The 72,089-nt window shown below is 37.3% G+C and overlaps 4 protein-coding genes and 1 long non-coding RNA gene across 6 annotated transcripts in view; 3 read left to right on the forward strand and 2 right to left on the reverse strand.

The window, feature by feature from the left end:
* Positions 1 to 14,935: 14,935 nt before the first annotated feature.
* On the reverse strand, positions 14,936 to 16,411 carry LOC111986467 (uncharacterized). The gene is made up of 2 exons (XM_024018101.1): positions 15,776 to 16,411; positions 14,936 to 15,439 (listed from the first exon to the last, which is right to left on the reverse strand). The coding sequence occupies exons 1-2, from the start codon at positions 16,409 to 16,411 to the stop codon at positions 14,936 to 14,938; spliced, it is 1,140 nt and encodes a 379-aa protein (XP_023873869.1).
* Positions 16,412 to 17,677: 1,266 nt separating this feature from the next.
* On the reverse strand, positions 17,678 to 18,400 carry LOC111986468 (uncharacterized). The gene has a single exon (XM_024018102.2). The coding sequence runs from the start codon at positions 18,398 to 18,400 to the stop codon at positions 17,678 to 17,680; it is 723 nt and encodes a 240-aa protein (XP_023873870.2).
* Positions 18,401 to 22,288: 3,888 nt separating this feature from the next.
* On the forward strand, positions 22,289 to 26,251 carry LOC136061874 (uncharacterized). Its single transcript, XR_010623725.1, has 3 exons — positions 22,289 to 22,561; positions 23,397 to 23,747; positions 25,948 to 26,251. It is a non-coding gene; the product is annotated as an uncharacterized LOC136061874 (long non-coding RNA).
* Positions 26,252 to 50,038: 23,787 nt separating this feature from the next.
* LOC136061869 (uncharacterized) lies at positions 50,039 to 50,452 on the forward strand. The gene has a single exon (XM_065760246.1). It carries the CDS (start codon positions 50,039 to 50,041, stop codon positions 50,450 to 50,452), a length of 414 nt encoding a protein of 137 aa, XP_065616318.1.
* An 8,771-nt stretch (positions 50,453 to 59,223) lies between these two features.
* Positions 59,224 to 72,089, forward strand: part of LOC111986464 (katanin p80 WD40 repeat-containing subunit B1 homolog KTN80.2) — a 17,945-nt gene continuing 5,079 nt past the window's right edge. The window contains exons 1-12 of one of the 2 annotated variants that reach the window (XM_065760257.1): positions 59,224 to 59,556; positions 59,755 to 59,891; positions 59,962 to 60,073; positions 60,199 to 60,428; positions 60,516 to 60,618; positions 60,991 to 61,061; positions 61,286 to 61,360; positions 61,444 to 61,587; positions 61,687 to 61,873; positions 63,400 to 63,921; positions 71,612 to 71,668; positions 71,754 to 71,887. In XM_065760257.1, the coding sequence (XP_065616329.1) occupies positions 59,532 to 59,556; positions 59,755 to 59,891; positions 59,962 to 60,073; positions 60,199 to 60,428; positions 60,516 to 60,618; positions 60,991 to 61,061; positions 61,286 to 61,360; positions 61,444 to 61,587; positions 61,687 to 61,873; positions 63,400 to 63,921; positions 71,612 to 71,668; positions 71,754 to 71,887 (1,797 nt within the window). In that variant the 5' untranslated portion in view covers positions 59,224 to 59,531. Of the gene's footprint in view, positions 59,557 to 59,754; positions 59,892 to 59,961; positions 60,074 to 60,193; positions 60,429 to 60,515; positions 60,619 to 60,990; positions 61,062 to 61,285; positions 61,361 to 61,443; positions 61,588 to 61,686; positions 61,874 to 63,399; positions 63,922 to 71,611; positions 71,669 to 71,753; positions 71,888 to 72,089 lie in introns of those variants that run through there. The other variant, XM_065760258.1, reaches the window with a different exon arrangement.

Genomic DNA, 72,089 nt, shown 5'->3' on the forward strand with positions numbered 1-72,089 from the left:
CATTGTTTCGGTGCCAAAGAAAGATAGGAAAGTACGCGTGTGCATTGATTATAGAGATTTGAATCAGGCTGCCCGATGGATAATTTTCCCTTGCCACATATTGATACCTTGATTGATAACACTGCAACCAACATATTCTTCTTCTTTATGGATGGATTCTTGAGTTATAATCAGATCAAGATGGCGAAAGAAGACAAAGACAAAACAGTGTTCACCACTCATTCAGGAAATTACGCCTACGATGTCATGCTATTTGGCTTGAAGAATGCTAGGGTAACTTACCAGCGAGCCATGGTAACCTTGCTCCATGATATGATGCACAAGGAGATTGAAGTCTACATAGATGATATGATCGCTAAGTCGCATACTCCTAGAGATCATTTGATAGATTTAAGAAAGCTATTCAAGCACCTCGTCAAGTATAGGTTAAGGCTTAACCCTAACAAGTGCGTCTTTGAAGCCAGTTCAAGAAAATTGCTCGGCTTTATAGTCAGCCAGAGAAGAATTGAAGTGGATCCAGCAAAATTCTAGGCCATCAAGGACATGCTTGCACCGAAAACTGAGAAACAAGTTCAAAGCTTCTTAGGAAGGATAAATTTCATAACCTACTTCATAGTGCAGTTGACCACCACGTGCGATCCCTTGTTCAAGCTTTTGAAGAAAGATATGAAGATAGAATGGACAGATAAATGTCAAGCAGCCTTTGATAAGATTAAGTAGTATTTGTTGAACCCCTATTCTAGTTCCCCCGACATCGAGACATCCATTGATTCTCTACCTTGCGGTCCAAAAAGCATCCATGGGTTGCATGTTAAGCTAGCTAAATGAACCAGATTAAAAAGAGAAGGTGATTTACTATCTGAGTAAGAAGTTCACCAGTTGTGAGATCTATTACATCAACATCGAGAAGATGCATTGCACCCTAGTATAGGCCTCGCGCTGATCTTTATTTCATGCTCGATTCTTCACCAACTTGATACTAAACCCAATACAATAAAATCCCACAAAATACAAGAAACAAAATTGATACAATTACAACACTTTTATCGTGGAATAAAGCTAACATAAAATATAGTTGTAAATCACAACTTTACAGAGGTTTTCTCCATATCTTCCGGAGCTATCTTTATCTGATTGTATCCTAAAAAACCATCCATAAATGATAACAAGGCATGTCTTGTTGTGTTATCAACTAGGATGTCAATGTGAGGCAAGGGAAAATCATCTTTCGGTCTAGCCTTATTGAGATCTCGGAAGTCTACACACATTCTCACTTTCCCATCTTTCTTCGGCACCAGAACCACATTAGCTAACCATTTTGAGTAGTTGACCACTCTCAGAAATCCTGCATTGTACTGTTTCTCGACTTCTTCTTTGATTTTAAAGGTCCATTCTAGCTTCATTCTTCTTAATCGAGTTCATGGTTGGATCTATTGGAATGTAGTGTTGCACTATATCTGTGTCAATGCCAAGCATGTCTTCGTATAACCATGTAAATACCTCTTTGAATTCTATCAATAAGGCAACTAATACATCTTTTTCAGAGGAGGTTAGGGTATTACTCACTTGTATTATCTTAGGTTCATCTTCAGTTCCTAGGTTAATAGGTTGGGTTTCTTCTTTTATAGGTTCTACATGCCCTTGTTATAATTTCTTATTATTAAGAGTTTCTTTACTGATTTTCGAAATAAAAACATTAAAAGCCAACAAATAAGCAAAATCAAAAATCATATTATAAGGAAAAGAGTTCTCAACAGATTCAACAGAAACAGACTCTATAGGAATACAATAATAAACAGACTCAACATGAACAATAATTCTAGCAAAAATAGACTTAATAGGGATATAAACAATGTTTTTGGTAGGGGTGATTGGCTCAACAGTCTTGATCTTGTTCACAAAGTCTTCCATGGGGTGGGTGGCTCCCCCCCACCCCATGGCCAATTATTCAACTTGATTGTGGCTTCAACAATGGTGGGTGGCTCCCAATGAGTTCCTTCTTTCCTCAGCATCAGTACCATGGGATCTTCATCCATATAATCTATGCCTTCAACATCAATCTCCATATCTGTGGGCTTGTTAGACACATAAGCATCTAGACACTCTATACTATTCATCCACTCACCATACAGATCTTACTTCCCTTTATTACTTGGGAGGATGTATTAAGGGAGGTATTTTGACTCATTCCCTTCCATCCTCTCATTTTCATCTTCAAGATTCTCTAGTGTCAAGTTTCTGAAACTGTGGATCATCAGCTTTCTTTCTGGGGTGGCCAAAATAAATAATGTCTAGTTTACTTGTTATATTCATATTTATTATTTTCAAATTTGAACATGGCATCATTTAGCCCACTTGTTACTATTCTTAATCAAAACAAACTGATTGGATCCAATTATGTTGATTGGAAAAGAAATTTGGACATTGTTCTTACAACTGAAGAGCACAAATATGTGCTTACTCAACCATGTCCTAGCTTTCCTTCATTAGATGCTCCTTCTAAGGAAAAACAATGATATGATCGTTGGCAGAAATCTAATGAAATGGCCAAATGCTACATCCTGCATCTATCTCAAATGTTCTACAGCATCAAATGTAGGATGTAGAACTAGCTTTGGACATTATGCTAAGTATGAAGGAGATGTTTGGTGAGCAAGGCCGTTCTGCAAGACAAGAAACCATGACGCAAATTTATAATACTAAAATGTTTGAAGGCAGTTCAGTGAGAGAGCATTGTCTTACAATGATCTTTAATCTGAATACACTAAAGGTTTTAGGTGCGATATTGATGGAGAATCCTAAGTGGATATGATACTCCAGTCACTACCGGAATCATTCAAGGAATTCAGACTTAATTATAATATAAATAAAAAGATTTATTCATTGTCTATATTAATGAATGAGTTGGTAGCCACGGAAGGCATTCTTGGTACTTCTAGTGTTGATGCTAATATGGTTAAAGCTTCTACTTTTCAACCTAATTCGAAAGGCAAGGGTAAGAAGAAGAAGAAGAAGAAGGACTTCACCAAACAAAATGGTAAACAAATTTCCTTAAAGGTTGTCAATAAAGGAAAAAAGATCAAATGAAAGTGTTAGAACATATGTGTTTTTACTTGTTAAGAACATATGTCATTTTTTTATGTAAATTGGCTAATCCTTTGATAAAATGCACTCTACTTGTAATTTGGTAGTTCTAGGTGTTTTTAATACTTCAAGAAATAAGGTTTCAAGATCAAGTGTTGAAGTCATTAAGTCTGTCTAAGAAAAACAAGCTGAAATGCAAATTCATTAAAGCTCGACACCTGCTCGATAGCTTCTCGACACCTGCTATCTGTCGAGATTTATAAAATTAGATTTTCTGATATGATTTCTTAGGATCCGGGAATGTGTCTTTGGGCTTTCTTTTCTCCTAACCCTAGACATATAAAAGGATTATTTTAAGAGCTGTCAAATTGTACACAAGTTGCACAAGTATTGAGCAAACTCTGTTCAAGCAATTTGTGATCAAAGACGAAGTTCTTGACTTAGTTCATCTTCTCTGAAGAAGTTACTGTGTATTTGCACCAAAGGGTTTTGTGACCAAGCATCTTCCTGATCTTCATCGTGTAGGATGAACTGAAGAACTTTACAGCCAACTTCTCCTTCAAGTTGGGGTTGAAATCGCGTATTGGGATCCGCGCATTGGTTAGTCACATACTTGGGAGCCATGCATTAAAGGTGGGAGCTGTCACTACAGATCAAGTCCAATTAGGTATTGGGATAAGGGTTCAACTATAGGTTGATAAGGTACTTGGGATTCCTTTACTTGTAACCGCTTGATTTGATAATAGTGGAGTTTCAAGAATGGTGACCTAAAAATCACCCGTGGGGTTTTTGCCGCGAGATTTTTCCCCATTCGTAAATAAATCACCGTGTCATTTAATTTTCACTGCATATTTAGTTATTTGGTGATTTGTTTATACTACTACTTGTTTGCATGATAAATTGATTAATTAATAACTTGGCTAATTAATTAATTAATTTCTTTCACAAGGGGTCAATTCAGTTTGTGGCCTATCAAGTGGTATCAGAGCAAGCACACTCTGATTAGGTTTTAATCTTTGCTGTATTTGATCCATTGACCCCTGTTTGTCATGGATAGAGGACAATCGTTAATTATACCTCCTTTATTTGATGGGACTAATTATGCATACTAGAAAGTATGTATGAGAGCTTTTTTGTAGTCTTTAGATGAAAAGGTGTAGCAAGCTGTAGAGATTGGCTGGACTAAGCCAAAGGAAGCGCCGGCCAATTAGGATGAAGCCAAAATCAAGGCGGCAAACTTCAACAGCAGGGCATTGAATGCGTTGTTCAATGCGGTCACCAATGAGGAGTTCAAAAAGATATACTCAACTGAAACTACTAAGGAAGCATGGACTATCCTCCAGACAACTTATGAGGGCACAAAGGCTATCAAGGATTCAAAGCTTCAGAGGCTCATAACAAGTTTTGAAGAAATAAAAATGGAGGAGGATGAGTCGTTCGATGAGTTCTATGCCAAGCTCAAGGACATAGTGAACTCAGCCTTTAATCTGGGGGAAACCATCCCTGAACCCAAGATTGTAAGGAAGGTGCTCAGATCTCTACCCGAGAGATTCCATGCGAAGATTACTGCTATAGAGGAATTAAAGGACATTAACAAGATTCCTTTAACTGAGCTAGTTGGAAACTTGCAAACCTACGAGATAGGATTATCTAGGATTGGCAAGTTGGGTAAAGGCAAGAGCATGGCCTTAAAGGCAAAGACTAGTGACACAGATGAGTCTTCAGATAATGAAGATTCTAAGATAAAGTCCTACATTACAAGGCAGTTCAAGAAGTTTATGAAGAATGCCAATGGGAGGAGCTTCGACAAGGACTACAGACAATCAAGTTCTTCTCAATTTAAGAGCTAAGACAAAGGGAAGAAAGATGCTAAGGATGACGGTCAGTACACTGTTCCTACAAGACCAAAATGTTTTGGATGTCATGGATTTGGTCACATGAAGCATGAATGCCCCACATATCTCAAAAGCATTGGGAAGAGAAAGGCACTTGCTACAACCTTGAGTGACATTGAGTCTGAAGATGATTCCAACAATAAGGATGACGGAATCTTAAATGCCTTCACTGCCGCAGTCAATCCTACTGAAGGGATCGTTGAAGAAGTGGATGAAGAAGAAGAACTGGTGGAGTCCAAATTCGAAAAGATGGATGATCAAGATGATATCCATTCAGCCTATAAGAAACTATACAAGCTCTCTGAGAAACATGAGAAATTGTATAGGCTGGCCACCAAGAAGCTCAGTGATGTGGAACTTGATCGTGAAGAGTTGTCCACAAAGTTTGATGAAGCTAATCAAACTATTGGAGCGCTGAGGTTTGAGAACAATTTCTTAGCTGAGAAGACCAAGAAGCTTGAAGCGGAGTTATTTCAAGTCAGAGCTCAACTAGAGAGGACTTCAAGTGTAAAGCTTGATGAGATGCTCAGCATTCAAAAATCTGCCTCAGATCGAACAGGTTTAGGGTATGGTCTTTCTTCCTCTAACATTGCTTCTACTAGTGCTATTGTTTTTGTTTCTCCTGTTAATAACACTGAAATTGACAACACTGATGATAAAACTAAATTAGCTAGTGAGAACTTAGACAAGGGTAAATCTATCTTAGGAGTACCCCCTAAGCAAGATAAGAAAGATGTTAAAAATCCTAGGGCAAAGAAGGCTAACTCTCAAAAGCCTAAACAAAAGTAGCATCTCTGTCATCATTGCAGAGCTGCTGATCATACTCGACCAAATTGCTATAAGTGGCTAGCCATTTAACAGAGCAACGGCATGATCGCATCTGGAAGCTAGAATTAGCTTCAATCCTTTCTTGCTCCTCTTCGTGATCTTCTTAAAGTCCTCATGTTCCTTTCAAACTTGAACGGTTTCAATTCTTCCCCCTCACCCCCGGTTCAAGTGTTTAATTAAAGAAAAGGTTCTTCCAAGGTGTGGAAGAAAAAAGACTCTAAGTGATTTCATCACTTTCTTCTCTCTTCTTGTTTTTGTTTGTTGCATTGCTTTTGAGTCAGTCTAGTTTTATGCTTTACTTTGTTCAGCTTGTTTTTGTGTGTTTATTTTCAATTTTGTTTATTTAGTTTTTGATATAAAAATAAATAAATTTTTTTTGAAAAATCAAAAAAATACAAAAACAGTGTGTTTTGTGTACTTTGGTACTTGTGTACCTTGGATGACCATTGAAAAAAAGTTTCTAAACTTTATATCTTGTGTAGCTTAGATGAGCATCTCTATACACAACTAAGCAAGTGAGCTTTGTAGCTCTTGTTTATGATGAGTAAGATTAAGTTATCTCTTAAACTTAATACTCGTATCACTCTTTTTGATGGGTAGGACTAAAAAATCCTAAGAGAAAGGCATAAATAATCATCTCACCACTGTTGCTCGCCAATCATAATATGACACCTGTATGCTTCGGCATAGCAAAAGTGCAGTGTCAAAGATATTCGTATGCTTCGGCATAACAAAAGTGCGATGTCAAATGCTTAACATCTTGGGTATTTCTTTTCTCTCTTTTTATGCCAATGCATGATATGCTAAAAATAAAAGAAAATATGCAAAGAAAAATAAAAAGAAAAAAGGTAAAAAAATGCTTTAAATATTATTGCAAGCGTGTTTTCTAGGAGATGTAGGAGTTATAGGATGTATCTTAAAGGTGATAGTCCCCATCAAACAGTTATGATTGTGTGTGAGTTAAAGTTATTTTCTCATATCTCAGATTATGATAACATATATACACATATGCAATCTTGCGATGTTTTTCACACACAACACACGATATTCTTTGCTACTTTTGATACATGTGTAGGTACAAATGTGATTTGGCCATCACAAGTATTTACATGTACTAATGTATGCTCACTAAACTGTCTTGACTCGTTTTTGAAATATAAAATTGGTTAGACTTGTTTAGTGTATGTGTATGTGTTTTTGAGGATCCATGTGCTTAAAATTTTTGTTGAGAGATGATTTTGAGAGCTTACTATGTTGTTTGGATCTTTGGTTGAGATGCTTGATGGATTGCATTCATGTCTGTGTTTTTCTCTTCTCGAAAAATTGGTTTTAAAAGCTGGCTCGACACCTCCTCAACAGCTCCTCAATACCTCGTCATCTGTCAAGCTTTTCAAGCCTTTTTTCTTATCGCAATCTCAACACATCCTCAACACCTTGTGGATTGATCAAGAAAGTTTCTGTCTTCTCGATATCTTCTCGATACCTTGTCGATTGATCGAGCTGTTCTTTGAAAGTGACTCTTGAATCTCAATACCTCTCGACACCTTCATCTATCTATGTTCATTTTCTCGACACCTACCTCAACAGCTATCTCGACACCTCTCGATACCTCATCTGTTGAGAACTACTGAAGGTTCTATATAAGCTCCTGTCGTGATCCGATTCTCATTTCCTCGATCTATCCGCAGCTATTCATCTCCCTAAACCCTTTTTCTCATTCAAAATCCTCAACCCACGTGATTTTTGGCCCTTCCTTGCTTCAAATCACTTGGTAAGACCTCTTTTTCCTTTATCATTCATGCATTTCATGTTTTGAATCTTAGGTTTTGGGGTTTTTCAAAATTGATGAGTTTTTCTTGAAATTTTGGGATGGGTTTTCATTTAAATGTATTCAAAATTTCATGCATTGCATCACATTTGCATTAGAATGGTATTTCCATGCATTTAGATGTGTGAACTATGCTTGTGTGCTGGTAGGTTTAGATTGGGCTGAGCCCGTGATGCTTTTTACTTTGCATGTCACATGTTCATGCATTCCCCATGCATCATACTCTCAATTCAATATATTTGATATAGTTGAACTGTGTTGGGACTTTTCTGATTGTCTCCTTCTCTCTCTTTCTCTTTTTGTTTACGTTAGTAGTGTCTATGGCACCTAAGTGAAAATCCACTCCTGCTCGGAATCCTCTTCGTTCTGGAGCTTCCTCCTCTTCTGATTCTATTCCTCTTAATCTTCGGTTCCGTGATGATAATGCCAATAAGGCATTCTTAAAGAACTTCTCTAGACGAGGTGTTCATTCGGAATGTCAAGTCATTTTGCCGGACTTCGCCGACACTGACCTTCCCTCTATCATTCACAGTAGGGGATAGGAGTCACTATGTGACGTCTCGGTCACATGTCCTCTCGTGCTTATTCAGGAGTTTTACTCCAACATGCAGGGGATCGATCGTTCAGTACCTTTCTTTTTCACTTGCGTTTGAGATACGCGCATCCCTATCACACCACAACTAGTTGCGGATGTGCTTCGGGTTCCTAGGATAGGGTTTCTTGACTATCCTTCTTGTAAACATCTGAGGACTGTGCCCAAAGATGAGCTCATTTTTGCTTTTTGTGAGCGCCCCGCTGATTAGGGTGAGCATCAGTATACATCATGTCGACCTTTTGCTAAAGTTCCTAGATTGATTAACATGGTGATGACCTTTGTACTCCATCCTTTATCTCACTACAACTCCATCACAGAACCTCGTGCTCGATTTTTGTTATCTCTTCTTGAGCATCTGACCATAGATTTTCCTTCTCATATCATTCTTTCTATCATAGATGTTCATTTAGATTCGGCGTCCCGTGATGAGCTCATCTTTCCTTCCGCGAGGATCTTACGCCATTTTTTTATCCCTTTTCCTGTGTCCGACCACTTCACACACATTTGTGCCGCTATCGTAAAACGTAGTGCAGCGCAGTTTAAGTTGAGACAATCGAATTCCACTCCTTCCTCCTGTTCCGCTCCATCAAGATCTGCTCCATCTACATCTGCTCCTTCTTCTTCTATGGACAATGTATCTCTTGGAGACACCATGGTGCAGCTACAGCGCATGGATGCTCGCCTTGATACGCTCTCTACCGAGTTGTATTAGGTGAATGTTCGTGTTGGTCGTATTGCACGACGGCAGGTGACCATGGGTAGTTTTGCTCCTAAGGCTACTCCTTCACCACCTCTTCTAGTGGCTTCTGATTCTGAGGATGATAATGATGATGGTGATGACGATGACACTTCAGATGATGATGGATATGCTAGCTCTACTGATGAGATGTCTGCTTAACACTCTTACCCTTTGTCACTCATGACAAAAAGGAGAAGTAGTTTTGGATATAAGAGTAGTCATCTTAAGGGGAGAGTTAGTATATGACATTTTTGTTAGGGGGAGTGTTGATTCTTGAGGGATGTAGTGAGGTTTTGATGTATCTTGTCTTTTCTTTCTTTTTAGATACATTGTTCTTGTATATGAGGTCTTGTGACCAGTTTTTACATACATTGTACTTATTTTCTCTATATGTGAATGTATGTTTCTTTCACCTGTTTCTACATGTGTTGTTTCTTTTCTATCTTTATACACATGTTTCTCATACTTGCATGCAATCCATTATTTCTGTTTTACACAAAGATGCTTTGATGAGTTTTGTTTAAAGTGTTTCAAAAATACAGGTTGTCAAAGTCTACTTGCCATAAAGTCTTTTCTTGCAAAGTTTTTCAAGGGTTTGTGATAGGATAGATTTTATTGTATTCAACAAGTGAGTATGAGTTGAATGATTTATGACTTCTCTCATATGTTCATTTGTTTGTTGTGGTTTTGTCACAGATTGTCAAAGGGGGAGATTGTTAGGACATATGTGTATTCACTTGTTAAGAACATATGTCATTTGTTTATGTAAATTGGCTAATCCTTTGACAAAACGCACTCTACTTATAATTGGGTAGTTCTAGGTGATTTTAATACTTCAAGAAATAAGGTTTCAAGATCAAGTGTTGAAGTCATAAAGTCTGTCCAAGAAAAACAAACTGAAATGCAAATTCATTAAAGCTCGACACCTGCTCGATAGCTCCTCGACATCTGCTATCTGTCGAGATTTATAAAATCAAATTTTCTGATCTGATTTCTTGGGATCTGTAAATGTGTCTTTGGGCTTTCTTTTCTCCTAACCCTAGACATATAAAAGGATTATTTTAAGAGCCGTCAAATTGTACACAAGTTGCACAAGCATTGAGCAAACTCTGTTCAAGCAATTTGTGATCAAAGACAAAGTTCTTGGCCTAGTTCATCTTCTCTGAAGAAGTTGCTGTGTATTTACGCCAAAGGGTTTTGTGACCAAGTATCTTCCTGATCTTTATCGTGTAGGATGAACTGAAGAACTTTGCAGCCAACCTCTCCTTCAAGTTGGTGTTGAAATCGCGTACTGGGATCCACGCATTGGTTAGTCACGTACTTAGGAGCCGTGTATCAAAGGTGGGAACTGTCACTATAGATCAAGTCTAATTGAGTATTAGGATAAGGGTTCAACTATAGGTTGGTAAGGTATTTGAGATTCCTTTACTTGTAACCACTTGATTTGATAATAGTGGAGTTTCGAGAGTGGTGACCTGAAAATCACCCGGTGGAGTTTTTGCTGCGAGGATTTTCCCCATTCTTAAAAAAATCACCGTGTCATTTAATTTCCGCTGCATATTTAGTTATTTGGTGATTTATTTGTGCTACCACGTGTTTGCATGATAAATTGATTAATTAATAACTTGGCTAATTAATTAATTAATTTCTATCACAATGGGTTAATTCAGTTTGTGGCCTATCAAAAAGTGTTTCCATTGTGGTGAGAAAGGACATTGGAAGAAGAATTGTCCAAAATTCAAGGCTGCCAATAATAAGAGTATGAAAAGTTCATTCCTCCTTAAAATATGTTTAGTACAAAATCTCACGAATTCTTGGTGTGTGGATTTAGGTTGTACTAATCATATCTACTTCCAGGAGACCAGAAAGCTTAATGAAAGGGAATTGTTTTTTACTTTGGCTGATGGGAGCAGGATTCCGGTTGTAACTGTTGAAGTGTTTAATTTATGCTTTGAGTCTAGGGTTTTAATATCGGAAGACTATCTATATGTACTTAATGTTCGTAGGAATTTAATTTCTGCAACTTATTTAGGTAAACATTGATATTATGTTATCCTTAAAGACAATGTTGTAATAAAGAAGGGTAAAGTGTTTATCTGTTCTGGCAATATTGTGGATGGTCTTTATATTTTAACTTCTGATAAGCATAAATTATATAATTTTGAATTAGATAATAACTCTCATGTGAAATCATTAAAGAGAAAGTTTCCTTCTACTAATGATGCATATCTTTGGCAGTTACATTTGGATCATATTAATTTGAATAGGATTCAAAGACTGATCAAAGATGGTCTCTTGGAGCCATTGGACTTTGATTAATTTTCAGTTTGTGAATCTTGTTTGGAAGAAAAAATGAATAAACGACCTTTTAATGCAAAAGGTAGAAGAGCCCAAGAGTTGCTAGAACTAGTGCATTCAGGTGTATATGGTCTTATGTCATCTAAGAAATAGGTGGCTATGAGTATTTCATTACTTTCACTATGATTACTCTAGATTTGGTTATGTGTACCTACTGAAACGGAAGTCTGAAACCTTTGAAAAGTTCAAAGAGTTTAGGGCTGAAGTTGAGAATCAATTGGGTAAATGCATAAAGGTCGTTCGATCTGATCGTGCTAGTGAATACTTTCTTGGGGATTTTAAAGATTACTTAACTAAAAATGGGATTGTATCCCAATTGACTGCACTTGGAACTCCACAACAAAATAGTGTAGTAGAAAAAAGGAATATGACTCTTTTAAATATGGCTAGGTCCATGTTGACTTATTCGACTCTACTAATTTCCTTTAAGGGATATGCCTTAAATATTGCAATGTATCTTCTGAATTTAGTACCTTCGAAGTCTGTTCGTAAAACACCTGTAGAGTTATGAAATGGGCATAAGCCTAATATGAGACATCTCCATATTTGGGGTTATCTAGCACATTTGTTGAAAGGAAAGTCTGACAAGTTACAATCTAAAACAAAAGTGGTTTTCTTTGTAGGGTATCCAAAAGGAACTGTTGGAGGTTTATTCTATAGTCCTAAAGATAATAAAGTGTTTGTTAGTACAAATGCTAAATTCTTGAAAAATGACTATATGAATGATTATACTCCTAGAAGTAGAGTTGTTTTGGCTGAAATGAATGAACCTATAAATAAATAACCAATGAATGAAACTAGGGATGATGTGGTTGTATTAGATACACCACAAGATACTACTAATGAGATGTCTAATACACAAATGCCTCATCATAGTGGGAGGATTCTTAAGCCACCTATAGGATTTATAGGTCTAGGAGAAACTTATGAAGCTGTTTCATAAGAGGCCAAAACTGATCCTTACACTTATGAAGAAGCAATGAATGATATAGATGCACATCATTAGGTCAAAGTTATGAAATTTGAATTAGATTCTATGTATTCCAATCAAGTTTGGAATCTTGTAAAGGCACCTAATGGCATTAAACCTATTGGTTGCAAATGGGTTTACAAGAGAAAGAGAGGGATAGATGGAAAGATTGAAACCTTTAAAGTAACGCTAGTGGCGAAAGGGTATACACAAAAAAAAAAAAAAATGTATTAATTATGAAGAAACCTTTTCACCAATAGCAATGCTTAAATCTATCAGAATTTTCTTATCCATTGCTGCTCATTATGATTATGAGATTTGGAAAATGGATGTCAAGACTACATTTCTTAATGGCAATTTTGAAGAAGAAATCTATATGATGCAACCGGAAGGTTTCATAGAAAATAAACAAAAGCATATGGTATACAAGTTGAAAAGGACCATTTATGGACTTAAGAAAGCATCTAAGCCATGGAACATCAGATTTGTTCAAGCAATCAAGTCATTTGGTTTTGAATAAAATAATGATGAACCATGTATGTACAAAAGACATCGAGATAAAGTAGTAATGCTTCTAATGCTTTATGTTGATGATATTTTACTCATTGGGAATAATGTAAGGGTAATGTCATCGGTAAATATTTGGTTGTCAAGCCAATTTGATATGAAGGACTTGGGTGAAGCTAACTTTATTCTAGGGATTAAGCTTTGGTGAGATCATAAGAATAAGATGTTAGGCTTATCACAAGCTGGATATATAGATAAGGTTCTAGAACGGTTTAGCATGCAAAACTCCAAGAAAGGATTGCTTCCTTTCAGACATGGAATTCCTCTGTCTAATAACCAAAGGCCTAAGACTCAAGAGGAAGAAAATATAGTGAGACAAGTTCCTTATGCTTTTACAGTAGGAAGTCTCATATATGCCATGCTTTTTACTAGACCAAATATCTGTTATTCAGTTAGCTTGGTCAGCTGATATCAATTAAATCTAGGACTAAAACATTGGCAAGCTGTAAAGTATATTCTCAAGTATCTAAGAAGAACGAGAGATTATATACTTGTTTACCAGTGTGAGGATTTGATTCCCATTGGCTATACAGATTCAGATTTTTAATTAGATCTTGATTTCAGAAAACCCACTTCAGGTTGTGTGTTCACCTTGGTAGGTGGAGCCATAAGTTGGAGGAGTGTTAAGCAATTTTGTATTGCTAACTCCACTATGGAAGCTGAGTATGTTGCTGCTTGTGAAGCAGCAAAAGAAGCTGTCTAGCTTAAGAAATTCTTTTCTGATCTTGGTGTAATGAGAATGGAGCAAGTTCCTATCACATTGTTTTATGACATTAGTGGAGCGGTTGCACAATCCAAAGATTGAAAGAATCATAAGAAAGGAAAGCACATTGAGAGAAAGTACCACATCATTCGAGACATTGTTAATCGTGGAGATATAGTAGCAGCAAAGATTGAAAGTGCAAATAATCTAGCAAATTCCTTTACCAAAGTCTTGCCTCAAAGGACTTTCGAGTTACATTTGGAGGGAATGAGAGTTAGATTAGTGCACAATAGTCTTTAGGGCAAGTGGGAGATTGTTAGGATTAGTGCCCTTAAATCCTATTGTATAATGTTATGTATGATATTATATATGATATTATGTATGACTTAATATTATAATTGATAAAGTTGTTTTTATTATCTAAAATAATGGTAATATGAATATTCCTACATTATCATATAATTCATGAGATGCATAGTATGTGATTTATGTGAAAAGTCACAAAAAATATAAACCACAAGTTCTTTGTAAAATCAAAATTTTAGTTCGTAGTCGATAATGAAATTGAGCATTTCATCTGCAAAGACTATAACATATCAACTAAGATGATTTATCTTGATCATGGAAGTGGAGGACTTCTAGTTGATATGTTGATATATTTTAAAAGTTAAGATATACTGAATTGGACCACTGTGAGATTTATTATTCTCCTAACAACTGTCAATTGAATAATAAATCTCACGACTTTTATTTACATAAACTCTTAATCCTGAGAGAATAATGGATCTGATCATAAAGTATACGCTACTTTGGTATATCAGGAGTGAGATCTAAAGTTACAATCAAAACCTCAGTATGTTCGACAGCCATATTTATTGTTCATGGAACATATATTCTCAAGATGGAATTCATAGTCTCTTAACGGAGATATAAAATATTCCATTAAGATAAGTTTAATGGGTTTGTTATTCAGAATGTTAGGCTTAACTACTTTAGTAAATAGTTACTAAAGTGTATATTTATAAAATTAGATTTCATAAATATATGATGAATAATTTAATGGATTAAACTGGGTACTCAAGGACTAAGATGTAGTAATTTACAAAGTGACAGTCTATATTCATGACTTTGTATTACTACGAATATTTTATGAAGGGGTTGCATGTACAATAAAATCTTGGAATATAATTTATTAATAAGGCTCAGAGTGTAATTATATATATATATATATATTTTATGGGAAATTAGAAAGAGATATCATTCCATAAAGAAATTGGATTACAATAGAGCCATGAATGGAAAGGATTACATCACATCATCTCTAAGAATGTTCAGAATACAAGGGGGAGAGATTCCTTTCCAAATTTTTTATTGGCTTGAAGATTTTGCTTCTTTTGCTAGTGAGTGAGCTGCTCTGTTGCCATCCCTTTTCAAGTGATGGAAGGAACAAAGACTAAAGGTGCTTGACGCCTCCCTGATATCCTCAAGAATGTGGCCAATGTCGCTACCAGCAGCCCCAGAATTTAAGGCAAGGATGATAGAGAGAGCGTTGGATTCAAAAATGGCTTGGTCAACCCGTATCTCCAAGGCAAAGAGGACTCCATGGAGTAGCGCATAAGCTTCTGTAGTTTCAACAGGGAAGCAGGAAGGGAGGACCAAGCTAAGAGCACCAGTAGAAGAGCCCGAGAAGTCCCTAATGGCAACACCAATGCAGGAGTTGCCTCCCCCTGCATCAGTCGTGTCGTCCACGTTGATCTTAAAGAAGCTAGGAGGTGGAGAAGTCCATTGGTTACAGGCCGAGAAGAGGGAAGTCAGGGAGCTGAGCCGAGACTCCTTGTAATCAAGAAAAGCTCTTTTTGCAGACTCCCAAATCTGGATGCCGAGTCACTATGAGTAGCTTGGTTTCGGTTACCCCAAATTGACCATAATACCGTGAAAAAAAAGGTCCAATTCCCTTAGCATGCCTAAACCAATAAACTTTGAGGCAAGGTCCATGAAGTCTGCATTGCAGGTTAGTAAGTTTACAGGGCAGTCAGACCAATAAGCCCAAGTGTTCTTAGTATGTGAGCAGTGGAGCAGAGCATGTTAAATGGATTCTAATTCTTTGTCACAAAACGGACAAAACCCAGATAAGTTTAAACCACGATGTCTAAGATTTTGCATGGTAGGAAGGCCATTTCTATGCACACGCCATGCAAAAATCCGAACCTTTGGGGGTACATTTAGTTGCCAAATTTTTTTCCAGAAGGAGGATTGGTTATGCTCAGATGTGCTCTCGCCAAATTCATTTTCCTTAACCACATGCATAGCTATATAGTACGCGCTCTTCACAGAAAAGGAACCCCTTTTGTTTCCCATCCAGATGAGCTGATCATTAGGGAGGCTATAGCAAATCGGAATTTTGAGAATAGAGTCAGCTTCAAAAGGAAAAAAGATAGGCCTCACCAAATCTGATTTCCACCATTTTGTATCCTCGTCAATGAGTGAGGAGACCATTGGGAAGTTGTCGAAATTAGAATAAGGCGAGACCACCTTGTAAGTTGATGGTGTTGGAAGCCATCTATCTTCCCAAATGTGAATCCTTTTGCCATTTCCCACCCTCCAACGAGTGCCTTCTCTAAGAACCCGTAGGCTGTTATGAATGCTCCTCCAAGCGTAGCTAGGATTACTTCTAACCCTAGAATTTAGGACATCCTCATAGGGAAAATATTTAGCTTTATAGACTTGAGCAACCAAGGAGGTGGGGTTTGTGAGAATCTGCCACCCTTGCTTTGCTAGAAGAGCAAGGTTGAAAGCTTGGAGATTTAGAAAGCCCATGCCACCAAATAATTTGGACTTACACATCTTTTTCCAACTAACCCAAGCAATTTTTGACTCTTAGTTCCTTTGGCCCCACCCAAAGTTCCTCATCATTCTTTCCAAGTCATCACATAAGGTTTTAGGAAGTTGGAAGCAGCTCATGTTGTATGTGGGTACCACTTGCGCCACGGCTTTGATGAGGACTTCACGACCCCCAATAGAGAGAAGTTTCTCTTTCCACCCCGCCAGTTTCTTGCCCACTCTTTCCTTGATCTTGGCAAAGACTTGGGTTTTCGATTTCCCAATCAAAGAGGGGAAACCGAGATATTTCTTGTGCCGAGAGTCCTGCATCGGGCCAAGAATGTTAAAGATCACATCCCTAGTAGCAGAGGAGGTGTTAGGGCTGAAGAAGACCGAGGACTTGTCAAGTTTGATTTTTTGGCCTGATGCTGATTCGTAGGCACTGAGGATGTTCATAAGCTCGTTGCATTCTTGGGAGTTAGCCTTGCAATAAAGGAGGCTGTCATCTGCAAAGAAAAGGTGCGTGATGGGAGGGCAGCCCTTACAGATGGAGACCCCATTAAGAGCTTGGTTTCTCGCAGCTTGGTGGATAAGCGCAGAAAGACCTTCAGCGTAAAGGAGGAAAAGGCCCGGTGAGAGTGAGTCACCTTGTCGAAGGCCCCTAGAAGGAGTAATGCATCCATAGGCTTCCCCATTGATGATGATAGAGTATGAGACTGTTGAAATACATTGCATAATGAGAGAAATCCAATTACTATGAAAACCTAACTTTTCCATGACTCTCCTGATGAAACCCCACTCAACACGATCATGCCTTGCTCATATCGAGCTTAATGGACATAAAACTATCTTTGCCCTCTGTTTTATGGTTCAGGTAATGCATAAGCTCGAATGCCACTAGGACATTATCAGTTATGAGTCTATCAGCTGTGAAGGCACTTTGATTTTCAACTATCACAAGAGGGAGGACAACTTTTAATCGGTTTGCAAGGACCTTTGAAATGAGCTTGTACGTGACATTGCATAAATTGATAGGACGGAACTCAGTCATCTTAGTGGGATGCTTTGTTTTTGGGATAAGAGATATGTTAGTTTTATTAATTTCAGCCATTGATAAATTTGAATTTAACACATTTAAGACCATATTAGTGATATCTCCACCCATAATACTCCAATATTTTTGGAAGAAAATGGCTGACATACCTTCGGGGCCTGGAGATTTGGTCGGATGAATTTGATGGAGGGCTCTCAGAACTTCTTCGCTGGTAAAAGTCTTGGTGAGCTTGGCATTCATATCATCAGAAACCTGAGTTGGGATGGTGTTAATGACTTCCTCAATTCTGCTTGGGGAGCAAGTGGTGTAGATTTTGTGAAATAGTCCACTGCTATGCTAGCTATACTGTCTCTGTCATCACACCAGGTGCCATCATTCCATAAACCCAAAATGGTATTCTTCTTTCTTCTCTCTGAAGCTCTAGTGTGGAAGAACTTTGTATTTCTGTCACCTTCTTTGTACCAGTGAATTTTGCTTCTCTGGTGCCAAAGTGTCTCCTCACTATCTAAGAGACTATTTAACTCTTTTCTCAACTCATTGATTTCTGCACTATGTGAGCCATCCCTATCTTGTACAGTGAGGGTGTGTAGTAGTTTCCTCTTCTCCTGAATCTTCCTTGGAATATTTCCTATAACCTCTTTACTCCAATTGGATAATTCAGAGTCGCATAGACTAAGATTGGCAACTATGCCTTCTAGGGAGTTTGAAATACAACCACTATTCCAAGCAGCCTCCACAATGCCATGGCAGTCATCCCGTTTGGCCCAGAAAGCTTCAAAGTGAAAGCGGCGTTTCCGAAGAGGGGGAGGTGCTCTTGAGTCAGTGATTCTCAGGAAGCAGTGATCAGAGGTGGAGTCGGTAACATGATGAACTTTGCAATTACTGAACTTGTGAAACCAATTTGAGTTTGCAAAGGCACGGTCCAGGCGAAGATAAATCTGGTCATTGCCTTCACGCATATTGCACCAGGTAAATTAGGGTCCAGAGAAGCCTAAGTCCTGAAAACCGCAGTTATTTACCATCTCCCGAAAACCGTCCATTTGATGTTGAGGTTTTTAAGGGCCACCTAATTTTTCAGAGAAAGACAATATTTCGTTAAAATCGCTGCAACAAAACCAGGGTTAAGAAAGTTGGTTGTTAAGATAAGAGAGGAGTTTCCAAGAATCATTTCTTAAGTGAGATTCTGGGTGGCCATAGAACCCGGTGAATCTCCAGGTGAAGTTGCTGTCCTGCTCAGAGATAATAGCATCAATGTGATTCTGAGAGTATGATTTGATCTCAAGCTTGGCATCTTTTGACCAAAAGAGAGCAAGACCACCACTTTTCCCTTGGCTAAGAACTATAAGGCCATTAGAGAAACCCAAAATAAATTTTATTTTCTCCATACGTTTATGTTTTGCTTTGGTCTCCATTAGGAAGACTAAATAGGGAGTCCACCGTCGCACGAAATCGCGCAGCGTATAAACTGTCCGGAGGTTCCTAATTCCTCGACAATTCCAACATAAGGCATTCATTGTGCCCGGCGGTGCTGCTTAGCAGCTACCGCCGATACTGCAAGTGAAGATTCCATGCTTTGGAGGTGTATTTCGCACATCCTTTTGTGTGGGAGGGCTCCTTCAAGTTCTTCAGGAAAAACTAACTTACCAGGCCTTTTCGATCTTGAGAGACCGGCTTTCTTTTCACCGTGGGCCTGTTTACCTTTTTCGCGGGCAATCCTCTTTAAATTTCCCTTTCCTTTCGGCTGAGAGATATTAAGTGGTGAGATGGGCTTTTGCATGGGAGTGGGTTCCTCAATGGTGGGTTTTATTGGACTAGTGACTTCTTGGGCTTCATGATGTAAGTGAGTTGTGAAGCCCACTCCAGAAGCTTCATCCCCAGCCGCATTGCCCCGAGGCTTCTGTCGTGTCTCTGTCACGTGGAATGCAAGCTGTGTTGGGGAGTTTGAAAACTATACTTTACCTATTGCTTTCCTGAAAACCCGCCGTTTGGGGAACTTCGTTTTCGTTTTTGTCAGGATCCTTGGGTTCCACAGCCTCTCTGTTTTGAAAACTTCCTTGGAATTCCGATTGTGCCCCTGGGTTGGAGCTTGAGTGTGAGGGGTTCTTTGTTACCTGTTCGGATCTCATACTTAAACAACCTAAACATTCCTCATCGAAGCTCCAGCTATATGAAGACTTTGGTCTGTCGGCATTTATTTTCCGGTTGCCATTTGCCCTTAGCCAATCTCCGTACTGTTTGGGTGAGTTGGGATTTCTGGGGTTTGGGCAATGCTTTGTATCATGACCCAAGAAGCCACACCCGAAGCAAAAGGAAGGCAGCCTCTCATATTTAAAATTGACCCAAGTTTTTTCCCCCTCATGATTAAGAATGTTGCCACCTCTATGTTGAGGTTTATTGAGAGGAATGTCGACCCGGATTCTCAAGAATCTTGCTTGCTCTGTTACCCACATGCGTTTGTCCGTTTCTTAATATCTCCCTAAGCTGTTACCCAGATCTTTCCCAACATCCTCACAGAGGTTCTCAAAAGGAAGGCCCCAGATTTGGACCCAAAAAAGAGCATGAGTAAAATTTATGTTTGAGACCGAGAGGCCCCTTTTCCATCTACAGAGAAGAAGCAGATTATTTTCGAAGTTCCAAGGGCCGTTTCTTTCAATCCATTCCAACTGGAACTCAAATGAGAATTTAAATTGGTAGATGTTTTTTCCTACATCTATGATTCTCAGATCTGATCCCATTTTCCAAGCGGCTCTAAGGGTGTTTTTTAAGGCGCATTGATTATGTTGTCTGTCAGTGAGAAGCTTACCAAAAAGGCTTAAAGTGCACTCCTCCATCAGGTCTGGGCTATTCATGGAGGAGATTTGAATGTCTTCTTCTTCATCTTTTGTGAGACGAAGATGTTGCAGATCTTCTAAGATGGTCATATCCATAGGTACGCAAGGCTTTATGGGTGATCCGTAGTGATTGGGGTGAAGAGGTTTCAGGTTGGTGAGGGTAGTAGGAGTATGGGGTGGAGGTAGATCCCTTAGCGAGAGGGAGGGTGACTCGTGTATGGACAAGAGGAGAGCTCCTGTGGAGAGAAAAGGCTCCTACAGAGGGAGAGCAGATTCTCAGAGTATAATTATATTTATATAATGGTATTAAATATAATTAATGGTAACTTTGAACTTGTCAAGAGTTGATAGAAAAGCCCAAGACCCATTGGAGCTCGTTGTCTTATTTGTTCCCTTCTGGTCCCACTCCAAGCCACATACTAAAACCCAATTGGAAAGGCCCCAAGGCTAGCCCAATTAGATAATCAGTTATTAAGAGAGAAACATACAAATTTTTTTGTAAGAATATGAATAGTATGTATGTGAGTGTCTCTTTAGAACATACACATATAACTAATTGAGAGATCACACTTCTTGGACATTAAGTAGAATTGAAGTGAAGATCAAAAGTGTTATCAAGAACTTCTGATCTTCTGCTTTGAAATTCACCACACCAAGGTACATTCTCTTGTTCTTATATTCTGAAATTTACATAGTATATGTTATCAATTGCGAATGAAGTAGATCCATTAATTTTTCGCTACATATGTTTTGTATGTGATACAAACTTGAATTTTTTCCATCATTCTCTCCTACCCCACCAAAAAATAATCTCTCTAAAATGGGAGAGAAAAGAGCGTTGAAGATCAAAGGACTATTTTGTCTCTTGCAACATTACTACTGTTCAATGCTCGCTCAGCCACTTTTGTTTTGTACTGTTTAGACCTTTACTCTTTGTCCAATATTAACGTAACTACATGAAGCAAGCAACAACAATTTTATTTATTATTATTTTTTAAGCTTGTCTATTGCCCCTTAATTGTGCTATATTATTTCCAGCGCATTTAAAAAAAATATATATATATATATATATATATATATAATTATCTCATTTCTTTTTTTAATTAGGGATTTTTTTTTAAATATGTTATTTTGACCAATTTAATAAATCACATCTTTTATACATAAAAACATATAGATAGAGAAAAAAAAATTAAAATAAAGTAAAAATTGTGTTGTGACACTTTTATAATGTGTCAAATTATTTCATAAATTTTTTCTCAAAAAATTATTTCTTATATACTTCTATTAAAAAAATGATTTCTTATATATTATGTAATAAAGGTATAATAGTAAATTCGTACATACTACACTTTCTATCGTGTCATTTTTATTCTCAACCAAACAAATAAGTTTTTTATCTCTTCATTTTTTCACCCCTCCAACCAATCAACGTAAGAGAAAACAAAAATATTTTATATCCTCACCTCTATCTTCTATCCTCTTAACCAAATGTACCTTTAGAGCTTTAGCCATAACATGACATGATGATGTGATCCAATCATTTTTTTTTTTTTTAATTTGGTGCTTAGATCAAATCACCATGAATCAGTAAGAGCGTTAGTATTAGTGGGGTTAAAAAGCATACTACAATGGTGGAAGGAAAGCCAAAAAAATTAGCTTTTGAGCTATAGTGCATAGCCAAAGATTGATGTACACTGTAGCTAAGAAGGTTAAAAAAAATTATTTTATTAAAAGTTATATTATTTTATTGTGCTAGTGGTAGTAGTTGTTATTTATTGTAGTAAATATATTATTTTATTATTGTTTATATTATTTCATCTATATATATATATATATAAAGTTGAAACTTTTAGAACTCTCACAATTTTCTATGTCAGCACAGTATTTAAAAAAAACATATAATTTTTAACTTCAGTACAATATTTAAAAAAAAACATAAAAAATATAATTAAAAACAAAAAAAAGAACGTAAACATAAACATAAGCATAAGCGAAGAAAAACCTTTTCTAAAACCCAATAAAAACCTAATATAAAGAAACATAAGCGCAAAAAAAAGCTTTGCCGTTCCTCTCTATTCTCTATTTCTCTACCTTCTCCTTCCCCAAAACCCAACACTGAAAATCAGTCCTGCTAAGAAGCCATCCCCACACTGTCAAGTCCGAGATAGAAAGAAGGCATCACCAACCATAAGGCTTCACAGTTGGAGAGTTTTTCCGGAAGCGAAGGTGACGATGGGACCGCAAGAGAGCTTGAAGAGAAAATCAAATCAGACACCGCCACTGCTGGTAAATAATTTTCTATACCATTAACATATTAGGAATTCATGACCCTATATTATATTTTGATTAGGAATCCATAACCCTAACCAAATTTGATTAGGAATCCATAACCCTATATTATATTATAAATAATATTTTGTTTTTAGGGATTATTTGTTACCATGCAACTCACGGCTAAAAATTTGTATTTTTCATTCCTCTCTTTTGAAATTTTTTTGCTCGCTTTACAATTCTGAATTTTTATTGCTCTCTTTATAATTCTTTAGTTTTTTTGGATTTAATTTTGTGAATTTTTATCTGGGTTCATATGGCTACCGCTTAAAAACTTGATTTTAATGTATAGTTTGGGGATTTAAATTCGAAAGTCATAAGGAATTTTAATTTCTAATTCTTTGAGATTGTGTATTTGAAATTCTTTTATGATTCATATGTTAGATATTGGGATTGGTATGGGTTTGAATTTTTTATGATTCATATGTTAGATATTGGGATTGGTATTGATGGTGGGATAGGTTTATATTGTAGAAAACAACATTTAGATAGTTTTGGAAATAGTTGATTGTATTGTACAATTTTTTTTTTTTTTTTTTTTTTGGCTGCACTATTGTAACAAGGTCTAATTTAGGATTTAGGGAACATTCAAAATGCATCAATTGCTCTTATTGGAGTGGTCTATATTGCACATGTGGTTTGTCACTCTTAAAGAGCATGATGTGCTGTGACGTGCTAAAAAGTACTTCTCTTTGTATTGGACACTAAATGTGCAGCCATAACTTTTAATTGTTGCTTGAAAGGTGATCCACAATATTTTATCTATGAATAAGCTCAATCTTTACTGTAGGAAAATAATTCCATCATTCTCAAGTGAAATATGTGGGGATAGTGCAAAATCAGTGACACATGAAATATGGGAGTACGCAGAAGCGCCTGAAGTCTAGAGACTAACCATGATGTTTCCATAGGTATAGTGTTATTAGCAAAATGGGCATGTCATGGAGGTGGAGTTCATGCTGAATATAGCCTGGCTGTTATGGTACAATCGGAACCAAAGGTGGGTGAGTGAAGCTAGACAACAATGAATTTGGAGTAGACAGCTTCTAATCTTGATATGGAAATTTATGGAAGCTTAGAAAACTAATCAGACAAGAGTGGTTGTTGAAGAGTGTAGATAGAGACCTCCTGTAGGTATCAGGTATGTATTACAAGCTAATCGAGATCTAACATTTTAGATGGTTTTTTAGGATCATCAAGATCTATTATTGCTTAAATTTTATAAATTTTTTCTGCTATTAGATAATGCAATGGGTCTGAATGATTGATAGGATGCTTTTAAACCCATATATAATGGCTGCATGATTATGATTTTTAGTTATTAGAGTTCTGAAATTACTAGAAGTTAATTTGTAATATCAACATGTTTAATGTTGGCGATGCTCTTTTATTTGTCAGAATTGAATTGATATTACTATTTCATGAATAATACTACATTCTTACATGAAAGCATCTATTAGTGGAGAAGGTTTTGAATTGACTACTTAATTCAACTGAATGTACATTGTATATTATGTTTGATAACATTCGTTAGCAAAATATGAAGATTATCTGTTATTCATCCTCTCAATAAATATGTAATCCTTAAAAATAAGTGATTTTTGTTATGATAAGTAGAAAAGCTGAAAGCACTACTCTGATTTGGATACATTGTCATTGGCCTTGATTTTTTATTTTGTTGTTGGAAATGAATATAAGTAGACATGCATATATTTACTTACTAATTTGATTGTGTTTCGGTATTAATCTCAGGGGGGTTTATGCACTTCTGCCCACTGTGTAAGGTTAAATCTGTAGAACCTGAACATGTTTCACAAGGATGCAAAATTATTGACATTACATATGATTTACAATTACTATAATGACTTAAAAATAACTGGGGACAGTTTTATAATCTTTAATAAGAAAGTCAAAAACCTTAGCCTTTGTCATAGCATGAGCAAACCTACCTTTCAAATTGGTGAAGAAACATTAGACACACACCTTTCAGTTGCTCGCACATTCCAGAATTCCATATCCCAAAGGAGCCAATTCTTCAGATTTCATATTCAAATTTCACGTGATTGTGAAAGAAGCATCTTTAGAGGGACTTCATGACTACTCTATACTTGCTTTAAACCAATGTAATATTTTTTTTCCTTTTCTTTCAATCTGTGGTTTTTTTTCTTTATTCTAAATACCACTTAGTATTTGCAAAGTCTTAATTATTAATTTATTATTTACGAGTTTGCTATGAGAAGGTTTTGGTGTTCTATTTTGGGGAGTCGGCATTAATAGTATTGTGGTAGTCCTACACTCTTCAGTGTTTGTTATTTTTAGTTATTGTTCATACCATGTGTTCAGTGAAATTTCTTTTAGAAACATATAGGAAATTAGCATGCTGTTGTGACTAATGGCTATTAGAAATTTTTGATAAAATCACGTTTCTATGCACCAATTCTTTTGGCTTTTCTTCATTGATAAAGTGGGCTACATCTTCCATTACATCTGCGTCTTGCTATTTTCCCAGGAACATATATTTGCTAAATGAGCTTCTATTTGTTTCAAAGGAAAATTATTTATTTTCAACAAAAACAATTGTTTAACAACTTGCTCTGTTGGGTTAAATTGTTGTAATTGACTGCATATATTTTCATTCATAGGAGATGCTTAATTCAAGGGCTTTTCACCCTTGAGGGGCTAAGTGGTTTACTTAGCACCCTGTTACTATGATTGACAAAAGAGGTTGAACATGACCTAGGTGCTCTAGGAGGGTGCCATTTTTTTTCCTTCTGTATTCCTAAAAGGATTTAAATTCTTGACATCTAAAGTTTTTGATGGCATGATTTGTTTCCAATCTAAATTCCAGACCAAAAGGATTCTAATTTTGTTACAATTGATGATGGTACTCACAAAATGGTGAGAGATTAAAAAAAAAAAAAAAAAAGCTTCTACTTTTTGATAAGTGAGATTTAAAGTTTAAAAAAATAAATAAATAAAACAAAAAAAAAACTTAAAGAGTAGCATAATCCTCACATGAGGCTTTTTTTTTTTGTGTATATTGTTACTTTTTAATTGATTTGGTTGTTTGTAGTTCTTTTGGGCACTTATATATATATATATATTACTATGAATGATGCTTTGATGAACATTTTCTTTCATTTTTTTTTAATTTTCTTTTAGGTTTGGGAAGCGTTGTAGACTTTGCATTTTCTTTTCTTTCTTTTTTTCGGCTAAATTGAAGTAATTTCCTATTTGTAGTAAAAAAAATTTAACTGAGGTGTTGGTCAATTATATTTTGTACAAATGTAACTTTTGCTTGAAACCACCAATTGACAATTTTCATTCTTAAAAATTTTAAGTTGCAGGGGATGGGATAAAGAAGGAGGATGCTTGCGTCAAGACCATCAGGTGGAATACTCTCATGGAATTGAGTAATCATGATAACTCTTGCAGCTACTATTGTGTTATGATTCTGCTTATAGGAAATGGAAAAGAAAAAGAAATGTGGTCACTTGAAGGGGACCAAGCCTCCATAGAAAGAGATAGAAAGATGAGAGTAAAAGAATGCTTAAGTATTATTCATTGTCCCTCATACAAAACAAATCCTTCCCTTTATATCTGTGTAACTTCCCTAACAGAATGCTAGTTATTTCCTTACTGTCACACACGTGCTCTTGCTTAGTTGTTATACACTACACACACATGTGCCACTTGTTTATCTAATGTACAATACAATGCTATACAACACAAGTGTTTATCTACTATACACTACAATGCTATACAACACAAGTACAGATAAGGTTCCTAACATTACCCCTCCCATTCAAAGCACCTTGCCCACAAGGTGAGGAAAGGCAAGCTGCAACTGGTGCAGAGATTCCCAAGTAGCTTCAGCAGTTGAAAAGCCCAACCACTGTACCAAAACCTCAGTAATGACCCGAGATCTCAAAGCTTTTGTCCCAGTCTTCAACACAGCAATAGGTTCTGAGAGTAACTATCCTGACTCATCAACAGGTGGTAAGGTGGGAATAGGAGTAACATGTTGTCCTAGCTTCATTTTTAAACAAGAAACATGAAACACTGGGTGAACTTTGGATTCAGCCGGAAGATCCATCTTGTATGACATAGGACCAACCTTTTGTAAGACTTGAAATGGACCAAAATACCTTGGTGAAAGCTTCCATCTCCCCTTGGAAGCCAAAGACTGCTGTCGGTATGGCTGCAATCTTAGAAAAACCCAATCTCCAACTTCAAATGATCTATCCTGCCTGTGTTATCTGCTTGAAACTTCATTCTAGCTTGTGCAGCAACCAAGTGAGTCTTCAAGGTGTCCAAAACAAGTTGTCTCTAACATAATAAGGAATCCAAGGCATCCATCCTAGTAGTGCCAGGAATATAAGCTTGCAACTTGGAGGCAGGGAAACCATACAAAGCCTCATAGGGAGACAACTTTAAACTAGTGTGAAAGGAAGTGTTGAACCAATACTCAACCAAGGGAAGCCAAGTTGCCCACTGATGTGGTTTGTCACTGGTGAAAGCCCTCAAAGACTATGCTAAGCACTTGTTAACAATCTCAGTTTGCCCATCTGACTGAGGATGATATGCTGAAGACATAGCTAAGTCAGTTCCTTGAAGCCTAAACAATTCTAACCAAAATAAAGAAGTGAAGGTAGCATCTCTGTCACTAACTATAGATGTAGGCATACCATGGAGCTTGAAAACATATTGCATGTAGAGGGAAGCAATCTTGGCTGCATTATAGAGATGAGAAACTGGAACAAAGTGAGCATATTTAGTTAATCTGTCCACAACTACTAAAATCACCTCATACCCCATAGACTTAGGAAGACCTTCTATGAAATCCAAGCTCACATCTGTCCAGGGAGTGGTGGGAATTGCCAGTGGCTAAAGCAATCTAGCTGAGGAAGTAGTGGCAAATTTTATCCTCTGACATACAACACATTCCCTCACAAACTTCTTAAGATCAGACTTCATTCCAGGCCAATAAAATTCCTTTTTAACTCTTTGATAAGACTTTAAGAATCTGGAGTGACCAGCCAAGGGGTTGCTGTGGACATGATGCAAAAATTGAGATTTGAGAGAACAATGTGGACTGATGTAGGACCTACCCTTGTAAAACAATAACCCATTCTGGAAAGTGAATCCTCTAGGTGGATTTTCAGCTTGAATGGCAGCAAATATGCTCTGAATAGTGTCATCTTGCAAGTAATTATCCTTTAATAAGGACAGCCAAGTAGGATTAGGTATTGAGAGCAAAAATAAGCAACTAGCCTTGGAATTAGAATCAGACTGTGACAACTCAGAACTGAAGGTAGGGTGCCTAGAAAGAGCATCAACCACCCTATTGTCACTGCCTTTTTTATATTCCACAACAAAAGCATAACCTAAAAGTTTAGCTAGCCATTTTTGCTGAGATGGAGTGGCAATTCTTTGTTCCAACAAGAATTTTAAACTCTGATGATCAATCCTAACCACAAAGGGTCTACCAATCAAATAGAATCTCCACTTTTTGACTGCAGTAGCCAAAGCCAGTAACTTAGTCTCATAGGTAGACAGGTGAAGGTTCTTCCCTTTCAAAGCTTGACTGTGAAATGCAATCGGTATGTGGTCTTGCATTAGTACAACCCCTAAACCACAACCTGATGCATCACATTCTATAACAAATGGCTTAGAAAAATCTAGAAGAGCTAGTACAGGAGGCTTAGTCACAGCCTCTTTCAACTAGAGAAATGCCTCCAAAGCCTGTCATTCCATTGAAATGCATCTTTTTGAAGAAGATCAGTTAAAGGTTGGGCAATTGAGCCATAACCATTAATGAACTTTCTATAATTCCATGTCAAACCTAGGAAACCCCTTAAAGCCTTCACATTTTCTGGTATTGGCCACTGGAGCATTGCAGAAATTTTCTTAGGATCAGCCTTAACACCCTCTCCAAAGATTATATGGCCCAAATATTCCACTTCAAAACACCCAAAAACACATTTGGACTGATGAGACAGCAAAACCCATAAAACAATCCCTTTTTTTTTTTTTAGAAATATCCTTAAATGAGAAACATGATCATCCTAGCACTTACTAAAAACAAGGATGTCATCAAAGAATACTAGAACAAATTTTCTCAAATAAGGTCTAAAAATAGAATTCATTAATGCTTGAAAGGTGGATAGGGCATTCCTCAGCCTAAAGGGCATGACTAGGAACTCATAGTGTCCTTCATGAGTTCTAAAGGCAGTCTTGGGCACATCCTCACTCTTCATTCTTATTTAATGATAACCTGACCCTGAATCAAGTTTAGAGAAAATGGAAGCACCTACTAATTCATCCAACAGTTCATCTACCACTGGAATTGGAAACTTATCTTTAATGGTTGCCTTATTTAAAGCCCTATAGTCAATGCACATCCTCCAACTACCATCAGTCTTCCTTACAAGTAAGACAGGTGAAGAAAATGGACTTTGGCTAGACTGAATATAACCCAACTGCAACAACTCATTCACAATTTTCTCAATTTCATATTTTTGGAAGTAAGGATACCTGTAAGGCCTTTCACAAACAGGTTGGGAGCCTTCCTTGAGGATAATGCCATGCTCATGACCCTTAACAGGTGGTAAACCAGTGGGAACAGCAAACACTTCTGTAAATTCAACCAATAAGGCAGCAAGCACCTCAGGCAATTGAGACGGAACAGTGGTAGCAGCAGCTGTAAGGAATGCTGAGATATGCAGCACCAGGCCTTTCCTTTCTGAACCACTAAGAAACCTATCAGCCTCTGCAGATTCTGAAATGGTTGATGGAGCAGTCTATAATCCTTGCAAAAACACCCTTTTACCCAAGTACATAAATTTCATGGTCAATAACTGGAAGTCCCAGCTAATTTCCTCCAAAGTACTCAACCATTGAGTACCAAGAACCACCTCACAACCTCCTAAATGTAAGACATTAAAGTCTATGACAAACTAATACCCTTGTATAGCAATAGTGACTCCTGGACAACTACCTAAAGTCTTGATGATTGTGCCATCAGCTACTTTAACCTATAATACCCAAGAGGTATCAAGTTGTAGCTGCAATCTTGGTAGAATAGAAGCATCCAAGAAGTTGTGGGTACTCCCAGAATCAATAAGAGACACCACTTCTTGTTTCTTGATTCTTCCCCTTACCCTCATGGTCTTAGAAGTAGGGCACCTACTAATGCATATAAAGTAATCTCAGCTGGGTCAATGCCATCCTTGCCAACCCCACTCCTCTAAAATGTAACTTGAGGCTCTAACAGCACCTCATCATCAGAAACCTCAACTAACTGCACACCTGAAGTTCTAGGTTCTACTTCCATGGATATTTCCTCCAACAAAAACAGATTAGCTCCCTTGCATTTGTGCCCCATCTGCCACTCTTCATCACAATTGTAACACAGCCCTTGTCCTTTCCTCCATTTGTGCACTAGTTAACCTCTGCAATGGGACCTTAGTTCTTGGCTCCACCCTAGCTTGCAATTTAGGGGCACCCAAAATTGAAGCCTTCCCATTATCAGTTACACCTCTAAATCCCTTCCTACTATTGTTAACATATTCTTCTTGAATTTTTGCTAAACCAAAAGCTTCGTTAAGGGTTTTAGGAACTAACATTCTAACAGGCAATCTTATCTCATCCTTTAACCCACTTAAAAAGCAACTCAATTTGTGAGACTCAAATAACCCCATGATTCTATTAGACAAAATTTCGAAATTACCTTTGTAAGCCACCGCAGAAGTCATCTGCTTGAGTCTTGTCAATGCTTCCATAGGGTCATCATAGGCAGTGGTCCCAAATCGAGTCTGCAAAGCTTGAACAAACACTTCCTAGCTTGCAAACCCTCTTGCCTGTTCAACCTCCTGAAACCAAATTAGAGCTTCACCATTAAGATGTTATGAAGCCATTAACACCTTATGATGCTCCGGAGTGTTGTGATATGAGAAAAATTGATTGGCTCTGTATACCCAGCAAGTAGGATCCTCTCCTTGAAATCGTGGAAACTCAAGCCTCAGATTCTTGATTGGTCCAAGTGGTAAATGTTCATGGCCTTCATTAGAAACCGTAGCATTAACCCTTCCTCTACATTGTGGTGATTGTTGACGTTGTTCCACAGAATCAGCCCACTTCTGCATAAATGTGGTGAGAGTTTGTAATTGCTTCTTGATTTCTTGGAGGGTCTATTCATGGTTGTCAGTAATCTTGGATAAAGTAGTAATTTTTTCAGAATTCTGGGAATTTGATCTTGTCTCAGTCATTTTGCCCAATCTTGGATCGTTGTTCTAATACCAAATGTTATGATTCTACTTATAGGAAATGGAAAAGAAAAAGAAATGTGGTCACTTCAAGGGGACCGGGCCTCCATAGAAAGAGATAGAAAGATCAGAGTAAAAGAATGCTTGAGTATTATTCATTGTCTCTCATACAAAACCAATCCTTCCTTTTATATCTGTGTAACTACCTTCCCTAACAGAATGCTAGTTATTTCCTTACTGTCACACATGTGCTCTTGCTTAGCTGTTATACATTACACACACATGTGCCACTTGTTTATCTGATGTACAATACAATGCTATACAACACAAGTGTTTATCTGCTATACACTACAATGCTATACAACACAAGTGCAGATAAGGTTCCTAACATATTGGCTTGCAAGAAGGAATGGGAGGACCTGCATTTTTTTTTTTTTTTTTTTTATAGTAGTGGTTTATCCTAATAGTTTAGTTTGATTTGCATTTTGCTTGCATCCCATTAAGTTGAAATGTTCCCTCAAACATCACTATCTTAGCTTTAAGATAAAGATAGACCTAGCATTATTAGTTACTATTACTATATAATTTTTTTTCAATGGCTTGTTGTAGTAATTGTGGAAATTGTTAACAGGTGAATAAAAGCATTTAGAGTGTGCAACAATTTGATATACAAAATCTGATGTTTAGTAAGCATTTGGTTCCAAGAACACTAAAGCCAAGAGTGTGAAGTAATTGCATGTTTTTTGGGGCTGTTTGCTTTTCTGGCTTTATGTCAATTGGGCAAGAGCTTTTTATGGGATGCTACGCTTCTAAGTACGCATCTAAACAGGTGTTTGGTATAGTAGCAATATGAAGTTGAGACAACTAATAATGAAATTGAAAATTGGAAAATGGTTTGTTGCGCGCTTTAGGTGGAAGTTGAATCTAAATTGGCTCTTCGATGAAAAGTTCATGTAGAATAATTGTTTAAATTATTTTTTATTTTATTATTATTATTATTATTATTATTATTATTTGTTGAAAATTTTGATGCAAACTTTGACCGGTATAAAATGTCATTTTGGTCAATTTTGTAAAAAGTTAATTAGCCATTGAAACAAAAGTGTGTAAATATTAACTGTAAACACATCCAATTAAGAAAAACTCCAATCCTCTAATACAACCTTAACTAAAAGATAAATGCTATAAATTTGTAAAGTTATTATAAAATGTGATAAAAGATAGGTTTTTATTTAACAAAATTAATGCATATCTGAACCTCTAAGAACAACTTTTCACAGTTAGATTTTACGCAAACTCCTTTGTGATCCTAACACATTATGCCATTAAGAAAAATAAATTTTAAGATGTTATTAAGAAGAAAAAAAGTTTAAGATGTTATAAAACTATAGATTTACTAATCAAAATGATGTTATACCCTTTTTTTTTTATATATAGTGTGGGGTCAGTTTTCGTAGCCCAAGCCCAAAAGGTATGGGTGAAAGGCCCAACGAACTCAGGACAATGAATTTGTAGAGAGTGGGCGAAAGAGCTGGGTAGGTTATGAATTAAACAATGGTTGGCTAAGGTACTTAAGATGGTGATAACATAAAATAATGCTTGAACAACTCCATGAGTGAATGTCCAAAGAGATGTTTTATTGAGTGAACAGTAATTACAACGTTCAGAGCTACAGTAAAATTTTTCTTTCTTCTCTCTTCTCTTTTTTCTTCCTCTCCTCTTTATCAAGGACCCTTTTTCTTTATATAGCACCATTTCCCATCATCTCCATCGTCCACCTGTTCTTCATCTGTGTATCTACTTAAGTACATGTCACGTCATGTGTCTACTTTAGTTCTTTATGAGTGGCGGTAGCTGAGGTTACACTGTTCAGAGGTCTTCTCCACATAAATGCGGCCAGAAAAGCTATTGCAGTACATTAAATACGGTGGTAGCAGCTTTTCCTTTAGATATTTCTTCGTTCTGATCATCTCCAGACTTACCCAGAACTTATCATTATCATTGGGATTGCTAGAAAGATCATTCGGACCTTCCATACGTCTAATTGATCAAGGCTATTTGTAACTGAGGAGTAAGACATCTTTGGACCAGTAGTGACCTCTTCGGACGGTACTCCCAAAGAACTAAAGTAGACACATGACGTGACATGTACTTAAGTAGATACACAGATGAAGAACAGGTAGACGATGGAGATGATGGGAAAGGGTGCTATATAAAGAAAAAGGGTCCCTGATAAGGAGGAGAGGAAGAAAAAAGAGAAGAGAGAAGAAAGAAAAACTTTACTGTAGCTCTGAATGTTGTAATTACTGTTAACTCAATAAAACATCTCTTCGGACATTCACTCATGGAGTTGTTCAAGCATTATTTCATGTTATCACCATCTTAAGTACCTTAGCCAACCATTGTTTAATTCATAACCTGCCCAGCTCTTTCGCCCACTCTCTACAAATTCATTGTCCTGGGTTTGTTGGGCCTTTAACCCATACCTTTTTGGCTTGGGTTATTAAAACTGACCCCACAATTGGCGCCGTCTGTGGGAAGAGCTTGTGCAGGGGCGAAGACAACAGTAGGTAATGGCTGGACACGGTCAACAAGAAGCGGAGTCCAGGGCATCTCAGCACGTGGACCCTTTTCTTAATCTAGAGCGAAGACAAGACCGCGAGGGTAGCATACACACCGTGCCCCCTGGTCAGAACCAATCACATGGCAGGAGTCGCATGTCCCATGTAGAGAAGAACCGAGATTTGCAGCAGGAGGTTGAAAAGCTAAAAAGGGAGTTGCGCCATGCAAAGAGGAAACGGGCTTCCTCATATTCTGATGATGACCCTGATGACGAGCCGGACGTCACTTATCAACATAAATCCAGGACACCAGCCAGCGAGTCCTATACCTATGAAGAGAAATCTCATTGCAAGGGGCAACGCAGAAGTCCATCACGTGGAGACATGGGAAACAACGCTATGAGCAGGGCTCTAAATCAGATTTCTAGGTCACCCTTCACGCGCAGGATTGAAGAGGCAAGACTTCCTCGGCGCTTTAACCAACCAACGTTCACCATCTACAATGGTAAAACAGACCCCGTGGAACACGTGAGTCATTTTAACCAAAGGATGACTGTCTACTCCAGGGATGAAGCTCTGATGTGTAAGGTTTTCCCTTCCAGTCTTGGGCCAGTTGCCATGAGGTGGGTCGATGGACTGAACCCAAATTCCATCAGCTCTTTCAAAGAGCTCACCCAAGCTTTTGGTTCACGTTTTGTAACCTGCTGAAGAGTGGCCCGACCTTTGTCTTCTCTGCTGTCTTTGAGCATGCAGGAAGGAGAAACCCTGAAGGTGTATTCGGATAGATATTGGGAGATGTTTAATGACATGGAGGGCAATTTTGATGCAATGGCCCTAGAAACGTTTAAGCTCGGTCTCCCTACTGATCATGATATAAGAGAGTTGAAGATGACCAACAACAAGGAAAAGGTAAGGAGAAGGTTATCCCCCAAGAGAGGAGGGATTTCAGGTCGGATCGATACACCAACAACAAACCGAGGAGAGATTTTCCTGTGCAGTCAGGAGCAGCCAATCCCTAGACTGTCAACACCATATTCAGAGACCCAGTCCATCAAGTTTTAGAAAAGGTCAGGAACGAGCCGTTCTTTAAGTGGCCAAATAAGATGGTTGGGAATCCTGATAGACGTAATCGCAATCTCTACTGCCAATACCACCAGGATCATGGACACACGACTAAGGACTGCAGGAGTTTGTGGGTTCATTTGGACCAACTAGTCGGCGAGGGGAAATTACGACATCTCTTACATCATACCAGTGGCTGAGGAGGTCCGATGAGTGCGAAGTCTCGGAGGGATGATCCTTTAAAACCCCCTCTGGGAACTATCAATGTTATCTTTGCAGCCCTAGGGAGAACAGAATCCTGGCCATCCAAGGTCATGTCGGTAGATCGGTTACCTGCAAGAAAATCTGGCCAGGGTCCAAAGAGGTGTAAACTGGATCAACTAGTTTTAGGTTTCTCGGACACGGACAAGGTGGGCACTATCCAACCTCATGATAATGCGTTGGTCGTCACCCTCAGAATTGGGGGGTATGATGTGAAATGGGTGATGGTTGACCAAGATAGTGCTGCAGAAATAATGTACCCTGATCTCTACAGGGGGCTGAACCTCAAACTTAGTGACTTAACACCATATAGTTCTCCGCTGATCAGTTTCGAAGGAAGAGTTGTTACCCCGAAAAGCTATATACGACTACCTGTGCAGACTGGCTTAGAGGTGGTGGAGGTGGATTTCATAGTTGTGGACGTTTTTTCACCCTACACGGCAATTGTAGCTAGACCTTGGCTTCATGCGCTGGGGGCGGTTTCTTCCACCTTACATCAGAAAATCAAATACCCATCCGAAGGCCAAGTTTGCAAAATCCGAGGGGATCAATCCGTAGCTAGACAATGCTTGGTGGCTGCCATTCAGCATGAGCTAGGAGTCGGATCATCAACCAGAGCCGAAAAGGGCTTATAGCAACCAAAGCATCGGTTATTGCCCACTGAAGATCCGGACAAGGGCGCAGGGTGTGAAGATTTGACAAAAGTCATCATTGGGGATAATCTCGAAAAATTCTTTCAAGTCGGATCCTAGTTACCTTTGTAGGAAAAAGAGGAGTTAGTGCAACTTCTTAAGGAAAACCTCGACGTATTCACCTGGAACGCTTATAAAGCCCCTGGGGTGGATCCGGAATTTATATGCCACCATTTGAAAGTAAACCCCATGATCACCCCTAAGAAGCAGCCTTTTCGGCGTCCATCTAAGGAACACGCTGAAGCAGTCAGAGAAGAAGTAGCAAAGCTTAAACAAGCTGGAGCTATTAAAGAGGTTTTCTACCCAGAGTGGTTGGCAAATACTGTGGTGGTGAAGAAGAAGAGCGGGAAATGGCGAGTATGTGTGGACGTCACTGACTTAAATAAGGCATGCCCTAAAGATCCATTTCCTATGCCAAAAATCGATCAGCTAGTAGATGCCACTGTCGGACACCCTCGAATGAATTTCTTGGACGCATTCCAAGGCTATCATCAGATACCCTTAGCCCTGGATGACCAGGAGAAGACTGCCTTTGTAACTCCCATGGGTAACTACCACTATAAGGTGATGCCATTCGGCTTGAAAAATGAGGGTTCTACTTACCAAAGGATGATGACGAGGATGTTTAAACCACAGCTGGGAAGAAATATTGAGATTTACATAGATGATATGGTGGCGAAGAGTAAAGTGGTGGCCGAGCATGTGAAGGACCTAGAAAGCACCTTTGAAGTTCTTAGGAAATACAAGCTACGCTTGAACGCTTCTAAGTGCTCGTTTGGTGTGGGATCAAGCAAGTTTCTAGGATATATGGTGACTCACAGAGGAATTGAGGTCTACCCTGATCAGATAAAGGCCATCAATGAGTTGCAAGCTCCTCGGAATCCCAAGGAGGTTCAGAAACTGACGGGGATGACGACAGCCCTAAATCAATTTATCTCTCGATCAGCGAATAGGTGTCGGCCTTTCTTTTCCTTGATTAACAAATGGAAAGGGTTCGAGTGGACAGAAGAGTGTGTTGTGGCCTTCCAGCAATTAAAAGATGATCTAGCTCGACCACCAATCATGTCCAGCCCTGAACCCGACGAGGTCTTGTTTGCGTATATCGCTGTAGCTCCCCATGCTGTAAGCTTGGTGCTGATCCGAGCAGATGGCGGTGTGTAGAGGCCCGTTTATTGTGTCAGCAAGTCGCTGCATGAAGCCGAGATCCGTTACTTACCATTGGAAAAGGCTATTCTAGCAGTGGTGCTCGGTACACGAAAGCTCCCACATTATTTCCAAGCCCATACAGTCATTGTTCTCACCCAGCTTCCGCTCAGGGCTATACTCCGAAGTGCAGACTACACTAGAAGAATTGCAAAATGGGGGACAATCCTAGGGGCTTTTGATATCAAGTACATGCCACACACCTCGGTCAAGGGCCAAGTGCTTGCTGATTTGGTAGCCGAGTTCACGGAGCCCCAATTAGAAGAAGTAAAGCTGACATCAGACATGGATGAAAAATCGGTTGGTATGATTTCTCAACAAGACCCTTCCCATTGGGAGGCGTACGTGGATGGTGCTGCAAACCAGAGAGGCTCTGGAATGGGGCTAGTGCTGATATCCCCCGAGGGAATCATTATTGAAAAAGTATTAAGGCTGGGCTTCTTGGCAACAAATAATGAGGCGGAATACGAAGCCCTATTGATGGGGATGAGTATGGTCCAAAAGATGGGGGAAAGGCAGTAAAGTTATTCTCGGATTCAAGGTTGATTGTGGGTCAAGTACAGGGGGAGTTTGAGGCAAAGGATGAAAGAATGCAGGGATACTTGAGCTGAGTTAAACATCTGCAATCAGGATTCAAATCTTTCAGCTTGCTGCATATTCCTAGGAATGGTAACACACACGCTGACTCCTTGGCCACTCTAGCCACCTCTTCGGCACAAGATTTGCCGAGAGTTATCCTCATCGAGGACTTGCATAAGCCTACTAAAGCAAGAAAAGAAGTGATTCAAGTACATCAAGTCAGGGCTGGACTTAGCTGGATGGACCCTTTAGTTAAGTTTCTAAAGGAGGATATCTTGCCTAAAGAGAAGGGAGAAGCCGATAAAATTCGGAGGAAAGCAGCCAGGTTCTGGTTATCTGAAGATTAGAAACTATACAAACGTTCCTATTCAGGACCGTACTTGTTGTGCGTGCATCCCGAAACGGCTGAGCTGTTACTAGAGGAACTGCATGAAGGAATCTGTGAAAGCCACACTAGAGGTAGATCCTTAGCTCACCGAGCCATCACTCAAGGCTATTGGTGGCTAAACATGCAAAAAGAAGCCCTGGATTATGTTAAAAAATGTGATCAGTGTCAGCGATTTGTCCCACACATTCATCAGCCAGGGGGAACTCTCAACCCACTATCCAGCCCATGGCCTTTCGCCCAATGGGGCTTGGATATCGTAGGACCATTCCCTAAGGCTGTAGGAAACAAGAAATATCTGCTGGCCGGCACTGACTACTTCACCAAGTGGGTCGAAGCAGAACCTCTTACCAACATTCGAGACGTAGATGTGCAAAGGTTTGTGTGGAAGAGTATAGTTACTCGATTTGGAGTCCCATGTATTCTCATCTCGGACAATGGCCTGCAGTTTGATAGCAAAGTATTTAGAAGTTATTGTAGCGAACTGGGGATCATGAATAGATACTCCACCCCAGCTTATCCCCAGGGTAATGGCCAAGCCGAAACAGTCAACAAGGTCATTGTGAATGGCTTGAAAAGGAGATTAGATGATGCGAAGGGTAAATGGGTAGAAGAATTGCCACATGTGCTTTGGGCTTACAGAACTACTCCACGCAGGTCTACTGGAGAGACCCCCTTCTCAATGACCTACGGGGCTGAAGCTGTCATACCTTTGGAAACCAAATTCCCGACGTTGAGAACTAGCTCGTTTAGTCCGACAGGTAACAATGAGCAGCTAGAGAAGAGTTTGGACCTAATTGATGAAAGGAGGGAAAATGCAATGGTCTGATTAGCACATTACTAACAAAAGTTTAGACAAGGCTATGACGCCAACGTAAAGCTCAAACCTCTGGAACCTGGTGATCTGGTATTAAGAAAGGTGGTTGGCACTGCAAAGAACCCAGCTTGGGGAAAATTAGGGCCTAATTAGGAAGGGCCATATCGTATTACTTCAGGAGCTGGCATTGGGGCGTATTTCCTTGAAGACCTGGACAATCATGTGATACCACGCCCATGGCCAACGAACCCAGGACAATGAATTTGTAGAGAGTGGGCGAAAGAGCTGGGCAGGTTATGAATTAAACAATGGTTGGCTAAGGTACTTAAGATGGTGATAACATGAAATAATGCTTGAACAACTCCATGAGTGAATGTCCGAAGAGATGTTTTATTGAGTGAACAGTAATTACAACGTTCAGAGCTACAGTAAAGTTTTTCTTTCTTCTTTCTTCTCTTTTTTCTTCCTCTCCTCCTTATCAGGGACCCTTTTTCTTTATATAGCACCCTTTCCTATCATCTCCATCGTCCACCTGTTCTTCATCTATGTATCTACTTAAGTACATGTCACGTCATGTGTCTACTTTAGTTCTTTGTGAGTGGCAGTAGCTGAGATTACACTGTTTAGGGGTCTTCTCCACATAAATGCGACCAGAAAAGCTGTTGCAGTGCATTAAATACGGTGGTAGCAGCTTTTCCTTTAGATATTTCTTCGTTCTAATCATATCCAGACTTACCCAGAACTTATCATTATCATTGGGATTGCTAGAAAGATCATTCGGACCTTCCATACGTCTGATTGATCAAGACTATTTGTAACCGAGGAGTAAGACATCTTCGGACCAGTAGTGACCTCTTCGGACAGTATTGCCCCTCTACTTCTGGGCTTCCTGCCTTCAGATGGACTGTCCCAACCAATTATTTCTCTTTGGAAATATAATACCCCTCAACATGGTGCCCCGGGCCCATTAAGTAGCTCTGGGTTTTCACCCCCACAATAGCCCCTCAAAATCTTAATTTTTCCCTCGCATCCGAAGAGAAAAAATGGGATTTTGACTTGTCACGGAGTAAAAGCTTGAAAACCGACAAAAATTCGACCTGGCATGTGTGTAGCTATAGAGGCGCGCGTTCCATCATTGCTGCCGTTGTTTTCCGTATTCCCAAAGCGCTATATTAATAACTCCAGGTGGCGCCTTGTCCTTTGCATCCAACGGTGGGCTATTGATCCAATGGACGGGGTTCTTCCTCGGGATTTGGGCGAAATAACTTCTGCCCCTTCGTTTGACCTCGTATAAAATCTCAGAGGTAGACATTTCTTCCTTACTTTGCAATTCTCAGACCATCCCACAAGAACAATCACACAAACGCTCCGAGCTCTTCCAATCGCTGATTTCAATCCTTCCCAGAGTTTTCAAGAATCCTTCTGCGAGTTCAGAGATCGGTCTCTAGTTCAGATCCTGTAAGTTTTCATCATCTCAATCCTTCAGTTTCTCTTCGGTTGTCCTTTTTTCCCTTTGAGCGACCACTTCCTCACTGCTACATCGTACTTCCATTTTTCCGTTAAAGAGTGATGGGTAAACTCCAGTATTTGGTAGACAGTCCTGCCTAGTTGGAGAAGTTTAGGGCCACATACCGCATACCTCCAAACGTGGGTGTGAGGTATTGCCCTCTAGAGAAAATATTAACTGATCGAAAAATGAGGGAAGTCGTGATTCCTGTCATCGCCTTCCTAGAAGGGGGAATGACAATTCCTATGGGCCCTATCACCACTAGCTACCTTCGAAACCATAGGATTATCCCTTGGCAGTGCGCGCCTAATATGTTTAGGATCTTAGGAGCAATTGAGGACCTTAACTGTCATCTAGGATTGGGACTCACTTGGCTCGACGTGGTGCACATGTACGAGTTTCACAGCCAGCAAGGGGCGGGATATTATTTAAAATCCCGGTCCGACATCGTTAGGCTCATTTCCTGCCTCCCCAAATCCAATAAAGGGATGAAGGACGACTATGTGATTGTCTCGGGCGCGTGGTATGACGGCCCTCACTGTCCGACCAAGCTAGGAGAGCCAGGTGGGACACATTAGACTTAGGCACACTAACCATAAGCTCAGGATCTTCGTCTTTTAACAGTTTTCGATTCTTCTTGTGTTGCTTTTTTCGAGTTTCTAACAAAGCTCTGCTGTGATTTGTAACAGATAAAAGCCGCATTTCTCCTCGGCTCGGCCTTACCAACGTCGCCGCGCTTAACTTTTTATTACGGTCAGATATCTTTGTAAGCGAGGACGGACAACTCCGATTGGCTCCCCTCATCCTAGGGTACACAACGAAGCCAAAAGACTTCCAACCAGTCGGCAACGCGATAACTCAGGGAGATCGCTGCCTCAACCGTATTGAAGTCACGTGGAAGGGTTTTTTGGCACCGCACGAGCTTCCACTCGTACCACACCCAAACCCCAGGGTATACCCCCTCTCGTCCAGCCACTCCAGCAAGTTCCCTCGGACCAGAGGTCGAGGGTGAAAAGGTTGGTTCCTCTACCTCCTCGCTAGAGGAGCAAATAGACAAGTTCCACTTCGGGGGGGAAGCTTCAGGGGCAAATCAAGTAGTAGAGGTCTCGAACGCTGAGGAAGAGATCGACAGGCATTCAAGCATTCACCCTGTTCTGGTTGTTGCTAATCCTGAAGATTCCTCGGACGAAGACATGGACTTGAAAAGTCTAATGAGGAATAGGGGCCGAAAGGCCGAGCAGAAAGGCACTGGGACTTCTCAACCAGAAGTGACCCTGCCTCTAGTGCCTCCCCAGGTTCTTGACCTCGGCTTGAAGCCAGTGCCAAACCTGCAGAAGAAAAGGCCCCTCAAGCCTGAAGAGAGGGAGGTGGGGGTGCCACCAAAAACAAATAAGCAACAGAAGATGGCGAAAGACCATCGAGGCAAAAGGGCCTCTTCCACTGAAAGCCGTGATGAGGTCGTCGGGGCTAAGGTCCGCCGAGGAGGAGGACCTCGCATCTGGTCCCCAAGGCTGGAGCTGGATGACGCTTCCATTCCTTGGGATACATCCCTCAGGAATTATGATGGGGGAAGGGCAGGATATGTTGCTGAGGCCCTGCAGCAGCCACTCCTTCTCCCGTATGATATGGAATCCTACAGGCGCTTTAACCAGCAGGAGCTCTTCTTATCCCTTAAGAGGGATATAGCCATGGTAAATGAACTCACTCTCTTAATTCAGGTTCTATTTTTAATTTGCTTTGCTTCCTTTCTTCACCCTATGTTGAAAATGTTGTCATGCAGATTACTCAGCAAATCTTCGTGGCCGAGGAATGGAAAAAGAAGTCCTACCTTGAGGCCCAAGTAGCAGCCCAATCTCAATCCGAGGCGGAGAAAACTCTGGGCCAGCTGAAGAAGGAGTATGCTCGCACGTCAGAGCAACTTAAAGTCATGACCCACCAGAGGGACAGCCTCAAAGCCGGCCTTAAAAACGCCGAGACTCAGGCCGAGGAGCAGCGCAAACAGCTGCATATGTCAGAGATCAACCTGGCGACCGAAAGGGAGCTAGTGAAGGGTCTCAAGGCTGAACTCCAAAAGGCCAGAGAGAGCGCCTGAGCAGCCGAGCAGAAGGCTCAACTGGCCAAGGAGTCAGTTGAAGCCGAGAGAAAGGTAGCATATCAGCTGGGAGTGGATGAGACTGGGAACCGGCTTACAGAGCAATTTGCTTCGGTTAGTCGTGAATACTGCGACATAACCTGGCAAAAGGCACTGGACACTGTTGGGGTCCCCTCGGACTCTCACCTGAGGTTACCTGGGAGCACATACTATGATCCAGACATCCGAGAGCTCCCAGGGACTGACCCCCCTCCTGCTCCACAGCTTCCTGAGGCTTCGGAGCAAAACTTAGTCAGTCAAGCTCCCCCATCCACCCTTAATGCACCCAAAGAGGCTGGTCAGCCAAGTGATAAGGGTAAGCCAGCTGAACCAGCCAAAGACAAAGGCCAAGGGTTGGACAAAGAGAAGACTCCTGCTGAGCCCAAGGGTCAAGCCCCAGAAGCTGTTGCTCAAATAGGCTAGGCTGCTGACCTTGTGGTCCCTCCAGCTCAAGAATAGACACATAGGGCTTTTTCTCATCATCATTTTTTTTTTTTTGTAAGAGGTTGTAAGCTACTCTTCTTAATCAATGAAGCAGTTTCCCCTTCGCATTTATTTCCTTTGTTGTGTGTGATACCACTTACTATTGTTATTAAGTCCTGTACTTTAACTTTATGGGAATGTGGGTGATCGTGATCCTAATATCATGTTAACAACGCGCATGACTAAGATTGGTATTAAAAAGGGGCAGAATGTATGAGAACTATTACTAAACAACAAAGACCACAGGGGTTATAGTAAAAAGCTTCAAAAGCCTTTCCGAATGTGCACAAAAGAATAAGAGGTAATATAGGTTAGGGTTAATTTAAACACATTCAGGAATTTCAATCATGGCTCATATGGTCTGAGGACTACAGACATGAATAGATTTAAGTTTAAACACTTAAAAAAATCGTAACAGAGTGCTAACTAATCCATATCATCTGGTCCGAGGACTACAGGCATGAATGGATTTAAGTTTAAACACTTAAAGAAATCGTAACAGAGTGCTAACTAACCCATATCATCTGGTCCGAGGACTACAGGCATGAATGGATTTAAGTTTAAACANATTCATTGTCCTGGGTTCGTTGGGCCTTTAACCCATACCTTTTGGGCTTGGGCTACGAAAACTAACCCCACATAGTTTCAATAAAATGTTAATATATTGTATCTGTTACACGATGATTGTTTTTTTATCATTAGACCTAAACTCTTATCTTAAAGGAATAAAAGAAAGATTAAATTTAATAGAACAAAAAGACGAATTAAATTTATTTTCCAATAGTTTTCCCGTGCATCGCACGGGTTAGCGACTAGTTATGTTGAAAGCTAAAACAAAACCACTAATGTTAGGTGTTTTGTAAAGTTAGGTACTAAAATAAATAAAGTAGTTTTTTGTGAAGCCAAATTGCTAAATTTATGTTCCACCAATCTAGATATTGGAATAGTAGATGATCTAAACCATCCAAAACCACCCCCTATGGCTACGGACTATGGCTATGAGGGAAGACTCATACAACCCAAAAGGCAGGACCTACCTGACCTAAAGCTAATGTTAGAGCCTACCATCTCTCTCTTTCATATAAATTTTGGTTTTACTTGTATTTCAAGAAAAATAAATACTGCTAAAATAGAAAATGATATACTACTTATTAATTATAAATTATAATGTACTCTCTATCTATATATTATTTTATTGTTGTTTATGTTATTTTATTACGTTAAAAGTTAAAACAAAACCACTGATGTTAGGTGTTTTGTAAAGTGAAGTAGTAAAATAAATAAAGTAATTTTTTGTGGTGTCAAATTACTAAATTTATATTTCACCAATCTAGATACTGGAATGGTAGATGATTTAGACCACCTAAAACCATCCCCTATAGCTATGGACTATGGCTATGAGGGAAGACTCACACAACCCGAAAGACAGGACCCACTTGATCCAAAGCTAATGTCAGAACCTACAATCTCTCTCTTACGTATAAAATTTGGTTGTACTTGTATTTTAAGAAAAACTAATTGCTAACCCGTGCGATGCACTAGAAAGATATTGAAAAATAGATTTAATCTTTCTTTTATTCTATTATATGACATGTATGTATAAGTGTGTTTAGGTCTATTGATAGAGAGCAATCATTGTGTAGCGTACTCCATAAATTAACATTATGCTGAAATTAAAAAATAAAAAAGAAAAAGAAAAAAAGAGATATAACACCAATTTTTAGTTGGAAATCTCTAGTTTTATAATATTTTAAACTATTTTTAATGGTAGAATATGTTTGGGACCATGTGTGCGTGTAAAACATCATATACCTATAATCATAAAAGTAAGCATTTCTCATAGCAAAATGTGAAAAATAACCAATAATTTTTTGGGGGGGCAAAAACCTATTGTGGAATGAGTCGTGGGCAACCTTGTAATCATTGTGGATTTGAAAAACCTTTTCACTTCTTGGCTTGTGTTTGTTCCACTGCCTTTCTCTTCTTATCCAATAACCCTTCTTCTCTAATAACCCAGAAAAAAAAAAAATCTGAAACTCATAAAAGAAAAGGAACAAAACCTAGAAACTGAAAATTCCTATAAAAATTCAGGAAGAATTTGAACTTCTAAGTTTTTTCCCTAATTTCAACGAAATCCCTTAATTTACAGCAAACCTATTTCAATTTCATATTGCTACTACGCCAAACACCTTTTTTGATGTGTACTTAGAAGTGTAACATCCCATCAAAGGCTCTTGCCCAGTTGACATTTGGCCACAAAAGCAAATAGCCCCAAAAAAATCAGCAACTACTTCACACTCTTAGCTTTAGTATTCTTGGAATCAAATGCTTTCTAATCATCAAATCTTGTATAGCAAATTGTTGCACACTCCAAATAATTTTATTCATCTTATTACAATTTCCACAATTACTACAATAGGCCGTTATAAAGAAAAAAAAATTATATAGCAATAGTAACTACAAAAGCTAACATAGTGATGTTTAAGGGAGCATTTTAATAAGCATAATGCAAATCAAACTAAACTCTTTATAATCACTGCTATAACAATGCTTGTCCTCCCATTTCTTCTTGCAAGCCAATAGTAGTTGCAAGAGTTACCACGATTGCTCAATGCCATAAGAGCATTCCACTGATGGTCATAACTCATGCATCCTTCTTCTATATTTAGTCTCATGTGTGTCAAAAATTTTTAAGAATGAAATTTGTCAGTTGGTAGTTTCAAGTAAAAGTCACATTTTGCACAAAATCTTAGCCTAACTCACTAACTTGATGAAAGAAAAACCAAAACCTCAGTTGAAATTTTTTTACTGCAAAAAGACAATTACTTTTAGTTGAAAAAAGAAAAAAGAAAAAGAAAAAGAAAATGCAAGTCTAAAACTCTTACCAAACCTATAATTTAAAAAAAAAAAAAAAAAAAACAAGACAATTAAAAATTAACAATATCCACAAAAAAAAAAAAAAAAAGCTTCATGTGAGGATTATGCTTAATTATGCTGTGAAAAGTTAAATATATGAAAAGTAATTAATTTAATTTTAGGTATTGAACACTATTATGCTACTAAAATCTCATACTAAATTAAGAATATCTAAAAAATCTATATAACATTATAGCTATATTGGTTAGGTTCAAACACCCTCTTCTTGAATTATCAAATTATTAAAAAAAAATTGACCCTCTTCTTCACTTTTTACTCAAACTTGTTTTCATGGCTCATATTTAAACAATCGCAATAGAAAATTTTCTGTTAATAGTAAAATTTGTGTATACACAAATTATAGTTTCATGTAAAGTGTACATACACATGCTCTATACCTCTAAGGAAGGAAACATCACAAACCTTTACATATGTGGGTTAGATTTAAAATAAACTGCATATATTCCAAGTCTGATAAGCCAACTCAATGGTAGAAAAATTTTCTTTATAAAATTAGATAGTAACATATTTTACAAAATGAGGCAATTCTTTGTAACTCTATCTTGCTGCTCGTATTCTACAGTAGACAACAAAGTGATTTATCTATCTAGGTACAATGGGCAATAGCATTGGCTGTTCTTAAGCACAATTCAATATAGACAAATGAGATAGAAAAGAAAAAAAAAGTAACATAACAAATACAAAAAGTATCACTGTTCTAGCCCACTAAAACTCCATAAGCAAAACCCTTTTCTAGCCCAAAAATACAAAAAGTTTCCTCCTTTCCCACAAATCTAAGAGGGATGAGACCACCAACAACTCCCTACAGTAGTTAGACAAACCTCTCAAAGAAACGTGAAGAAAGCATGACCAAAAACATATAAAGCTTCCTCCTTTTTATTATTGAACCAAAAAGCCCAGCAAAGGTAGCTCCTTTTCCCATTCACTCTCAAAAACCAACAGAACAAAATAGCAAGAACATATACAACAAAGCAAGCAGCAAGGCATGGGAGCAAAAGTAAAAAAGGTAATATGAACAAAAAGCAAGGCAAAGAAAAGAAAAGAGAAAGAAGCAGAGATGAATCAATAACATTTCCCCACTTCGTTCTTACTTTCTTTTATTTCTTTTCTATATTCAGCTATTGATGATTTAGGAACTAATTTATGTGGGAAAACAAATCATGTCATATGAACACTATTTAGGAATTGTATCAAACTCTTGTGAGAAGCCAATAACAAATCCAAAACTTAGGTTTATTTGCCTCCATCTAAAACAACCTTTCTAACAAAAACTTAGCAGTCTCAATTTTCAAAAGTGAAACGAATACTTATCCTAATGAAGGAAAAAATTGGAAACAACTGGAGCTTCAGTTTTATAGGAGTATATTGTTCTCAACAAAAAATATTTTGCCCAACAAAAACAACAAAATTTCCCATTTTTTAATCAAATGAAAGCAAACCTAGATTATAAATCAATCAAAATTGCCCAAATTTTGATCGCATAAACACAATAAACCTAAAAACCCTAGAATATGAAACTAATGTTAAGATTAGTGCCCTTAAATCCTATTGTATGATGCTATGTATGATATTAAGTTTGACATTGTGTATGACATTATGTATGACTTAATATTGTGTTTAATGAATTTGTTTTATTATTATCTAAAATAATGGTAACATGAATATTCGGACATTATCATTTAGTCCATGAGATGCATAGTATGTGATTTATGTGAAATGTCACAGAAGATATAAATCACAAGTTCTTTATAAACTCAGAATTATAATTCGTAGTCGATGATGAAATTGAGTATTTCATCTACGAAGACTATAACATATCAACCACGATGATTTGTCTTGATCATAGAAGTGGAGACTTCTGGTTGATGTGTTAATATGTTTTAAGAGTTAAGACATATTGAACTAGACCGCTGTGAGATTTATTATTTTCTTAAGGACTATCATATGAATAATAAATCTCACGACTTGTATTTGCATGAACTCTTAATCCTGAGAGAATAATAGACCTGATAATGAGATGTTGGTTGCTTTGATATATCCGGAGTGAGATCTATAGTAATGGTCAAAATCTCAGTATGTTAGGCAGTCACATTTAGTGTTGATGGAACATGTATTCTCAAGATGAAATTCATAGTCTCTTAACGGAGATATAAAGTATTCCCTTGAGATAAGTTTAATGAGTTTGTTATTCAAATAGTTAGGCCTAACCACTTTAGTAAGACTAAAGTATATATTTATGGAATTGGATTTCATAAATATATAATGAATAACATTAAAGAATTAAACCAGGTACTCAAGGATTAAGATGTAGTAATTTACAAAGTGGCAGTCTACATTAATGATTTTGTATTGTTATGAATATTTTATGAAGGAGTTGCATGTATAATAAAGTCTTGGGATATAATTTATAGATAAGGCCTAGAATGCAACTATATTTATATAGTGGTATTAAATATAGTTAATGGTAATTTTGAACTTGTCAAGAGTTGACAGAAAAGCCCAAAACCAATTGGAGCTAGTATCTTATTGGTCCCTTTTGGTCCCACTTTAAGCCACACACTTAAGCCCAATTGGAAAGGTCCAAAAGGCCAGCCCAATTAGACAATTGGTTAGATACAAAAGGAAAAACATACAGAATTGGGTAAGAGAGAAAAACAACATGGTAATGGTGTGGAAGTGAGTGTATTTCACTATCTAACCATCCCTTTGTAACCAATTGAAAGTCCACACTTCTTGGGCTTTAGTGGAATTGGAGTGAAGATTAAAAGTATTCCTAAGTGCTTTAATTTTCGATTTTGAAATTCACTGCTTTAAGGTACGCTCTCTTGTTCTTAAATTTTGAAATTTACTTAACGCATGTTGTCAATTTCGAATGATGTAGATCCGTTATTTTTCCGCTGCGTTCACATTTATTTCCATCAAATGGTATCAGAGCGGTCATCAATTTCGAATTGTATAACATGTTTTGTGAATTTTAGAATTAGAGATGATAGTTTCATATTGTTAGAAGATTATGTTTTAATTTTCTGCGTATTGTTGAAACTATGATTGATGAAAACTGAAATTGATGTTATGATATTGTTTAAATTTAAATTTAAGTACGTTAGCATCAATAGAATTCAATTCTGACATCAATCACTGTCTGTAATGTTCATATGTTGAATGTTTGTTCATGAAAAACGAAGAAAACTACCTTAGAAAAATTTCTGAAAATTCGAGTTTCGCGATTTTCGATCGATCGAAAATTACTTTTGATCGATCGAGTAAAACAGTGATCAGACCTTTTAAATAGATTGATTTTCGATTGCTGGTCGATCAATCGAATCTGTTTTTCGATCGATCGAAAGTCAATCGATTATCGATCGAACAAGTCAGGAGGTCAAGATCGAATCTGTTTTTCGATCGATTGAAAGTCAATCGATTATCAATCAAACAAGTTAGAAGGTCAAGATCTAATTCTTTAATTTTTTCGATTGATCGAGGGGCACATTCGATCGATCGAAAGAAAGAATATCAGAATTTTTTCTAAGTGTTTTCACATGTAGAAATAGCAAGGCTATGTGTAATTAGATTATGCATGTTTCAAAATTAAAAACCTTTATTTTAAAACATCTAGTGGGAGAGAGATACAAGGGTTGCATCTCACGGCCTCCATTGTCGGTTTAAAGTAGTGTGATTAAGCACCTCGCCTTGGCGTATATGCCTTGCTCCCTTCGGAGGGTGTTTGATTCATGGTATTACAGGTTAAACTTCTTAAAGATAGATGAAATGTGTTTTAACATTGAGAACGACCACGCTTCCGTAGAGTTACTCGGTTATTCATATTGATTCTAGGCAATGGTATACACTAGACTAAGTGTAATGTTAACCTCCCTTCGAAACTATGTCATTATTACTTAGAGTCTGAAGGGAAAACGACAAATTATTTTTGTTTGGTAAGAGTTACCATGATAGCATTAATAATGAGAATGTTTTTCGCCTAATCATAGTGATTGGTATGACCTTGCTTCCGAGGAATATTAATTACGAGATTGGGTTGTCGTTGCATATATTATATTATGGTTTTATTAAGGTTCCATACTATATGTTTATATGCTAAATAGATAATGTCCAGTTTATTGATTATATTCATGTTTATTATTAAGGTTCCTCATGTTTATTATTTTCAAATTTAGAACATGGCATCATTTAGCCCACTTGTTACTATTCTTAATCAAAACAAACTGACTGGATCCAACTATGTTGACTGGAAAAGAAATTTGGACATTGTTCTTATTGCTGAAGAGTATAAGTATGTTCTTACTAAACCATCTCCCAGCTTTCCTTCATTAGATGCCCCTCATGAGAAAAAACAACGATATGATTGTTGGCAGAAATCTAATGAGATGGCCAAGTGCTACATCATAGCATCTATTTCAAATGTTCTACAACATCAAATGCAGGATGTAGAACTATCTTCAGACATCATGCTAAGTCTGAAGGAGATGTTTGGTAAGTAAGGCCGTTCTGCAAGGTAAGAGACCATGAGGTAAATTTATAATACTAAAATGGCTGAAGGTACTTCAGTGAGAGAGCTTTGTCTTACAATGATCTCTAATCTGAATACATTGAAAGTTTTAGGTGCCAATATTGATGGAGAATCTCAAGTGGATATGATACTCCAGTCGCTACCAGAATCATTCAAGGAATTCAAACTTAACTATAATATGAACAAAAAGATTTATACCTTGTCTGAATTAATGAATGAATTGGTAGCGGTAGAAGACATTCTTGATACTTCCAATATTGAAGCCAATGTTGATGAAGCTTCTACTTCTCAACCTAAGTCGAAAGGCAAGGGTAAGAAGGAGAAGAAGAAGGATTTCACCAAGCAAGAAAGTAAACAAATTGCCTTAGGGGTTGCTGATAAAGGAAAGAAGATCAAAGGAAAGTGTTTCTATTGTAGTGAGAAAGGACATTGAAAGAGAAATTGTCCAATATTCAAGGCTGCCAAGAATAAATGTATGATTAAACATTCCTTCTTGAAATATGTTTGGTAAAAAATCCCACAGATTCCTGGTGTGTGGATTCAGGTTGTACTAATCATATCTGCAATTCCTTGTAGGGGTTCCAGGAAACCAGAAAGCTTAAAGAATGGGAGTTGTTTCTTACTTTGGCTGATGGGAGCATGATTCCGGTTGTAGCTGTTGGAGTGTTTAATTTATGTTTTAAGTCAAGAGTTTTAGTATTGGAAGACTGTTTGTATGTACCTAATGTTCGTAGGAATTTAATTTCTGCTACTTACTTAGATAAACATAGATATTGTGTTATCCTGAAAGACAATGTTGTAATAAAGAAGGATAAAGTGTTTATCTGTTCTGACAATATTGTGGATGGTCTTTATATTTTAATTCCTGATAAGCATGAATTATATAATTCTGAATTAGATAATAACTCTCATGTAAAATCATTAAAGAGAAAGTTTCCTTCTACTAGTAATGCATATCTTTGGCACTTGCGTTTGGGTCATATTAATTCAAATAGAATTCAAAGACTGATCAAAGATGGACTCTTAGAGCCCATGGACTTTGATGAATTTCCAGTTTGTAAATCTTGTTTGGAAGGTAAAATGGCCAAATAACCTTTTAATGCAAAAGGTAGAAGAGCTTAAGATTTACTAGAGTTAGTGCATTCTGATGTATGTGGTCCTATGTCAATTCAAGCAAAAGGAGGTTATCAGTATTTCATTACTTTTACCGATGATTACTCAAGATATGGTTATGTGTATCTAATGAGATGGAAGTCCGAAACTTTTGAAAAGTTCAAAGAGTTTAGGGCTGAAGTAGAGAATCAATTGGGTAAACACATAAAAGTCATTCGATCTGATTGTGGTGGTGAATACCTTCTTGGGGTTTTCAAAGATTACTTAACTCAAAATGGGATTGTATCCCAATTGGTTGCACTTGGAACTCCCCAACAGAATGGTGTAGCAGAAAGAAGGAATAAGACTCTTTTAGAAATGGTTAGGTCCATGATGAGTTACTGAACTTTACCGATTTCTTTTTGGGGTTATACCTTAAATACAACAATACATCTTTTGAATTTAGTCCCATCAAAATCTGTTCCCAAAACACTCATGAAATTGTGGAGTGGGCGTAAGCCTAGTATGAAATATCTCCACATTTAGGGTTGTCCTGCACATGTGTTAAAAGGGAAGCCTGATAAATTGGAACCAAAATCAGAAGTGTGTTTGCTTGTAGGTTATCAAAAGAAACTAGGGGTTATTTATTCTATAGTCGTAAAGATAACAAAGTTTTTGTTAGTACAAATGCTAAATTCTTGAAAAATGACTATATGAATAATTTTACTCTTAGAAGTAGAGTTGTGTTGGCTGAAATGAATGAACCTATAAATGAACAACTAATGGATGAAACTAGGGATGATGTGGCTGTATTAGATACACCACAAGATACTACTCATGAAATGTCTAGTACACAGGTGCCTCGTTGTAGTAGGAGAATTGTTCGGCCTCCTATAAGATTCATAGGTTTAGGAGAAACTTATGAAATTATCTCAGAAAATGATGAATTGGATCCCTACACCTATGAAAAGGCAATGAATGATATAGATGCACATCATTGAGTCCAAGCTATAAAATCTGAATTAGATTCTATGTATTCCAATCAAGTTTGGGATCTTGTAGAGGCGCCTAACGGCATTAAACTTGTTGGTTGCAAATGGGTTTACAAGAGAAAGAGAGAGATAGATGGAAAGGTTAAAACCTTTAAAGTAAGGCTAGTGGCGAAAGAGTATATACAAAAAGAAGGTATTGATTATGATGAAATATTTTCTCCAATAGCAATGCTTAAATCTATCAAAATTCTCTTATCCATTACTGCTCATTATGATTATGAGATTTGGCAAATGGATGTCAAGACTGTATTTCTCAATGGTAATCTTGAATAGGAAATTTATATGATACAACCAGAAGGTTTCATAGCAAAGAACCAAAAGTATATGGTATGCAAGTTCAAAAGGTCCATTTATGGACTTAAGCAAGCATCTAGGTTATGGAATATCAGATTTGATTAAGCAACCAAGTCATTTGGTTTTGAGCAAAATCTTGATGAACCATGTGTGTACAAAAGATATTGTGATAAAGTAGTAATGTTCCTAGTGCTTTATGTTGATAATATTCTACTCATTGGAAATGATGTAGGGGTAATGTCATCAGTAAAGGTTTGGTTGTCAAGCCAATTTGATATGAAGGACTTGTGTGAGGCTAACTTTATTCTAGGGATCAAGTTTTTGCGAGATCGCAAGAATAAGATGTTAGGCTTATCACAAGCTGGATATATAGATAAGGTTCTAGAACGGTTTAGCATGCAAAACTTCAAGAAAGGATTACTTCCTTTCAGACATGGAGTTCCTTTGTTTGATGAGCAAAGGCCTAAGACTCAAGAGGAAGAAAATATGATGAGACAAGTTCCTTATGCTTCTGCAATGGGAAGTCTCATGTATGCCATGCTTTGTACTAGACCAGATATCTGTTATTCAGTTGGCATGGTCAGTCGATATCAATCAAATTCAGGACCAAAACATTGGCAAGCTATAAAGCATATTCTCAAGTATCGATGGAGAACAAGAGATTATATGCTTGTTTACCGAAGTAAGGATTTGATACCTATTGGCTATACAGATTCAGATTTTCAATCTAATCTAGATTTCAGAAAATCCACTTCAGGATGTGTTTTCACCTTGGGAGATGGAGCCATAAGTTGGCGGAGTATTAAGCAATCTTGTATTGCAGACTCTACCATAGAAGCAGAATATGTTGCTGCTTGTGAGGCAGCAAAGGAAGCTGTATAGCTCAAGAAATTCCTTTCTGACCTTGGTGTAATGACAATGGAGCAAGTTCCAATCACATTGTTTTGTGACAATAGTGGAGCAGTTACACAATCTAAAGATCTAAAGAATCATAAGAAAGGAAAGCACATTAAGACGAAATACCATATCATTCGAGATATTATTGCTTGTAGAGATGTGGTGGTAGTAAAGATTGAAAGTGCAAATAATCTAGCAGATCCATTTACTAAAGCCTTGTCTCAAAGGACTTTCGAGTCACATTTGGGTAGAATGGGAGTTAGATTAGTGCACAATAGTCTTTAGGGCAAGTGAGAGATTGTTAAGATTAGTGCCCTTAAATCCTTTTGTATGATGTTATGTATGATATTAAGTTTGACATTGTGTATGACATTATGTATGACTTAATATTGTGTTTAATGAATTTGTTTTATTATTATCTGAAATAATGGTAACATGAATATTCAGACATTATCATTTAGTCCATGAAATGCATAGTATGTGATTTATGTGAAAAGTCACAGAAGATATAAATCATAAGTTCTTTGTAAATTCAGAATTATAGTTCGTAGTCGGTGATAAAATTGGGCATTTCATCTGCGAAGACTATAACATATCAACCACGATGATTTGTTTTGATCATGGAAGTGGAGACTTTTGGTTGATGTGTTAATATATTTTAAGAGTTAAGACATATTGAACTGGACCGCTGTGAGATTTATTATTTTCCTAAGGACTGTCATATGAATAATAAATCTCACAACTTGTATTTGCATGAACTCTTAATCCTGAGAAAATAATAGATCTGATCATGAGATGTAGGTTGTTTTGATATATCAGGAGTGAGATATATAGTAATTGTTAAAATCTCAGTATGTTGGGCAGTCACATTTAGTGTTGATGGAACATGTATTCTCAAGATAGAATTCATAGTCTCTTAACGGAGATATAAAGTATTCCCTTGAGATAAATTTAATGAGTTTGTTATTCAAATAGTTAGGTCTAACCACTTTAGTAAGATTAAAGTATATATTTATGGAATTAGATTTCATAAATATATAATGAATAACATTAAAAGATTAAATCGGGTATTCAAGGATTAAGATGTAGTAATTTACAAAGTGGCAGTCTACATTAATGACTTTGTATTACTACGAATATTTTATGAAGGGGTTGGATGTATAATAAGGTCTTGGGATATAATTTATAAAGTGGTATTAAATATAGTTAATGGTAACTTTGGACTTGTCAAGAGTTGACAGAAAAGCCCAAAGCCCATTGAAGCTAATGTCTTATTGGTCCCACTCCAAGCCACACACTTAAGCCCAATTGGAAAGGACCAAAAGGCCAGCCCAATTAGACAATTGGTTAGATACAAAGGGAAAAACGTATAGAATTGGGTAAGAGAGAAAAACAACATGATAATGGTGTGGAAGTGAGTGTATGTCACTATCTAATCATCCCTTTGTAACCAATTGAGAGTCCACACTTTTTGGACGTTAGTGGAATTGGAGTGAATATTAAAAGTATTCCTAAGTGCTTCAATTTTCAGTTTTGAAATTCACCACTTCAAGGTACGTTCTCTTGTTCTCAAATTCTGAAATTTACTTAACGCATGTTGTCAATTTCGAACGATGTAGATCCGTTATTTTTCCGCTGCGTTCACATTTATTTTCATCTAAAAAACCGAAAAACAAAAGGAAAATAATAGAAAGATTTAGAGAGAGAGAGAGAGAGAGAGAGAGTAGAAACATTGTGGGTTTGAAATATCTTTTCCCTTCGTGGCCTGTGTTTGCTTCACTACCTTATCTTCTTGTCTAATAACCCAGATATCAAGCCAAATAAATAAAAATAAAAAAACAAAATAGAATAGAATAGAACATGAAATTGAAACTCATGAGAGAACAGAAACAAAACCCAAAAACTAAAAAATCCTAATAACAATTTAGGTAGAATTTGATCATTTAGGTTGTTTCCCTAATTTCAACAAAATCCCTAAATTGGCAGCAAACCTAATTGAAGACCATTGGATAAGCGATTAGTTAAAGACAATAGAATAAGAGATTAGTTGAAAATTACTGAGAAAGAATGGTCTTAATTATATCAAGGCTGGGTCGGGCTTTGAAAAAGATAGCATCCATCCCTAGCACCATCCTTAAGTTTTCAAGAAAATAAAACTTACCAACAATTGTGTGGAACTGAAAGATGGAGGAAGATCGGTCTAATAGTAGTGGAGAGGCCTCTCTTAGGTTTCTCTCTCCAACACTCTCTGCATCTTATCATATTTCTATCTCTGTGTTTCACGGTCACATATGCTCTCTATTCTTTATATCTCTCTCTCTAGCCGTTTTTTATTTAATATAGAGAAGCAGAGCATCGGGTTTAGGGTAAGGGTTATTTTTTGGCTAGTATTCTGTAATTATCATCCATTTTTGCCAATTTTTTTTCATGTAGTAATCAACGTGTTATTGATTAGAAGATGATGCAATAATTTAGTATTAACCTTTATGAGGAGGAAAAAAAAGATCCTCTAAATAAATATTAAAAATAGTGCATATTTTGAAAATGCATAATAAAATTGTAACAATAAAACTACTTAAAAAAAAATACATGTGATGACTTTTACAAAAGCTATTATAAAGAAGTTGCTGGATCAATGTAGAAAACTGAAATATTTACATCAGGTAAAACTGTAAAATAATGCAATACATCTGAAACATGGAATAGGTGAATTTTTTAATATTACGCCGGCTACGGTGGAGAAGTTGGTGGAGCAATGCTATTTGTTTCACATTCTAATTGCTTTCCAAAAGCATTTGCCATGAACCTATGATACAAAATGTGTGTGTGTGTGTGTGTGTGTGTGTAGCTTGATGCTACAAAAGAAGCATTCAAAATCATTTGTGAACAGTTAAACAATATGGCTTCTCTTTTTTTTTTTTCTTTTTTTTTTTCCTTCTTTGTTAAAGCCTAGAGACAAACGGAGAATGAAAATCAAGGACAATGTGGTTTCCAACATCCAAGACCAAAAAAAGATTCGAAAAAAAAAATCAAGGATGATGCAATCTTCAACACCCAAAATAGTAAAGACAAACAAAAAATGAGAGTCAAGGACGATGCGATAATAAAGTAGGTAGAAATCATTACCATGCCTACTTTAAAAAAAAAAAAAAACACTTAATTACATAGTTTTATATAAATTAAAAAAAAAATTGGTAATTAAATGATAGTTCTTCAAGTCCCAAGCTGAAGTAAACCATTTCACATACATGGAGCTATGTAATATCATCACAAGGTCAGTTCAAATATTTCATTTTACAAGTTTATGCTTGATGCTTATTGTGCTTATCATTATTATGTCCGTTTTAAAGTCTCTATAACACAAACTAACACATTTAGTATCTTCCCTTAAAAAAAAAAAAACANAAATAGAATGTAACAGAATAGTCAATATTATATATATATATATATATATATTAATGGAAAGTAAATAGATAGAGAGTACATTATAATTTATTATTAATAAGTAGTATATTATTTTCTATTTTAGCAATATTTTATATATATATATATATATCTATACTATTATTTAAAGGACTTTTCCTGATTAGATTCCTCATTTTTTATGCCTAAATAACCTCATCATACCCATTTACAAGTTTTCAACTAACGGGGTAAATATATAAATTAAAACTCTTTCACTTTAAGACTCATAAACTCACGTACGCTTTGCAATTTCTATCTCACTTTCTATTTCTCATTCTTCTTCAGATTGAAGACATTTAGTTTACCTCTACATCCTCATTTCTTTTTCTTTAGATTAAAGACATTTACTGTCAGAGATTCTAACAAATTTTCAGGTTCTATCTTTTGCAAGTTCCTTTTTTTTTTTTTTAAATGATTGACTTTCTTTGAATTCTACTTTTTATTTTTTAATGTGTGTCACGTTAACTCTCTTTTTTTTTTCCTTTTTTTTTAAATGTAATTTTGAAATGAATGATTCCTTTATATACTCTACTACTGTACTTCTTAATGAATTGTCATTTCATGTTGTAGGTATTGTGATCTTTATGTTACAAAAGAAGCATTCAAAATCATTCTTGAACAATTAAACAATATGACTTCTCTTTTTATTTTTTCCCCCCTTTTTAAGACAGTTTTTTTTTTCCGTCATTATATATGTTTTTGGTGTTAAATTTTTTTATTTTTTATTTAGGTATGTAGCAACCTTAAGTTCTATTTTTTTTACCATTATTGTATATGTTTTTGGCGTTAAATTTTTTATTTAGGTATATGTAGCAACCTTGAGTTCTACTTTTTTTTTTTTTATATGTATCACATTAACTCTCTTTTTTTCTTTTTTCTTTTTTTTTTAAAATGTAATTTTGAAATGAATAGTTCCTTCATATACTCTACCACTGTATTGATGATGATGTGGTGATAAAACTTTAAAGAGTCCATGATAGAGTTAAATTCTAAAAAATTTTATTTTTATTCTGAACAATTTTAATAGGATTTTCAGGAAAAATGATCTCATCAAAATTTAAATCAAACACAAACTCTAACAAACTTATGCTATTATCTTTAATAATACGCACGCTAACTTTGGTTTGTTGATTAAAGGGTTTTTTTTTTTTTTTAAATACTTGGTTTAACCCTAATTCTTTTCTCTCTCAGGTTTTATATACGCACAATTTTTTGGATTGCATTAAGGAGTCATTGGAATGGAATATTAGATAAATTCGGGTGACGGGTGACATTTAGTTTACCACTACATCCTCCTTTCTTTTTCTTTAGATTAAAGACATTTACTATCAGAGGCTCAACAAATTTTCAGGTTCTATCTTTTGCAAGTTCCTCTTTTTTTTTTTTCTTTTTTATGATTGACTTTCTTTGAGTTCTACTTTTTTTTCTTTTTTTTTTTTGTGCGTTAACTCTTTTTTTTTTTAAATGTAATTTTGAAATGAATGGTTCCTTCATATACTCTACCACTGTACTTCTTAATGAATTGTCATTTCATGTTGTAGGTATTGTGATCCAAAATATATATATATATATATATATAATATTGACTATTCTGTTACATTCTATTTTATTATAAACTCCCAAAAATAAATGGTTTATAAGAAAAGTAATAATAATTTTTTTAAATTTTTAATATTTGGTGTGAAAGTGGAAACTAAAAAGAAATACTATATTTACATTATATAAAAGAAAAATCAAAACATATTTGTTGTCTAAGATCAAAACAATCAAAACAGCAGAACTGAAAAATCAAAAAAATTGTGTTAGAACTCATTTCCCTCTCCCTTATATGTGTGTTTGTTTCTAAAAAAAAAAAAAGGTAATTGTCCCACATTGTTTAAGAGAGTGTGTTATGTGTAGTATAACTTGTCCCACCCTCTCTAAAAAGTTATAATGGCTTTTGAGTGGAGTTGTAATGTGCCTTTGTGTTAGAACCTATTTCCCTCTCTCTTGTGTGTGTATTTGTTTCTCAAAAAAAGAAAAAAAGAAAAAGAAAAAGAAAATCAAAACATTCAAAAAAAAAAAGAGAAAAAAAAAATCAAAACATATTTGTTGTCTAAAAATCAAAACAACCTATCTTCCTTAAAATTTAGAGGCCGTTTCATATGACATTTTAACTAACACATTTTAGTTTTTAAATAACATTATATATATTTTACATAATTTTTTACCTATATATCTTTCCAAAAAATACAAATAAAGTTCTATAACAACATTACCAAAAGGCCCTAATTTGTAAACCAGCCGAATTATAAAATAAAAAAAATTAAAGAATCACAAAAGAGAAAAAAAGAAAGGGCATTTACGTAATTAGGAAGTAGTAAAACAAAAGAAAGCTCGGATAAATAAAATGAAAATTGAGCAGAGAGACAGAGAGAGAGAGAGGTGCTCACACTCAGAACAACACACACTTACTACCTTGTTATTTGTATTTTGTTATTTTGGATTTGGAGGAGGAGGAGGAGGAGCCTGGGGTGTGGGGTCCGTGTCCGTGAGTGATGAGCGACTCCAAATTACTATTTCCTTTTTCCCTCTGAACTCTCTCTCTCTCTCTCTCTCTCTCTCTCTCTGCGCGGATTTCAATTTCCTCAGCAATAAAACCTTTTCCTTTTCCTGTGAAGCAATCAAAGCAAGTTTCTTGATCTCCGTTTTAGCTCTGGAATTCGGCAAAAAATGGCGAAGCGTGGATATAAGCTACGTATCCTTTTGTTTAGGGTTTTACTTTGCTTTTCTACTGAGCTGTTGTTTCAGCTTCTTCTTCTTCTTTTTTGCTTTTGCCTATTTACTTCGTCTCTCAGCAATTTAAAAGTAAAAGAAACTTTAGAGTTTGTTTAATAAGTAAGTTCAGAAATCAGTTTACTGTTTGTGTGATTTGACTGAAAAAAAAAAAAAACAGAGGAATTTGTGGCTCATTCCACCACTGCCACTGTGAACTGCGTCAATATTGGGAAGAAGGCTTGTCGTCTGTTTGTAACCGGTGGTGATGACCATAAAGTTAATCTTTGGAGCATTGGGAAACCCAATTCTTTAATGGTAATAGGAGGGGGAGGATACTTTCATTATATTTCTTGCTAAATTAATAATCAATTTTGTTTTTATACAGACCTTGTGTGGACATACAACTCCAGTTGAATGTGTAGCTTTTGATGAAGTTTTGGTGCTGGCTGGAGCTTCTAATGGTGTTATAAAGCTATGGGATTTGGAGGAAGTAAAGAGTTAAAGTCCATTTCCTTTTGTTTTTTTGTTTTTTTTTTTCATTTCGTTATGCAACTAATTATGCTGCAGAAGAAGAATATGAATGTAATTATTTTATTGTTTGATTGCTATTCTCTAAGTGTAGTGGTTCGAACTCTTAGTGGACACAGATCCAACAACTGCAGTGCTGTTGAATTTCATCCGTTTGGAGAGTTGTTTGCATCTGGTTCAGTGGATACTAATCTAAAGATATGGGATATTAGAAAGAAAGGATGCATTCACACATACAAAGGACACACTCGAGGCATTACTACTATCAAATTCACTCCTGACGGTCGTTGGGTAGTTTCTGGCGGATTCGATAACGTTGTTAAGGTCAATTAACAATAAAATTATCTTATCATCAATGTCAATGTTAATGTTGTTTGCTGCTTTCTTCTTATCACACTGTCTATTGAACAGGTTTGGGATCTAACTGCTGGGAAGCTCTTGCACGATTTTAAATTCCATCAAGGTCACATTCGGTCCCTAGATTTCCATCCCCTCGAGTTTCTCCTGGCCACAGGTACAGCATCTGACTTGAAATTTTTATTATTATTTATTATTTTTGTTTCTGTTTAGAGTGTAGAGGTTGTTAGTTTTTGTTGGTTATGTTAGATTTGTTTAGTTCCCTTCCCCCCTCTCCTTTCAAAAATAGAAGAAGCAATTTTCTACTTTTTATTGACCTGTTTTGTTTAACACTATATTTATGTCAAGTTAGCAACGTTTAGTTGTTGATTTTTTTATTTATTTTAACATTTTGTCTCATGTACATATAGATGTACCCATTCTTCTGATTTCCTTTTGTCTGCCTCCTGAAATCAGTGTATTCTCGCTAGTTTGTTTATTTAGTAATTAGTAAGCTTTTTATAATGTATTAATATGATTCATTTTACAGGTTCAGCGGACAGAACAGTGAAATTCTGGGATTTGGAAACTTTTGAACTAATTGGATCTACTAGACCTGAGGTATCTGACATTATTTGTTCTTTAAAATGAAAGTTGCTTGGTCACTTTTAGTATCTTGGAAGTTCAATCTTATGCTGGGATTACCCTAAAATACAAAAGACATGTACCAGGCCTCCTTTTCTTCTGTTCTCTATGCCAACCTTTTTATTTATTTATTTAATTTTATAATACTTGGATATGGATTGCATCCAATTTCTCTAACAAAATTAGTTACCCCTTTCCAGTCTACAGGAGTACGGGCAATCACCTTTCATCCCGATGGAAGGACCCTACTTTCTGGGTTGGAAGATAGTTTGAAGGTTTGGATTGTCATTGTCATGTAGTTTAATGAAATTGTATGAAGATGGTACCTAAACATCTCATCCATGCTTGGAAATTGTAGGTTTACTCATGGGAGCCTGTAATTTGTCATGATGCTGTTGATATGGGATGGTCAACACTTGGTGACCAATGCATTAATGACGGAAAACTTCTGGCTTGCTCATACTATCGCAATTCTGTTGGAGTTTGGGTAGCAGATATATCGGTACTGTTATCTTTCCTTGCAACTTTTTCCCCCTTTTTTCTTATCTCTTTAATTTTCTCTGTACCATTAGGTCAATTTAAGTTATATTCTTTATGGCAGCTTATTGAGCCATATGGGTCTACTTCAAGACCTGAGCAAAATGACCATACAGAGCAGAAAATTAATCTTAATTTCCAGGGAAGTCATTCTTCAGAGAAAGGAGGAACTGGTATCAGGTCAACTTCAGGCTTGCGGTGTATGTCTCCGGATTATGAGACAAAAGAGATAAAGAACATATACGTAGATTGTAAGTTGTTATTTGTTAATTTTAGAAATGTTACACTTTGAAACAATTGATTATTCAAAATAAGTCCTCAGTTTTTAATATCATAAACATGGTCCTCATCCAAGAATGTAGAACTTTTGAGGGGTCCCACAACTTATAAATATGGAGTATCAAAGCTGCTTAACAAACATTTTTTTTTTTTTTTTGATAGGCAATAAGAGTATTATAAAACAAACTGTAAAACAGAAGAAAGCAAATACAAGGTGTTCATGATGGTGAACACAAGGAAATGCAACAAACAGCAAATACAAGGTGTTCATGATGGTGAACACAAGGAAATGCAACAAACAAACAAACAAACAGCATCAAACTACTTAACAAACATATAGAAAAAGAGGAGGAAAAAAAAAGGATTAGAAAACATATAAAAGAAAATGTTGTGCTAGTTATGAGTTTGCATTTAAACTCATTCTTACCCCCTCCCCACCCCCCAAGTGTTAAAGTACGTCATTTATAGCATATGTTGGAGATTGGCTTGGTTTGCCCCAGTCAGAATTTGAATTCCTTATTCATCGTCTTTTCAGAAAGTTTATTATGGTTATTCTCTTACACGCATTCAAGTTTCTAGATACTGGGTGTTTTTTGTTGGTTTTTCTTAATCAATGGAGGAATGGAGGTCTTGGCCTGGTTTAGCCAACCATAGGTTAGAAGAGTGCAGTGTTAAAGCAAGAGTGACAGTGGTGATTATCAAAAAGTTGTAGCATCCATAGTGCTCACAAAATGCTCAAGTATATTAACTTTTATGTAATTGTATAAATACTTATGTCAAAAGTATTATAAATTATTGTAATTGCACCTAATGAGCTAACTTAGCATAATAGTTTCTAGATGAATGTAGGTTAATGATCAAGGTCCAAATCTGTTTGCTTTTATCATATTGAAAGTTTTGATTACAAGAGGCAGAATCATTACTTCTCTATAATCTTTGAATCTCCCCTTCCCCTCCCTTTGGGGCCAAAACTAGGGGGGGGGGGGGGAGGGAGAAAGAAAAAAAAAATTAAAAAAAAAATTCTATATAATCCATTAGTATTTGAAAGGGTATCGACAAATTGCTGTTTTTTGCAGCAGATTATGTACCTTAGACCCAGAGACAAGTATAGTCCAGCCCATGTTAAGCGTGGGTACAGCTTGCATTGAGAAAACTGCACCTGAAGGCATGTTGTAGCTTGTGTTAAATTGTGGTCAAAGTTTAGCTGGCTTTTTTATTCTGAACTAAGTCTGGGCTTGCGTAATTCAGAGCTGTTCTGGTTTCTGATCTATGGAGATAGGGATTTGGTTCTACCCAAGTTAATATGATGTCAAGGTCTAGGAGGCTAGGACATTGAGAAGGTATACTGAAGATAGAAATTTGCATAGGAGTTTAATTTGACACACAAGCGCTAATCTAAAAAGTGATCTATTATGGATATGTCAATTCTTTTTTGGCACTTATTTCCGTCATTTTAATCCAACTTTCCCTGATGTGCTGTTTTGTCTTCTTTTCAAAGCTACTGGTGGAAAGCCTGTTGCTTCACAGAGAGCTGAGTCCTTCAATTCTCCAAAAGTGGCACCCCCATCGGATTCAAAGGATAGGAGTTGTCTGCCATCTCAGAAGCAGAGCCCTTCAGTTGGTTTGAATGCAAGATCTTATGAAAAAGCGCTTGATAAGTCCTTTGTTGTTCCTAGCATTGTACCTAGGGACAGTGCTGATGGAGATGGGGCAAATTCTGGAAAGGAATCCATCAGCTTTTCAAGGACAAAACGTGGAATGTTGCTCAGACCAGCTCATGTTCGGAGGCCATCAAATAGTAAAATTGAGTTCGAGAGGCTGCCAGAAGTTGTTGAATCTGGAACTTTGAGCAATGTGACGAGCAATTTAGATTGTGCAATAGATTCAGACTTCCAATCCAAACATGGATCTGAAGATGGATCTAGAGAATCCTGTGAGGATAAACATTCTAATATCAAGATTGTTACGGAAAAGCTTGACAAAATTTTGTCACCACGAACACCGTCTAATCAGGAAAGCTGTAAGTTCTTGTACTATAGTGCCATCTGTTTACAAATGAAATATAAATATATTTTGTCATTGATTTGTCCTGTTTATATTTTATTCCTCTAGCCCATCTACTTTCTATCCACACAAATTTTCCCATTAATGTGTTTGCTAGCTGATGATCTCCATTTACCCATTGAAGCCTTAACTCAAAAATCTTTGGGCACTCAACTGAAGTTTTGTATGATTTTGCTTTGTCAGACTGCATTTAGTTGGCATTAAATGTCTTGCAACACATTAAATTGAATCAGTCACTCTTATGTATGCAAAGAATTTTTCTTCTACGCATATTATGAAACCACTTTGTCACAGTTTTTGCAACTATTACTTTCTAATAGATGCAGTCATTTTTACTTATTGTTTTCTTGTATAGCCATTCAGTACAGTCAAGGTCAGCTCTATACCGGCTCTATAGTATAGGCAAAATGAGGCGGTTGCTTAAGGCCTCCAATTAAAAAAAAAAAAAAAAGCCCCCAAATTTTAACCAATAGGGTTATTTCTTTCATTGTAATAGTATCAATTAAGTCCAAATATTAGCCAATAAATAAAATAATATTTTTTATCAAATGAAAAACAAGGAAAAAAAAAAAAAAAAAAGAAGAGAAATGTTATGTCCGCAACATTTTTCGTAATACTTTCATAACAAATCCTAAGGAGGAGTTTGGTTCGCTGTGATGTATCCTTAATGTGATACACATTGTGATGAAGTGACATTAAAGTTTTTAGTTTATTTTATTTTTTCTAATATTACCATAATTTATAAATATAAAATATATTACATCATCTTAATTTCATCACCTTCCTAAACAATGTAATGTTGTCTTCTTGTATTGAGGTTACTTTAATGTAAGATTACAATAATGTAATATTACAGTGTAATGTAACATCATGGCGAACTAAACACCCCTTAAGTGGTAAGTTGTTACTAGTTATTATTGGTGGGAAAAAAAGTAATTTTAGTGCAGGGTTCAAATTAGAACCAGTAACAACTTAACATTTAGGATTTGTTGTCAAAATGTTATGAATGAAGCGCTTCTTGAAAAAGGGGGAAAAAAAAAGTGCAATATACAAAAAATTTCACAACATTTTTCATCACACTTGAGTTGGCAAACTTTTATTAGTTCAAATATAAATTCACTATTAATATCATTTTTTTACTTACTACTATCAATTGCCGCATCAACAAGTGTGAAAAGTTGTGTCAAATTTTTTGTGTATATAGACTTTCTCAAAAAACAATTATATATGGTTCGTGTTAATTAGTAATTTTAAAGTGAAGACTTGTTCCCCTTGGCAGCACTTATATCTGCATTCTTAGTATATAGAAAATTCATAAATTACATAGGAGAGTCAACATCACATGGAATACTCTTTGAAGTAACTGAAAAATATTGTTGTTTAGAGTGTTGTAACTGAATGGGGGGAGTTCGCAGTTTCTTTATTGAGTCCAAATTCTTTCAATTAGATTTAGAGGAAGGGGGACGTTATTTCTTGCTACGGATTTTTGAGAGGGGCAAATTCTTTATGAGATTAGTTTTCATGGGCAAGAATGTAGCACAATGGCCGATGAATAATATTGAAGAATTCGTGGTTGGGAAGAGGTCCAAACAGGTTTTTATTTTCAGAGAAGGTGACACTGCCTTTACTCTCCAAAGGAGCTTCAATTCCTCTGGTCAGTTCTTGCTATTGACTGAGCTCAAAGCTGGTGGGTCTAGGAGGTCGATTATTATTCCTGAAGGCAAAGAGAAATTTGGTTGGAGGGCCTTTGGTCTTGAACTGAGAAAGTTGTTGAACCCTTCCCAATATATGGTGGGTGGATATGGTCTCCCAAAGTTTATTCCTCAGGTGCGGAGGTATAACTTGGAAGTTCAAAATTCTAGAACTTTTGCTGAAGTTGTGCAAGGCTTTCATGGAGGAATAGAGGATAGAAAGCAACTAAAACAGCTAGGTTACTTAGCCAAGGGGAAGATGACATAGTTAGGAGAGGAGAAGAAGGGGGTGAACCTGAGACTTAAAGGTGCCAAAGTGGGGGTTTTTCCGGTGGCCAAGTCTAATAAGATGGAGGTGGTGGGAGGGGACAAGAAGGAGCAGAGCATTAATGAGGAGATAGAGGTAGGTGAAAAAAATCAGGTAGACTCTAGGATACGTTGCCCAATCTTCAGTTTGAATTCAAAAGATTATAAAAAAGGGAAGAAGAGTGTTGATAGGAGATCTTGCTGGTCAGGAAGAAGTCTTATCGTGGAGGTTGATGTGACAGGGAGCAGACGGGTTTTCTAGGATAGAAAGAAAGGGGGAGATACGAAGTGCAGAGGGGTATCACGAGCAGTGGATAGGGACTGCAATATAAAAGCACCAAGGGCCCTAAAATGGGTTGCACGAGGAAATAAAAAGGCTGGAGATAAACCTGGGTTGGGCCTAGGCAAAAGCCCATTGCTGACCGACACACTTAAGAGCCCTTTTATTTCAGTTTTCTCGGGCCCAAGTTTTTTTGAAGTGGGCAAGAGTTCTCTGACTGGAGAAGGGAACTCAGCCCAGGCTCCGACGACAGAGGTGTGCCCCAAGTCTCCTCCCCAGCTCTTTGACCTTGAGCTAGAGGTGCTGGACCAGTGCGCCAAGCCTCCGATGGTGGCTGACGGCTCTTTCTTCGCTGGAACCAGCTCCGATGAGCCCACGTTGTCACTGGGTAAGTCCGATACGGTGATTTCGCGGTCATCGGTTGAGCTTTTCCTTTCTGGTTTCTTTTGGTGCTTATCGAGGGGTGGGCTGGGCTTGTGGTTATGGGTGTCAATAATGGGGTTGAAGGGGGCTGGGACAGTAGTGCCAACCTTAGGCCGATAGAGGCCTTGGATTATGATTAGTCCAGCTTAGCGGTGATACCCATGAAGGCAGAGTGTGATGTCCCTGGGGCGAGTGCTTTGGTGGTGGGAGAATTGAATCATTCGGATTTGGGTTTGGGTAGAGAGGATAGCTCATCAATCCCTCTAATGTCTATCACTCCCTCTGGGTTGCATTTGTTAGCTGATTTGAACTGTGGTAATGAGGCATTGGAGTGTATGAATACGTTGGATATGTCTAGTTGGGTGAAGAACAGACTTCCTGGATTTAGTGAACTGGTGGGGCTGCCTCTGAGTCGACATGAGAAGTTATGTATTGCTTTGCTACAAAAGATTGAGAAGGAGATAGAGGATGCCAAAATGTTGAACATGAAAGTTACAGTTCCTAAAAAAGCTGTCATTAATAGGGATAAAGGGAAGAGAGAGCTGAGGAATTTGCAATATTCGATTAACTATGATGGTAGGTAGAGTGTTGGCGGCTGAGCTAATATTACAGTTGGGTTCTTCTTGTCATTATGAATTTAAAAATTCTTTCTTGGAATGTTAGGGGTTTGAATGACTGTTGGAAACGTTTGATAGTGAAAAATTTATTGCGTGAATGGAAGTGTGATGTAATTTATCTTCAGGAGACTAAGCTTACTGGCTTGGACAGACTCATGGTTGGCAACTTGTGGAGTTGTCCTTATGTGGACTGGGTGGCTTTAGATGCTGTCTAGACGGCGGTGGGGTTTTGATGATGTGGGATAGGAGGGTCTTAGAGAAGTTGGAGTTCATGGTGGATTCCTTTCTGTGTCTGTTCGATGGAAAGGGGTGGGGGATGGCTTTAGCTGGGTGTGTTCTAGGGTTTATGGCCCAACTTACAACAATGCGAGGGGGCTATTGTGGGACGAGTTGGTTGGTGTTCAGCAATATTGAAACGTCCCATGGTGTTGCATTGGGGACTTTAATATTGTCCGTTTTCCAAGTGAACGGACGGGTAATTCCCGTCTCACTCTGGCTATGGAACTTTTCTCGGAGTTTATTGAGGACCTTAATTGGATAGATTTGCCTTTGGAGGGAGGGAGCTATACCTGGTCTAGCGGCTCATAATAGCCTTAGATGTCTAGGATAGACAGAGTTTTGGTGTCCCATGATTGGGAGAAGCAATATCCGGATGTGGTCCAGCGGATTTTACCTCGCCCTATTTCAGACCATTTCCCAATTCTAGTGGAGTTAGGGGGAATGGCGAGGGGGAAAAGTCTGTTTAGGTTTGAGAATGTGTGGTTAAAGACGGACGGGTTCACTGATAGAGTTCATTTTTGGTGGAATCGACATTCTTTCTCTGGTACTCCCAGTTTTGTGTTTGCCAAAAAATTGAAGGCCTTGAAGGAAGATATCATTCAGTGGAACCGTTCAGAGTTTGGTCATGTCGGTCGCAAAAATTCTCAATTACTTGAGGCTTTGAAATTGCTAGATGCCAAGGAAGAAGAGTTTGGCCTCTCTGCTACAGAGACATGTGAGAGAGTTGTGGTGAGATCTGAAGTAGAGAAACTTCTCTCGTTGGAAGAAATCTCTTGGAGACAGAAATCAAGAATGTTATGGATTAAGGAAGGAGACAATAATACCAAATTCTTCCATAAGGTGGCTAACTCTCGTAGAAGGTTTAACCATCTAAGTATTTTGGAGGTGGATGGGGTGATTTATGAGGAGTCTGAGGTGGCGGCCAAGGTGGTACAATTTTATAAAAATTTGTATTAGGAGACTGAGGAGTGGAGGCCTGTTGCGGAAGGCTTGGAGTTTGATCAGATAGACGGGTCGGAGAGGGGCTGGCTTGAAAGGAGGTTTGAGAAGGAGGAGATTCTTCTAGCTGTCAATGACTTGGCTGGAGATAAAGCTCCAGGTCCAGACGGTTTCTCTATGGCCTTTTTTCACCAATGTTGGAGAGTGGTGGAAAGAGATATTCTAGCAGTTTTTGAGGAGTTCTATCTCCACAGTAATTTTGAGAAATCTTTGAACGCTACTTTCATAGCATTAATTCCTAAGAAGAATGATGCTTCCAATATTCGAGATTTCAGGCCTATTAGCTTGGTGGGGAGCTTGTACAATCTTGTCTAAGGTTTTGGCAAATCGTTTGAAGCTGGTAGACAGATCAACTTATCTCTGAGTCTCAGAATAGTTTTGTAGGAGGTAGACAGATTCTTGACTCAGTCCTTATTGCCAATGAGTGTCTTGATAGCCGTGTGAAGAGTAAGACTCCGGAGGTTATTTGTAAGCTAGACATTGAGAAAGCCTATGATCACGTGAATTGGGAGGCTCTTCTTGATCTTTTGAAGAGAATGGGCTTTGGGGAGAAGTGGTGTAGATGGATTTGCACTTGTATTTCAACTGTCCAGTTCTCTATTTTGGTTAATAGGGCGCCAGCTGATTTTTTTTAAGAGCACGAGGGGTCTGAGACAAGGGGACCCGTTATCTCCTATGTTGTTTTTGGTTATAATAGAGGTTTTAAGTAGGATGCTAAAAAGAGTTGAAGGTGCTGGCTTGATTAGGGGTTTTAAGGCTGATGGTAGACGGGGGGAAGGGGAATGTATCTCGCATCTTTTGTTTGTGGATAATACTATTTTGTTTTGTGATACGGAAGTGGAGTAGATCCTTCATGTTCGAATGCTTCTCTGTTTTCAGGCTGTGACAGGTTTGAAGGTTAATGTCTTGAAGAGCGAAATGGTTCTAGTAGGGGAGGTTAACAATTTGCATGCATTGGCAGAGATTCTGGATTGTAGGATTGGGACTTTGCCTATGACCTATCTTGGTATACTGTTGGGGGCTTCCCACAAGTCCCCCTCTATTTGGAATCCTATCTTGGAGAAAATTAAGCGGAAGTTGGCTGGGTGGAAGAAGCTGTACTTGTCTAAAGGTGGAAGATTGACGTTGCTTAAGAGTACGTTAGCTAGCCTCCCTACTTATTATTTATCTCTTTTTACCATCCCTTCGCATGTGGCTAATAAGATTGAGAAGATGCAAATGGACTTCTTGTAGGGGGATTTGAAGGCTCATTTGGTAGGGTGGGATAAGGTGTGTGTTCCTAAGGCGAATGGTGGTTTGGGAGTAAGGAAAATTACTACTTTTAACAAAGCCTTATTAGGAAAATGGTTATGGCGGTTTGGGGTGGAGGAGACTTGTCTTTGGAGGAGGGTTGTAGCTTTGAAGTTCGGGAAAGAGTGGGGGGGTTGGTCTTCCAAGTTGGGTAGGGGTGTCCACGGGTATGGTTTATGGAGAAGCATCCGAAAAGGTTGGGAGGTGTTTTGTAAATGCATTTAGTTTGAGGTAGGGATGGGAGATAGAGTGAAGTTTTGGACAGATCGGTGGTGTGGGGAGTTACCACTCCATCTATCCTTCTCAATAATGTATGGGATTGCTTATAATAGAGAGGCATCTGTGGCCTCATCTCTTGAAAGGTTGGGGACTAAGGCTTGGAGAAGCTGGAATGTTCGTTTACTCAGGGATCCAAATGATTGGGAGTCGGGAGAGGTGGAGGATTTCCTTCGTACCTTGGGCTCAAATTTACCTCAATCTGAGCACGGAGACCGTATGAGGTGGAAGTTGTCAAAGAAGGGGAATTTTGACATCCGTTCTTTCTATAATAAGCTTTGTAGTCTCTCGTCTATTATCTTTCCTTGGAAAGGTGTTTGGAAGGTTAAGACTCCTCTGCGTGTCTCTTTCTTTGTTTGGAATGCAGCTTGGGAGAAGATTCTTACTAGGGATAATCTGCGGGGTAGAGGCTTTGATTTTGTTGACTGGTGCATTATGTGTCGTTGTAGTGGGGAGTCGGTGAATCATTTGCTTCTCCATTGAGACAAAGCTTATCAGTTGTGGAGCTTGGTTTTCAGATCTTTTGGGATCAATTGGGTTTTGCTAAGATCGGTTGCAGATACGCTTTTTGGTTGGTGGAATTGGTTGGGAAAACACTCTTCTAGTATTTGGAATTTAGTTCCTCTGTGCCTAATGTGGTGCATTTGGAGGGAGTGAAACTGGCGTACTTTTGAGGACTTGGACAAATCCGATGACCAGTTGCTCGCTTTTTTTAGTGGCTCTCTTTTTGATTGGTCTAGGACCTGGGCACTTACCTCTAGTGATTCTCTCCCTATGTTCCTTAATTCCCTCATTTGTTCTTAGTTCTTTGTTGGTTGTTGTTTGTTTTGTTTTTTTTTCATGTTTGTTTCCTTCTCTGTAATCTTTGTTCTGCCTTATGTTGTTTTCATAAGGTAGCTTCTTGAATATACATCTTTCTTACTTATCAAAAAAAAAAAAAGTTAATTAGTAATTTTGTATTTAAAACAAGATAATAGAATTTAAGTAATATTAAAAAAAATTAAAAATAAAAGTTATTTAAATATATAAAATGCCTCAATTCAGTTTTTGCCTTAGGCCCCCAAATGCATCAAGCCGGCTTTGGGTACAATATCTAATTCCACCCAATTTTCTAATATTACATAATGTAAAGCATGCTGCTTTCAGCTGACTTTCAAAATTTTCCTATATTTCTAAAACATTTGAGTCTTTGATCATATATTTTGCCAACACCAGAATTAGAACCTCTCTTTTAGTTCAAACCTAGTACTGTACAAGAGGTGTATGGGCCATTCTGTTAGTGTTTTCCTCCAAAATCATAAATTGTATATACTATGGTATCTCTTTTAATGCTTGCCCCTTCAGTACCTTTTCTTTTGCCTTGATATCAGGTTAGCTGATGAACAACAGTTACTATTCCTTAATTAGTAGTGGTTTTGTTGATGATCTATGAAATAGCTTTATTCTCTGTTGATGGAAATAAGTAGCTTTCACGTTATGTTTCAGGTGATGAATCCCTTAATTGCAGCAAAGGGATAAGCCCTGTTAAAATGGTCAATGGAGGTTTGCCATTGCTTACCAACTGCTTTATTTTATGGAATATAGAAGTGGGATGGATCTTGACTCTTTAAAGAATTTCATTTGGCAGTTGCAGTTGTACAAGGAAGGACCCGCTCTCTGGTTGAGAGGTTTGAAAAAAGAGAAAGATTTAATAGTATTGAAGATCAAGCATCTACTATGTCTCGTGTGATACCTGAAGCAGATAGAACTCCCACTTTGGTGGTAAAACATTTTGACTCTTTAAAAGCTTTTTTAGACTATTGTCTGTAGCCATTTGTCAACAGTGGCATCTCTGCTGAGTTTGAGAATTCACATTTTCATAGATTAGGTCCCTATTAATATATAGGAGGAAATTTTCAACAAGTAGGTTTTTTTTGATAAATAATTCAAAATTTCATTAGGTATATATAGAAAAGTCATTGGA

Source organism: Quercus suber, unplaced genomic scaffold (assembly GCF_002906115.3).
Source record: "Quercus suber isolate HL8 unplaced genomic scaffold, Cork oak 2.0 scaffold_359, whole genome shotgun sequence".
Lineage (NCBI taxonomy): Eukaryota > Viridiplantae > Streptophyta > Magnoliopsida > Fagales > Fagaceae > Quercus > Quercus suber.

Coding starts and splice junctions, on each gene's coding strand:
- LOC136061869 (XM_065760246.1), top strand. CDS start 50,039: ATGGCTGAAGGTACTTCAGTGAGAGAGCTTTGTCTTACAATGATCTCT.
- LOC111986468 (XM_024018102.2), bottom strand. CDS start 18,400: ATGCGTGAAGGCAATGACCAGATTTATCTTCGCCTGGACCGTGCCTTT.
- LOC111986467 (XM_024018101.1), bottom strand. CDS start 16,411: ATGTGTAAGTCCAAATTATTTGGTGGCATGGGCTTTCTAAATCTCCAA. Junction 15,440..15,775: donor AACTAAATGTACCCCCAAAG/GTTCGGATTTTT, acceptor CTCGGCATCCAG/ATTTGGGAGTCTGCAAAAAG.